This window comes from Salmo salar, chromosome ssa02 (genome assembly GCF_905237065.1).
Source record: "Salmo salar chromosome ssa02, Ssal_v3.1, whole genome shotgun sequence".
Classification (NCBI taxonomy): domain Eukaryota; kingdom Metazoa; phylum Chordata; class Actinopteri; order Salmoniformes; family Salmonidae; genus Salmo; species Salmo salar.
Genome location: NC_059443.1, coordinates 37,307,567 through 37,379,078, shown reverse-complemented (window position 1 = coordinate 37,379,078; position 71,512 = coordinate 37,307,567). Strand labels below are relative to the sequence as shown.

The window sequence follows — 71,512 nt, the reverse complement described above, 5'->3', positions numbered from 1 at the left end:
ACTGCTTGATCATCTCTTTTTCGTCTGTTGGCGGAGCATCTTTCTCCGTTTAAGGATCATGCCATGGAGTCTCTCCATGCCATCTTTCAGTCCGTCTCCTATGATGGCACAGGTGGGCTGCAGGTGCCAAGGCGTGCCAGGGCCCAGTTCCTTCAACGCTAGCGCCTTTTCAATCTCCGCCAGGCTCAGAGAGTGCCTCAGGTCTTGCTTGTTAGCCACCACCAGCAGTGGCACTCCCTGGTTGTCTCCGGTCTTGGCGATCTTATGGAGCTCTGTTTTAGCCTCCTCCATGCGTTCGGCATCTACAGAGTCCACCACGAATACAATTCCGTCGGTACAGCGTGTGTATGACTTCCACAATGGACGCAACTTCTCTTGACCACCCACGTCCCAGAAATGGAAGGTCACCGCCCTGTGGCCGCCCAAAGACACATTGACCTTTTCTGCGTTGAAGCCTTTGGTAGGCACTGTGTTGACAAACTCATTGAACTGCAACCTGTACAGGATAGTCGTTTTACCTGCAGAGTCCAGTCCCAAAATGGCGATATGGAACGACTGAAAGAAGGGGATTCTCGAGAGGAAGGTCTGTGGTTCAGATAATCTATTCCCCATCTTTTCTCATGTGGGGAACAGGTGGAATAAAAGGGTTGGTCCACTTCAACAACGATGATTGGCACTGATTATATTCAAATTGGATTGCAGCAATGACCTAAAAACAAAACAAATATTACTTTAGCCAAGCAAAAATCAGACACAAATATAAGTCTACCACAAACTTAAATCACAGAATACCTATAGACTACATGAAGGTGATCAAATCAGTTATCCAGGTGTTATTCACTTATTGAGGGCAGCACTTGACCTGAGTACTGCAAAATGCATATGACATTCACTAGACACCCTCAATTATATAGGCTCAAATGAAAATACCATGCAGAAATACCGGACTTTGTCAAGGTAAGCTACACACTTGAATTTTAAGCAGGCAGCAATGCACAAGCCTATTTCCAAGGATAGGCGCGTAAATTAATATTAAGTCGATAGGCATACAGATGCAAACAGCCAGTAACGTCACTTGACGTGAAACCAGGCTCTCAAATTGCGGCATGAATCTTTATCATAGGCTACATCCGTTCCGTTCAGCCAGACATTTTCGTGCAGGGCATCACTTACATCTATCCACTCTGAATATGCGGATCTGTGTTCACGACGTCCAGTAACATGTTTTCCAATGTTCACAATCCAGGGCTTCCGATGACTGTCGCGCCGTCAGCAGCGTCCTATTATTTTACTATACGGTTTCATTCCCATAGAATAATACTGCAGTGCAAAATGTGGAAAACTCCACTCATGTTCTAGCACCCGATTGGTTTAAGGAGAAGTCCATCAATAATATATCCATTCAAACCACGCCCATCACCTGTTGCTGTAACGTCATTATTCTAGCCAATATATTTATTATACGATCATTACACAATAAATAGAATGCAACATGAACAATGCCTAAAATAAAACGTATCTGATAGTAGGCTAGGTCAAAACCAAAACATAATCATTACAAATGGTTATTAACATAACATAGCAAGCCAAGCATTATGTAAGCCTATATTCGCAAAAAGTCGAAGTAAAAATAAACAAAAAGCTAAAGAAAAGTCACAAAATAGTTTGTGATACGAATGTATTAAAATGAACAACTTATTGAACTATAAAAAAATTGGCTAACTTACCGTTTTTTTTTGTTGCTGTGTTCGTGTCGCATGTGCTTTGGGATTTCCTGCACGTTAAACAGCGCCGCCCCTTGATGCGTCCATATCTGTTTACTTTCAAACTGATTGGTCAATAGTACAAAATATATCCCACGCATACTGATTTTATAATGACAATAATCACATGATTAATTGTATAAATTCTAATCCCGCGCCGGTATCTATTGAAATAATCTTCATTATATATGATACGTGTTATATTCATTTGAATTCATAATAAATACGGTAGGCTAAGTTTTTCTGAATAGCAACTCATTGAAGTTTACATTTAAAAATGGTGAAAGTACGGGTTAGGGACGTCCCAGGGTTCCCCGATAGCACTAACCGTCTTGTCAGGGGGTTGTGAAGGAGTCCGGCGGAATCAGGGGCAAAATGCCCAACATGGTGGAATTTATGTACAGGTGCAGAAAGTTAGCCTCTTTTTAGGCAGGCAGAGTGCCAACAATTCCTCACACAGCTGAGTTGAGCAGAGCCCCAGCTAGGACAACATGCCACTCCAGCCTAAGTTTTCCCGAAAATGAGCCACCTGAGGCTAATAAAGTAAAAAAAAATAGCACAACCCTTAACACTGGGATAATCCAAAATACACATAAACAGGTATTTCCTCAATTTAAATAAATATCTCACTCAATAGCCTAATCAATACTTCACTCGTTTCAATATCACTAGCAAATAGAAAATACATTTCAACACATCAGGACATAATATCACATACATATTCAACGAAGAAAGATATTAGACAAAGAACGATGTAATTACTAAGCGCAAGCACCTGTGGGAAAAACATGTGGCCGTGACCAAAGCGCGCCATCCAGATCAAACCAGTTGACAAAGTGTCGAAGTCGGTGAGTACAGACAGAGGAAGAGAAAATCTGCCTCCCTACAGCAGGTGGCGTTGTTTCGCTCACCAAGCAAGGAGTTTTTGTACGGAGGTAAATGAGTTTCAAATTTAGTCAACAACAAAAAATTAAAGACTTATTTGCTACATGAGGTTTATTTGATCGAATAGAAGTTTTGTAATGCTTAAGTTGTCACGAGTGTACTGATATAAGTAGGACACGTGACATCCCGGCAACTTTTGCATTGCATCTCTCGCCATTGAATACAGGCGGTTGACATTAACGACCCTAATCAAATATTTTTAAAAGGATTACAATAATGAGATGTATCCACCAATTCAAAGAAAGGATAGGTGGGAGTTAGACAGCCCTCCGTGCCGCTTTGTGGACAACGGTTTTGTTAGGGCAGAGGGACATGTATCTTGTCAGTATATCCATAGTCTGGTGCAGAGGGGTATATGGCCAATATACCACAGCTAAGGGCTGTTCTTAAGCACAACGTCTTACATTTGTACATTTTATTAGACACTCTTATCCAGAGCGACTTACAGGAGCAATTAGGGTTAAGTGCCTAGCTCAAGGGTACATTGATATTTTACCCAATCAGCTTGGAGATTCAAACCAGCGACCTTTTGTTTACTGGCCCGACTCTCTTAACCGCTAGGCTACCTGTGGAGTGCCTTGATTCAGCCATTAGCCGTGGTATATTGACCATATACCACAAGGTGCCTTATTGCTTTTATAAACTGGTTACCAATGTAATTACAACAGTGAAAAGTATTTTTTGTCATACCCATGGTATACGGTCTGATGTACTATGGCTTTCAGCCAATCGACATTCAGGGTTCGAACCACCCAGTTTATAACAAGGTTTAGAAACTCTGTGGGTATACTACAAAACAGGATTACGGAGTTAGCCAGTTAACTTGTCTAAATGTTCTGATAACTTTTTATTTTGTAGAAAGATGAGCTTGACATGGGCATGGTCTAATTGATTTAACAAACCATTTATTTTTATTAACCATAAAACCAAGTTATTTCTGGTTGCTTATAAAAGTTGATGCTGCTTTGTAATATACCCCCCAGGTCAGGAATACAATGTGTAGGCTACAACTTCTAAATGTACATCACTTTTTTCTCAAATGTGAACTTTTATATAGCCTACAAATGTGGGGCATGTTTAGCAATAGGAATGTGCATGTAATCGCTAGTAACATGAACAAACATTTTTAATAATTTGGTTCCGGGTTCCGAAATTAGTTTGGCTGCTCTCTAATCTCTCGTGGACAGACTACGTTAACATAAATGGTACACTAATTTGTCATGATACAACGGGAAGTGTCAGATAATGAGCAGCATTAGTTCGGGTGCTTTAGAATTTCGGAAAGGGGAGGAAGCATTTGGCCAATAGACTTGCCCCTAACTTGCAAAGAGAGAGGGTGGAGCTCTTTGTTCCCTTCTCCCTCCCTCATGTATGGACCCAGAATTTAATCGAGCATCTGACCAATTACTCATGACTTTTGTTCTGGATTAACCGAGATTAGCTGCTCTCCAATTGTGAGCTTTAATTGCATATAGGCCGACATTTTAGGAACGAGTTTCAATGGCATTGTAATGACACACTTTGTTTACATTATCTTTGTTGCCTGTTGTCTGAGAGAATAGATTTATACACACACAATGGTTTATTAGGCTTATATAAAAATAACTGACATTTTTCAAAAAGAGTCATGGCAAAGGCAATTGTTTTGCAATGAACTGTTGTATTTTCATGATACCTTGAAGTATTTTCATTAGGCTATAGCCTGCAAGATTCCTTTCTGTGAATGCAAGTATTTTGTATTTCAGCCATGTCTTTCACACACCCAGATTAGAACATATTGTCTGGCTTAACACACTGGAAATTTCAGGGGAGCCGATGCACATATCACTGCACAGCTGTGGACTCCATAGACGACTTAGGAGGTCAAAGTGTCAACCAGTTTTTCAAGAGCTGGAGATCTTCTCCTCTACTCTGTCCATGAAAGCACTGTACACTCCGCGTCAGTGCCTGTGTCTCTGAGAATAAGAAAATATTTCAGAAAATGTATATCAGTAGAAACTTGAAGCAGAACATACTATATTTATTATGGGTTTGCCTTATGCTCTAGGCTTTTTAATGGCGCAAAGATGATCCTAAACTGTATAGCCTTAACATGTAGTTAAAACAATAATTCTGATCTCATGGATGGTCAATCCTTGCATCAATATCTCTGCCTGTGAATTTGAGTGGTTACATTTCTCCAGCTCAAAGCTTTTTACCGAAACAGTAGCGGGTGGGGATATGGTTTTGTTTTAGCACTTTTGGGTTAAACAGCATAATAACTTGATAACTCACCAATTCAACACTCACGCTACTAAAGTGGCCTAAAGTAGCATGAAAGCATTGAATTAAAATGGTGTGGGGCCTATAGCCAGGCTGGGCATAAACCAGCCCACTCACAGTGTAGGAGGCAGATTTTGGGGTCCAGGGCAATTTAGGGTGTGAGCCTGGCCTCCCATCTGGGCTCTGTTGGCTTATAGGTGTCCATCTTCCCCAAAGGTTCCCTTGAATAAGTGTCTGTGTCCGATCTGGTCCCCCTAACTGGAGTAGAATGGAAACCAGTGGCACAGTCGGCCGGATATTGCTGAGTTTGCTGTGTAATGTAGGCATAGTTTTGATAAAAGGCCATGGACTGCTTATGTTATGAGTAAGCACAAAATGGATGATGCTTAGGAAATTGTCTAATTACAGTAATAGAGCTGTGTCTACGTCTACGCACCAATATTCAGGAAAGCTGACTTACTTATACTCAGGTGCTGAGTTCAAGTGACCAGGATCCCTTTCAGCTGCAGTAACTATATTTGGCATGTCATCAGCAAGCTGAAATTAAATGTTTCAGAGCAAAACGTTTTTCAATATATTTGTCGCCATCTTGTGTTAGAATCATACACAGCAAGAATTTAGTACCAGTATTTTGTACAAATCATGGAAATCACAAAGAACATGTAAGGAAGGTGTTAGAGGTCGACCGATTAATCGGAATGGGCGATTAATTAGGGCCGATTTCAAGTTTTCATAACAATTGGTAATCAGTATTTTTGTCCACCGATTTGCCAATTTTTTTTTTTATATATATATTTTTTTTATATAAATATTTTTTAACTAGGCAAGTCAGTGAAGAACACATTCTTATTTTCAATGACGGCCTAAGAACGGTGGGTTAACTGCCTTATTCAGGGGCAGAACGACAGATTTTTACCTTGTCAGCTTGGGGATGCAACCTTACGGGTAACTAGTCCAATGCTCTAACCACCTGCTTTACATTGCACTCCACGAGGAGCCTGCCTGTTACACGAATGCAGTAAGAAGCCAAGGTAAGTTGCTAGCTAGCATTAAACTTATCTTATGAAAACAATCACTCATAATCACTAGTTAACTACACATGGTTGATGATATTACTAGTTTATCTAGCCTGTCCTGCGTTGCATATAATTGATGCGGTGCGCATTCGCGAAAAAGGTCTGTCGTTGCTCCAACTTGTACCTAACCATAAACATCAATGTCTTTCTTAAAATCAATACACAAGTACAGTGGGGGGAAAAAGTATTTGATCCCCTGCTGATTTTGTACGTTTGCCCACTGACAAAGAAAGGATCAGTCTATAATTTTAATGGTAGGTTTATTTGAACAGTGAGAGACAGAATAACAACATAAATATCCAGAAAAACGCATGTCAGAAATGTTATAAGTTTATTTGCATTTTATTGAGGGAAATAAGTATTTGACCCCCTCTCAATCAGAAAGATTTCTGGCTCCCAGGTGTCTTTTATACAGGTAACGAGCTGAGATTAGGAGCACACTCTTAAAGGGAGTGCTCCTAACGGCAGCTTGTTACCTGTAAAAAAAGACACCTGTCCACAGAAGCAATCAATCAATCAGATTCCAAACTCTCCACCATGGCCAAGACCAAAGAGCTCTCCAAGGATGTCAGGGACAAGATTGTAGACCTACACAAGGCTGGAATGGGCTACAAGACCATCGCCAAGCAGCTTGGTGAGAAGGTGACAACATTTGGTGCGATTATTCGCAAATGGACGAAACACAAAAGAACTGTCAATATCCCTCGGCCTGGGGCTCCATGCAAGATCTCACCTCGTGGAGTTGCAATGATCATGAGAAAGGTGAGGAATCAGCCCAGAACTACACGGGGGGATCTTGTCAATGATCTCAAGGCAGCTGGGACCATAGTCACCAAGAAAACAATTGGTAACACACTACGCCGTGAAGGACTGAAATCCTGCAGCGCCCGCAAGGTCCCACTGCTCAAGAATACATATACATGCCCATCTGAAGTTTGCCAATGAACATCTGAATGACTCAGAGGACAACTGGTGAAAGTGTTGTGGTCAGATGAGACCAAAATGGAGCTCTTTGACATCAACTCAACTCGCCGTGTTTGGAGGAGGACCCCAAGAACACCATCTCCACCGTCAAACATGGAGGTGGAAACATTATGCTTTGGGGGTGTTTTTCTGCTAAGGGGACAGGACAACTTCACCGCATCAAAGGACGGGGTCGGTCATGTACCGTCAAATCTTGGGGAGAACCTCCTTCCCTCAGCCAGGGCATTGAAAATGGGTCGTGGATGGGTATTCCAGCATGACAATGACCCAAAACACACGGCGAAGGCAACAAAGGAGTGGCTCAAGAAGAAGCACATTAAGGTCCTGGAGTGGCCTAGCCAGTCTCCAGACCTTAATCCCATAGAAAATCTGTGGATGGAGCTGAAGGTTTCGAGTTGCCAAACGTCAGCCTCGAAACCTTAATGACTTGGAGAAGATCTGCAAAGAGGAGTGGGACAAAATCCGTCCTGAGATGTGTGCAAACCTGATGGCCAACTACAAGAAACGTCTGACCTCTGTGATTGCCAACAAGGGTTTTGCCACCAAGTACTGAGTCATGTTTTGCAGAGGGGTCAAATACTTATTTCCCTCATTAAAATGCAAATCATTTTATAACATTTTTGACATGCGTTTTTCTGGATTTTTTTGGTTGTTATTCTGTCTCTAACTGTTCAAATAAACCTACTATTAAAATTATAGACTGATCATTTCTTTGTAAGTGGGCAAACGTACAAAATCAGCAGGGGATCAAATACTTTTTTCCCCACTGTATATATTTTTTAAACCTGCATCTTTAGTTAATATTGCCTGCTAACATTAATTTCTTTTAACTAGGGAAAATGTGTCACCTCTGCAACAGTCAGGGTATATGCAGCAGTTTGGGCCGCCTGGCTCGTTGCAAACTGTGCGAATACTATTTCTTCCTAACAAAGACAGACGATTTCGCCAAACGGGGGATGATTTAACAAAAGCAAAAAAAGCACAATCGTTGCACGACTGTACCTAACCATAAACATCAATGCCTTTCTTAAAATCAATACACAGAAGTATATATTTTTAAACCTGCATATTTAGCTAAAAGAAATCCAGGTTAGCAGGCAATATTAACCAGATGAAATTGTCACTTCTCTTCCGTTCATTGCATGGAGAGTCAGGGTATATGCAACAGTTTGGGCCGCCTGGCTCGTTGCGAACTAATTTGCCAGAATTTTACGTAATTATGACATAACATTGAAGGTTGTGCAATGTAACAGGAACATTTAGACTTATGGATGCCACCCGTTAGATAAAATACGGAACGGTTCCGTATTTCACTGAAAGAATAAACGTGATAGTTTCCGGATTCGACCATATTAATGACCTAAGGCTCGTGTTTCTGTGTGTTATTATGTTATAATTAAGTCTATGATTTGATAGAGCAGTCTGACTGCGCGATGGTAGGCACCAGCAGGCTCGTAAGCATTCATTCAAAATAGCACTTTCGTGCGTTTGCCAGAAGCCCTTCGCAATGCATTGCGCTGTTTATGACTTCAAGCAGGGGCGAAAATCTGATATCAACTTTGGAGGGGACAATTACATTACATTTTCTCGAGAGCAATTCCTGAGGGGGACACCAAAAGTAGTGCTGTAACACATAGCCTACGTTTAATATGGTAAATGTATATTGAGGAACCAAAGAAATAAGGTGTTTGCCGTACTCCTAACTACCGGTACCCAAAACTACACAACTAATCACAACAGCAATACCATTGCCTTTAACAAATCTTAGTTCAGTCACCAGTTTAAGTTGAGAGTGGGGGTATCCATGGCATTTTCCAATTATGTTCCTATTTTACAAGTAAAAAAAAAGAGAACCTTTCATAATGTTGCCAAACAAAGACTCAACAAACATACCTGAGACTCCCTGTCTCTGCCAGTCTGTCCCTGCATATCTGTCCCCAACTCTGCTGTCTGTGTGCCATCTGTTGCCTGCTCTGCCTAATGACATCATTGTGAAACATTTCCATTAGAATTTCATTTCTTTCTTATGAACATTTTATCAACTAGTCTTTGAGATATTAGGCTACTAGGGTTTTTACTTTGCGTTTTGGTGTACTGAAAAATACTCTGATCTCCGTCTTTTTTCTGCCATTTTTCTGCCATTTTTCTACCTGGTTGGCTACACACACAGTGTGTAGGTTATTTACAGTAGGAGATGGGCTTCTATCATCTTCTATCATTCTATATGGGCTTCGATCTAAAAGGTAGCTAGCAAATGTGAAACGGATTAAAATGACAAGAGTTGACAGCTGTATGAGTTCACCATTTACACAACATATGCTGCAACCTTTTGTAATTTTAATCGTTTGTTTCATATTGGCTGGCTTCTAACAATAGCTGAATTTGCAAAGCTAGCGAGCACCAATTCAGTGGTGTTTGCTATAATCTTTGCTACCCGGGTTAAATAAAGGTGAAATAAAATATATAAATAAAAGTTCCCTTGCGACAATTTAGCTTTTGCAACGAGACCATTAAATATATTTAAAACAATGGTAGAAGAGAGTGTAGTTCTGTTCAGTTTATCGCTAACCTTATCACAGGGACTTTGAAGCACTAACTTACATGCATGCTGATCTTGGAATAAATTGACGATAGCAAAGATTCCATCTTTGACGACGCCACATAAATGGAATAGGTACTAGCTAGCTTAATAGTTCATATTTGCGCGCTAGCTCTGCATATTCAGCTAGTGTGTGTGCGCGATTGACTGGATTAACCTCACGTCAGTTACGTGCATTGAGTGCCTTTCAGACAGTAGATACGACCTCTACGTTACCTCGCAAGCTAAGGAACTGGCAGTGGATCAAACCATTGTGAGGCAAAGGGTGGGGGGGTCGCAATCTTTTGAAACTTAAAAACTAGCTATTAAGTGTCTATAATCAGCACAATTGCTTTCATTGCGTATTATTAATATTATTTAAATTACATAGTTATGTTTCAGTGATATATTGGGGGGGACAAATCATATTTTTCCCAGGATGGGGGGGTCGTGTGTCCCCCGTCCCCCCCAGGATTTCCGCCCCTGACTTCAAGCCTGTCAACTCCCAAGATTAGGCTGGTGTAACCGATGTGAAATGGCTAGCTAGTTAGCCGGGTGCGCGCTAATAGCGTTTCAAACGTCACTCGCTCTGAGACTTGGAGTAGTTGTTTCCCCTTGCTCTACATGGGTAACGCTACTTCGAGGGTGGCTGTTGTCGATGTGTTCCTGGTTCGAGCCCGGTAGGAGCGAGGAGAGGGACGGAAGCTATACTGTTACACTGGCAATACTAAAGTGCCTATAAGAACATCCAATAGTCAAAGGTATATGAAATACAAATTGTATAGAGAGAAATAGTCCTATAATTCCTATAATAACTACAACCTAAAACTTCTTACCTGGGAATATTGAAGACTCATGTTAAAAGGAACCACCAGCTTTCATATGTTCTCATGTTCTGAGCAAGGAACTTAAACGTTAGCTTTCTTATATGGCACATAATGCACTTTTACTTTCTTCTCCAACACTTTGTTTTTGCATTATTTAAACCAAATTGAACATGTTTCATTATTTATTTGAGGCTAAATTGATTTTATTGATATATTAAGTTAAAATAAGTGTTAATTCAGTATTGTTGTAATTGTCATTACTACAAATGAATAAAGAATAAAATCGGCCGATTAATCGGTAGCGGCATTGTTTGGGCCCTCCAATAATCGGTATCGGTATCGGCGCTGAAAAATCATAATCGGTCGACTTCTAGAAGGTGTTATGTTATGTTCCAGCACCATACTGGTCTAAAGTTATGTGGTTTAGGGTTCTTGTAGGCCACAGGAGGGTATTTCCCTGTTTTAACGAACATCAGCTTGGATTCTAAAGAGCCAGGAGGTCTGTATGATGTACTGAACTTTGGCAGTGCTTTTTTATTCTGGTCAATCTCAGGAATTGGAATGTTTGGGGTAAATCTGTCCACTCTGAAGGCTGTCTCACTGGAGGCAAGTGTCAGAAAAGGTTGGTGTGTATTTTTTGTCTTCTTCCTTCGAGGGACACTCAGAAATGTGTAGAGTTTAGGAGAGAAATCAGGCGGCTTCAAGTTCCATGGGTCAACCTGATGTGAATAATGAAGACAGATAAAACCTTTGCTTCTTAAGGTGGCCAAGTTCAGGTTGGCAGAAAATACTGTCTTTTTGTTAAAATAAACTGATGTCGAAGGATCCAAGTAACTGTTAGAGGTCATTGTGATATCACAGTCCTGAAATTGTATGAACGGTAACCTGTTCAGGTGCAAAGAAAAAAATGAAGGGCTATTGAAGTTCTCAACAATACAGCATTAGAAAACTCAACTGTCTAACATTACACACTTTGCTTCAACCTCTTTTTTAAAAACATCAAGCGCTGTTGAGCAGGGATAAATAATTTTACTCTTACCTTGAATTTCAAGGACACAATCTGTTATAGAAGACACATGTTCAGAAATCACTGCAAGTTTCAAGTTCAGTGCACTGTTTGATGTGATGTAAGGGACAACACAGGAAGAAAGTGTTAATACAATAAAAGTGGTTGCTAAGTGAACAGGGTCTGGATACTTTACATAAAGAATATGCAAAAGGTCTGAGAACAGCAGGAGATTCCGCTAAAAGAAAAAAGAGTGCTCTGAATGCCAATATCAACCCTCAAATTTAAGGACCTGTCAGATTAGTAAAGACTGACTAAGTAATTTGGAGGCATATGAAATAACGCGGCCAGTGCTTGGTAGACTTTCTATCCTGAAGGGTAGTTTTCGAATGTGTAAACTTTAGGGTAGCTTCTTAGAATATTTGATTAAATCTACAATGTTTGTCTGTTAACAAATGTGTTTGATCACTGTATTGTTATGAGTAACAGAATAGAAAAGAAAATGGTAATTTACACAGTCAGGATGTGTAGACAGAGGCAGCCTAGTCTCGTACACTAGACGTAACATAGTAAATGTAAATCCAGAACACTCAATTAGTATGATATGTTACGTTTGGTATGGTTACTTAGTCGGGGTAGATGGGTGGGCGTATAACACGAACGTCTAGCAATCTGAAGGTTGCTTATTCGAATCTCATCATGGACAACTTTTGCTTTTTAGCTAATTACTTACAGGATTAAGATTGAATCCTACTACACCGGCTCTGACTCTCCTCAGATGTGGCAGGGCTTGACAAGTGCCCAGTGACGCGAGCCTACCAAACGAGCTAAATGCCTTTTTTTTGCTTGCTTCGAGGCAAGCAACACTGAAGCATGCATGAGAGCATCCGCTGTTCCGGACGACTGTGTGATAACGCTCTCGGTAGCCGATGTGAGCAAGACCTTTTAAACGGGTCAACATTCCCAAAGCCACAGGGCCAGATGGATTACCGGGACGTGTACTCAAAGCATGAGCGGACCAACTGGTAAGTGTCTTTACTGACATTTTCAACCTCTCCCTGACAAAGTCTGTAATACCTACAGCACATTTTTCAAGCAAACCACCATAGGCCCTGTGCTCAAGGAAGCGAAGGTAACCTGCCTAAATGATTACCACCCCGTAGCACACATGTCGGTAGCCATGAAGTGCTTTGAAAGGTTGGTCATGGCTCACATCAACACCATCATCCTGGATACCCTAGAACCACTCCAATTCGCATACCACCCCAACAGATCCACAGATGACGCAATCTCAATCACACTCCACACTGCCCTTTCCCACCTGGACAAAAGGAACACCTATGTGAGAATACTGTTCATTGACTACAGCTCAGCGTTCAACACCATAGTGCCCACAAAGCTCATCACAGGAAAAGGCCTGCCGAACAGGCCCCCATTAACATTGACTGGGCTGTAGTGGAGAGGGTCGACAGTCCACATCACCAACGAACTATCATGGTCCAAACACACCGAGAGTCGTGAAGAGGGCACGACAACACCTTTCCCCTCTCCAAAAGATTTTGCATGGGTCCCCAGATCCATCGAGAGCATCCAGACCGGTTGCATCACCGCCTGGTGTGGCAACTCCTCGGCATCTGACCGTTAGGCGCTACAGAGGGTAGTGTGTAAGGCCCAGTACATCACTGGGGCCAAGCTTCTTGCCATCCAGGACCTATATACTAGGCGGTGTCAGAGGAAAGACCAAAAAATTGTCGCCGACTCCAGTCACCCAAGTCATAGACTGTTCTCTCTGCTACCACATGGCAAGCAGTACCGGAGCGCCAAGTCTAGGACCAAAAGGCTCTTTAACAGCTTCTACCCCCAAACCACAAGACTGCTGAACAATTAATCAAATGGCCACCCTGACTATTTAATTTGACCCCCCCCCCCCATTTGTTTTTACACTGCTGCTACTCGCTGTTTATCAACTATGCATATTCACTTTATCCCTACCTACATGTACAAATTACCTCGACTAACCTGTACCCCCGCACATTGACTCGGTACTGGTACCCCCTCTATGTAGCCTCGTTATTTTGTGTTACTTTTTATAATTGTTTTGTTTATTTGGTAAATATTTTCTTAACTCTTTCTTGAACTGCATTGTTGATTAAGGGCTTGTAAGTAAGCATTTCACGGTAAGGTCTAAACCTGTCGTATTCGGCGCATGTAACAAATAAACTTTGATTTGACTACTTTTTAGCTACTTTGCAACTACTTAACAAGTTATCTAACCCTAAAGTTAACCCTAACCTCTAGCCTAGCTAACATTAGCCAACTAGCCAACATTAGCGTTAGCTAACGTTAGTCACAACAAATTGGAATTTGTAATATACACTACATGACCAAAAGTATGTGGACACTTGCTCGTCGAACATCTCATTCCAAAATCATGGGCATTAATATGGAGTTGGTCCCTCCTTTGCTGCTATAACAGCTTCCACTCTTCTGGGAAGGCTTTCCACTAGATGTTGGAACATAAGTTAGGTTGGGCATTGATGTTGGGCGATTAGGCCTGGCTCACAGTCGTCGTTCCAATTAATTCCAAAGTAAGTTCGATAAGGTTAAGGTCAGGGCTCTGTACAGGCCAGTCAAGTTCTTCCACACCAATCTCGACCAATGATTTCTGTATGGACCCCGCTTTTTGCACAGGGGAATTGTCATGCTGAAACAGGAAAGGGCCTTCCCCAAACTGTTGCCAAAAAGTTGTAAGCACATAATCGTTTATAATGTCATTGTATGCTGTAGTGTTAAGATTTCCCTTCACTGGGACCTAGCCCAAACCATGAAAAACAGCCCCAGACCATTTTTTCTCCTCCACCAAACTTTACAGTTGGCACTATGCATTCGGGCAGGTAGAGTTCTCCTGGCATCTGGCAAACCTAGATTCGTCCGTCGGAATGCCAGATGGTGAAGTATGATTCATCACTCCAGAGAACGCGTTTCCACTGCTCCAGAGTCCAATGGTGGCAAGCTTTACGCCACTCCAGCCGATGCTTGGCGTTGCGCATGGTGATCTTAGGCTTGTGTGCGGCTGCTCGGCCATGGAAACCCATTTCATGAAGTTCCCGACGTACAGTTATTGTGCTGACATTGCTTCCAGGGGCAGTTTGGAACTCGGTAGTGAGTGTTGCAACCGAGAACAGATCATTTTTTTCTACGCGCTTCCGCACTCAGCAGTCCCGTTCTCTGAGCTTGTGTGGCCTACCACTTCACGGCTGAGCCGTTGTTGCTCCTAGACGTCTCCACTTGACAATAACAGCTTACAGTTGACCGGGGCAGCTCTAGCAGGGCAGAAATTTGACGAACTGACTTGTTGGAAAGGTGCCATCCGATGACGGTGCCACGTTAAAAGTCACTGAGCTCTTCAGTAAGGCCGTTCTACTGCCAACGTTTGTCTATGGAGATTGCATGGCTGTGTGCCCGATTTTAAACACTTGTCAGCAATGGGTGTGGCTGAAATAGTCTAATCCACTAATTTGAAGGGGTGTCCACATTCGTTACATATTGTACGAATTGTAATTCGTAACATATCATACAATATTGATGATGGACATCCACAACTTAATGCATACCATCCGAAACTAAGCCTAACATATCATACTAATTGGAGTGTCCTTGATTTACCTTTACTATGTTACGTCTACCCTTGAGTCCAGGTTGACAGAGGGTATTTCTAGCTATTTCTGAATTATTCATTTGGTCTCCAATAGTCTACCTCTTGGCAGGTGGGGTGAGGTAAATAAGAAACCACTAGATGGCACTACATACTCTAAGTGAAAAGTATGTAGTGTGTGTTGATAACATCAGTTGAGGAGGCGCTACTGTGTGTGCGTGTGTGCGTGTGTGTGCGCGAGAAAGAGGAGTCTGCATAGGTGTAGAAAGTGAATGTCTCTTGTTATACGTAATATATGTATTTCAGCAGTTCCCACTATTTCAGTTACATTCCAAGGCATGTTTCCCTGTAGCTCAGTTGGTAGAGCATGGTGTTTGCAACACCAGGGTTGTGGGTTTGATTCCCACGGGGGGCCAGCACACAAAAAAAAAATGTATGAAATGAAATGTATGCATTCACTACTGTAAGTCGCTCTGGATAAGAGCGTCTGCTAAATGACTAAAATGTAAATGTAAATATTTCCATCAGTAAGACACAGTGTAGCCTACCTGGTAAGCAAAGAGTTTATAATGAATGCTTCATCAGAAACCCTCTAGAGACAGGCCAGGGCATGCAGAGATTATGCCTCTTCCAGACCCTGACTTGCTACAGTATCATTCTCTGAATCAGACAGCTGTTTTATGTCTATTATAGCTACATGGAGATACTTTTACAGACTAAACCTCCCTGACAAGTCAGACTGTCAGCAGCAAGTTCTGTCCTGTACAATACATTTCCATCTTTAATTATGTCTTTGTAACAACCGTCCCAATAGTAAAATGAGTAGCCCCCTCATCAACATTTTGTGGTCATTGGGAAATGGATCTGGTCACATCTCAGTGTTTCGTCAGCTTTATCCCCAAGCAACAATTAAGTTGTTGGACATTACGTTGTATAGAATAGTATCATGAGTTATCTTCAAGACTGTTTCCTCCTTTCAGGTCAGGGCTCTCAAGGCAACTAAGAGAAACATACACAAACCATAACTACATTCATCATTGTATTCAGTTGCCATTGTGCTATGCTAAGTCAGCCATCTATAATGGTCAATTGTGCTATGAGTAAAACATTTTTGGATATGCTGAAAGAAACCTTTCTCTTTTTTCCCCCTGGTAGATTCCCAATATCCTGTGGTCGAAGGAGGATGGAACCTCAGGTCTTGACACAGACAGAGGAGGTCAGAGGTCACAGCTGCAATTTATTGGGGTCAGACGTAAAGCGGAGGGTATCCCCTTACACAAATATTTATCTGCATGTGGGAGAGTTTACCCACGCAGTTGTTGTGGTGGCCTTTTTATTTGGGCCCATCAGGACAGCTGACAGGAGAGGCTAAAGGCAACAGGAAACCTGATCCAGGCCATACAGCCCCTGTAAAGGAGTTGACCCTAATGCCCCTATAAAGCTGAGATAGAGCGCTGGGTTCAACCTTTGCCTTTTCAACTGTGTCTTAGAATAGTGCTCGCCATTGTATCCAGTGTCATTTACAGCTACCAAGCCCTCAAGGTTCAGTTGTATCAAATTATTGTGGGTTTTTGTTAAAGCTGTCAACCTGAGAGGCCACTGTTGACCCTCTGTTTAAGTGCACTTAAACACATTCCACTTAACCCCACAGTAGGTGTAGTGGAGAGTGCCAAAGCAGAGAACTGTCAACGGTGCCTAATTGCTATATTGTCTGAACACAAACAAGTGAATAGCCCAGACAAATCACGCTGTGAAACCGAGAGATATCTCTGGTAGCTGTAGGTGTACTGAAAGAAAGAAAATCATCCAAAGCTAAATACAGATGGAGAATACAAAGAACAACTGACATCCGATGGTAAATGTGTGGACTGTGGAGGTGGGCTGTGGAAATGGTTCTCCCATTAACTGCTTGGGTTCATTACTAAGCTGTCTCCTATTTCCTCCCCAGCCATTCTCCTCCAGCTCAACTCCCGCCTGTCTGCTTGGGCCACAGCCCGTCTCTGACCGCGTTCCAGGTCCCGCCGTCTGTTTTTACCGTTGTTTAAGCTCGGTCACGAAAGAGACTGTGGGTCCTAGATCCAGCCATTCCCCCCATCCCTTCAACTGTCTACCCTCTCACCGCTCCTCCCTTAAGTAGGCCTACTTTTATCTTTGTCTGGAAACAGGATGTTTGGTCTTAGAAATCAAAGAAGCAACACATGCAACGGTGGAGAAGCCGTCTCTCGCCTCGACTGGGATTGGTTTCCTAGTTAATTGAGACATTACTGGGCAGCCGTATTCATTGACCTGGCCAAGGCTTTCGAATGTCAATCACCGCATTCTTATCGGCAGACTCAACAGCCTTGGTTTCTCAAATGACTGCCTCGCCTGGTTCACCAACTACTTCTCAGATAGAGTTCAGTGTGTCAAATCGGAGGGCCTGTTGTCCGGACCTCTGGCAGTCTCTATAGGGGTGCCACAGGATTCAATTCTCGCGCCAACTCTTTTCTCTGTATACATCAATGATGTCGCTCTTGCTGCTGGTGATTCTCTGATCCACCTCTACGCAGACGACACCATTCTGTATACTTCTGGCCCTTCTTTGGACATTGTGTTAACTAACCTCCAGATGAGCTTCAATGCCATACAACAATTCTTCCGTGGCTTCCAACTGCTCTTAAATGCAAGCAAAACTAAATGCATGCTCTTCAACTGATTGCTGCCCGCACCCGCCCGCCCATCTAGCATCACTACTCTGGACGGTTCTGACCTAGAATATGTGGACAACTACAAATACCTAGGTGTCTGGTTAGACTGTAAACTCTCCTTCCAGACTCACATTAAGCATCTCCAATCCAAAATTACATCTAGAATCGGCTTCCTATTTCGCAACAAAGCATCCTTCACTCCTGCTGCCAAACACCCTCGTAAAACTGACTATTCTACCGATCCTTGACTTCGGTGATGTCATTTACAAAATAGCCTCCAACACTCTACTCAGCAAATTGGATGTAGTCTATCACAGTGCCATCCGTTTTGTCACCAAAGCCCCATATACTACCCACCACTGCGACCTGTATGCTCTCGTTGGCTGGCCCTCGCTTCATATTCGTTGCCAAACCAACTGGCTCCAGGTCATCTATAAGTCTTTGCTAGGTAAAGCCCCACCTTATCTCACCTCACTGGTCACCATAGCAACACCCACCTGTAGCACGCGCTCCAGCAGGTATATTTCACTGGTCACCCACAAAGCCAACTTCTCCTTTGGCCGCCTTTCCTTCCAGTTCTCTGCTGCCAATGACTGGAACTAATTGCAAAAATCACTGAAGCTGTAGATTTATATCTCCCTCACTAACTTTAAGCATCAGCTGTCAGAGCAGCTTACCGATCATTGCACCTGTACATAGCCCATCTGTAAATAGCCCACCCAACTACCTCATCCCCATATTGTTATTATTATTTCGTTTTTTGCTCCTTTGCACCCCAGTATCTCTACTTGCACATTCATCGTCTGCACATCTATCACTCCAGTGTTTAATTGCTAAATTGTAATTATTTTGCCTCTATGGCCTATTTATTGCCTTACCTCCCTAATCTTACTACATTTGGACACACTGTATATAGACTTTTCTATCGTGTTATTGACTGTACGTTTGTTTATCCCATGTGTAACTCTGTTGTTTGTGTCGCACTGCTTTGCTCTATCTTGGCCAGGTCTCAGTTGTAAATGACAACTTGTCTCAACTGGCCTACCTGGTTAAATAGAAAAATTAACATAATTATTATACAAGACCTAAAGTGAAGTAGCAGTATGATGAAGTGCTCACTGTCTGGAAATAGTTCTCCGTGGCGATCAAAGGGTCAAGGGGAGGTTCATTTCCCCAGTGCATTGGGTTTAAGTAAGAACTTTCCTCCTTCAATTCAGTGAACAGATTTCAGTGTAAATCAGGGTGCTGGGTCAATGTCATATTTAGATGTCATGTCAGAAAGGGTGGAACACCATATGCAAAAGGTCAGAGGTCAGCAACTGACATGAGACCTGATGAAGACATATTTTAGGTTGTTTCTGGAGCACAAGCAGTGTGTGGGTTATTTTCTATTTCCTGTATAGCTAGGGCACCAGAAGCAAGGCCATGTATATCGACAGCTTTAATACTGAATAGTGTCTAGTGAAATAATGGAACTATTTCCATAGTTTTTACCATGTTATCTAATAGCCTTCCATCCTTTTTGTCTGTATAACAATTGACAATCTGCTCAACAGTACCTCCTCCTTGGCAACTGATTATAATGAGCATCACTTTCTCCATTTCTCCATAGTGCCATCTTTCTGTCAATAAGCAGAAGTGGGCTGGGCATGTGAGCACATGTCTGGATGTGTGTGTGGCTTTAGCCTCTGGAGTGGTTCCCTGTTGCAACGCCACTGGGCTACATGGACAAGGTCAGTCTGGTAATGGCCCTGTAAGGCCTGTCACTAGAGCTATCAGTTACTTTTCCTACTGCCATAAATCATGGAGCCTGTTCTGTCTTTATCTTTAGTATTTTGCTTCCTTTGTTTTGTTCTGTTGGTGATTATAGTTAAAACTGTGTGTGCTTTAGTAGTAGGCTTTACACTGTTTTTGAAAATATTGTTTGTGAGAGGGCCGCGTTTTGTGTTGCACAAATTAGGTGCTAAAAGTATAAATACCAAAACCATGTTGTGTTTACATGAAGTTGTGCAATCAGGGTTTGTAAGTGGAGGTCAAGGTAATTACACACCAGTGTTCCATTAGCTATCAGATTTCCCACAGGAGGTGTAGGAAGTAGTGTTATTTTCTCCTCCCTCCATGCATGCATAACTGATTGTAATGGGGAAAATTGTTTAGATTAAACTATCAAATTGGCAATTACCTGTATTTGTTAATGGGTCAGATCACTTATTCTTTCCCAAGATTAGACTTATACATGATTATATATAGTGTTTACATAGTTTTTCAACCAAGTGATTAGGAATGCACGATCGAGATATGACCTAATTACTTGTTATGGGAGAGAAACTGCATGAGAGGAATATCTGTGTTTTACCTGATAGATTTTCCAGACTCTCACAGGTTGATGAGGGTTTTTCCCTCTGTCTGAGAGTCAAAAGGAGAAAGCATCAGACAAGATGGTTAGGGAATCTTTCTCCAGCAGAGTATAAAGGTCATCATGTGAAAACCATTCTATGACTTTCAGAAAGAATTATCACCCATCTGATTGGTTTGTCTGTTTTTCAAGAGCTCTTTGAGCCTACTGAAAATCTTCCCCATTAAGATATCAGTCCTGTCTTTATAGCGTAATTCTGTGTTATGTAATTTCAACAGTTCTCAAACAAATGTCAGTGTGGGATTTCAATGTGTTATTGAATGATATCCACAGCTATGGTCAAATTTCAGTCTTTATAAACACAATTCAACAGCTGGTTTCTGGTGATCTGACTCCTTTTTATGTCTCACACACATCACTGAACATATTTGCCTTTATATCATAGGTTAAACTGGGGCTCAGCAATGAATAGCATTTCCCATTTTTCACAATGTAGGATCTTAATTTGATCACTATTGTTGTTGAGAATTTCTGAATACGTCAGGAAAATCAAACATGTAGTGTATGTGAGGTTTAAAAAATCTTCTAACATTAGTAATTTCCACTTTTAACATTTCAGACTTCATTTGCCATAACAAAGAAATATATCAGCCCCTACAAAACATTTCCATATTACAATCCACATGTTGCTGCATAAATATTTTCCTGCTGTAGCAAACTGGCTCAAATTAAGATCCTACATCTGTGTATAAACAATTCAAACTGAGCGATCATTGTCGGATCAAATCCAAACACTGAAAGAGATCTTGGAATGCAGTAAGGTATGGTTGCACAATATACCGTTTAGAGTGAGCTATATTGGCCTAAGTGATATCTGGCCTATCCAAAATCTCACTCTTTGGCCGAGTCATTTTCCTGAAAGATACAGTATGACCATCTGGTTTGGTGGATTGGAGAAGTGACTAAACATCCCATGACTGCATAGTGGATGGACATCATTATCGCTTAGATGGTCGCTGGATAGTTAGAGAGAAAACAACACATTTTTGGGATGACTAGGGGTGTAAAAAAAATCCTAGGCTGTACACATCTTTGCCTATGGTAAATTCAGTTTAACCTTACTGTTCTGGTCCTACATGGGCGTATGGAATGTCTAATTATTATATACTGCAGAATAATGAGCTCGGTCAGGTTCAGTCAACTAATGGTATTGTCATACATTTTAGTGCTAATATTCATTTCCATAGTTGTTTTTGTTTATTATGCATTTGTAAATATGATAGTGTACAACAATGTCATCCACTCAGCAGCAACAACGGTGACGAAATTATGTGTTTTGGGTAGAGTTCAGTTTGTTGAGTTGTAATTACAGTCCAGAGGAAAAATCAATCATGACTAATAACACTATACCTAGAACAAACATTGTAATAACAGTCCATTATTTTCAACAACAAAAAAAGCATCAATTCTACTTTTATTTCATTAATTTAGGCCTACCATTTTTACATTTGCTCAAAATCGAAAGCTGCATCGGTTCTCAGTGAATGAATGACCACAATCATGATGACTTTCCTGTTGATGCAGCTGAATAGACCCCGACTTTAATCCTGTTATCGCTTGTCCAAACAGTCGCGGCTGTAGATTCGGTGGAGATAAGGTTGGTGGACGCTCCTCCTAATATGATGCTGCTATTCCTGGTGGAGTTTGTGGTCACGCGCCGCAGTCCGGTGTGCCGGGGGAAGTGCTTTTATCAGCTCTTGTGAACCTCTTCGAAACGGGCTTTCTTTGACTCGGTTGTGTCTTTGATTGTCGCTTATTTCTGCCTATCCCTACTTAGGCTACTGGAAAACCGACGGCAGCTGAACTGAGCAAACCGTTTGAGGAGCCAAGGACCTTTGTAAAACCGTGGTCGGTCAGTGGTCATTTTGGAAGGCTTCACATTGGCTCGTGAACGATGAAACTTAAAATAGTTTTGGAACTTTTGTATTTCCTTATCATTTTACTCCCCAACACAGCGTTTTGTCAAACAGGTAAGTGATATGCCGATGTAATTAATTGATCATGCCAAATTGGGACTAAATTGTATGTAGACCGTAAAATGAAGTGCGAAAATTACCTGTAGCCAACCGATGGGGTTTCAAGCTTATTCTTTCAACGGACCTGTTTTACGATGAATATTATGAACACAGTAGGCCTACCTTATGAACTGGAGGATACATGTAGCATAGCTGTGGAAGAAAAAGGTGACAATACCGTTTTTAATGCTGAAAATATATCATTTATTACAGCCAGCCATTTATTACAGATGTTTGTACCTGTTCTCTCTATTCACTATGGCAGTCTATTGACCTGTCATTGGAGACAGAAGGGGCCAAGCCTGTCTGTTTCTTTTCCAACCACACACGCCTTTGAACCCTGTGGCCACGGTGGGAAGAGACACGTGTCCATGAGGGCCTCCCACTCTGACAGAGATATGGAGATGAAGGGTATCTCAGGACATTGACTGTGAGAGTTCCCTGAGTGAACGGTGGATAGGGTAGCTCTGAAAGCTCCTGTCCTCACTATGTCACAGTTAGTTGGGCTATGACTTTTCACTTGGCTGCGAATACTCTACCTCATCTCATGTTTAAGTCCCACAGCTCTCACTTTTAGAGTTTTCTCTCTTACTCTCTATTCATTTTGTCTTCGTATTTATTTTCCCTCATGCTGTTCTGCTCTTCATTAACCATTAGCATATGTAAGTCTCTGTCAGAGGTACCCACCTTTTCTGTTTGGGCCTCAATTGCCTGACTTGGAAGATTCACCACATAACCGTCCTATCTCTGATAGTTTGTGTAAGAGGTGTCGTCAATTTTGGTTCCAGTCTTGCCCATCACCGTCATCAGTCGCCTATATTTCTGAGCGAAACTGTTAGGGTCTCTTTTTGCAGGGGATGCTGGGATCAACCACAGACACGGGAGGTATAGCAGCACCCACCATGGTTTGAACACAGTGGTATGGCTGTGAGGGCCAGGCTGGTCCAATAGGCATCATCGGAAAGGGCTGAGGGTGTGGAGTGTAGACATAATCAATCAATGGAGTAGATGGCTGGATAAAACCTCCAGAGGTGTAGGCCTCTGTGGAAATGTTTGCAAGAACAGCAGAATCTAGGCCCATATTTGAATGGGGTCCTGTATATTGAAGACAATCAAATTAGTTTGATATGAAATATTTCAGAAATCATGACCATATTTTTGTTAGGCTTGCAACTAATAGCATTTTTGATGCTAGTATGACCTATGTACACTTTTTCCTTGTGAAGCAATTTCTGATTGTTTCATAATTTTTTGTTTTGCGGTTATGCTACTAAAAGACGTTCAAACGACACACATACCATGATCTTGTTGAAATAAGTGTTGTTGGTAATTGTACTGAAAGTTCATTTTTATCCTCTGCTCTTATGCCAGATACATTATAAAGGACACACCTACATAAAATCAAGAGCATCACTAGCACATTTTAGAATGTTTTTACAATGTCGCTCCACCATTACCTGACTGTGGTGTCAGAATTGTTACTCAGGTGAACACAGCTGGTGTTACTGTGGCAACTACCAAACATTCCTGCTTTAGAACAGCAGTATTTGCAGTAGGCCTACTTTCCCTCTCAGCAAAGTTTCGAGAGGATGTCTTTCATTTAGATTCTGTCCAACACCCAAGGGTCTTGCTTGGGTATGCTCCAAATAAATACTTTCCCTCCTGTTTCAATTTCACATTTCACCCTAAACTGAGAAGTCAGACTGTCTTTGAAGCTGCTTTATACATGCTTATCGTAAGAAAAATTCTCATCACCACAGCAGTTTTTTACCACATGCCATTGAATAGGAAGTACCTCATATTCCTTCCCCCTTTTATGATACCTCTCATGTAAAGGCATATATTAAAACAGAGCATATGGACATTAGCAGTCACATCCTGCCAGAGCTGAAGTGTCTCTACTTGACTTGGAAGCCTATAAATAAATAAGGCTGTTAGCTTTGGCTACGACTTAGTTCCTGATCATTATTGGAGAGGCCATGTTTGTTAACGGATCCTTTCATACTAGACACTTCCACTCTGACTGCTCCCAGCTGGGACTGTCATTGGATACATTAAATTACAACATAGATGTAGGGGAAGTAGAAGACAATCACATCCAAAGTGGATCTCCTCACTCTGCATAGTGGATTTGACAATAACACTTCCCTGTAAATCAATGAATTAGTGAAACACGACTGCCCGTGACTTGCATGCAGTACAGTGACAGTCAATGTAGAAAACATAGACGTGAACCATCTTCACCATATTTTGTAGTATACCCCGTGCATCACTAAGGTTTACGAAAAGATACACATGTGCAAACCAAAAAATTGCCATTCTTTTATTCCAGATCTCCATGAGTTTTTTCCAGGCGCTCATGGTGACCTTCAGCATGGTTACTGTGGGACTACTCAGGTATTTCTCCAGAGTGTACTGGTCCCTGTTGATGAACACATTGTGGTCCAGCCCTGTTTGGTGATCCGGGACACCCTTTCTCTCTGCTGCTGGGTCTTCCTCTTCCTGTCCTCCCTCTCCTCCCTCTGCCACAGAGAGATGGGCACCGAGGCCTGCCACGGGCAGGGGAAGTAGAGGGAATCAGGCGGGGGTAACCTCCCGTACTGCCCAGGAGGGGTTGGGTGATGGCACGTGTTGGGTAACGAGGGAAACTGATGGCGAGAACCACGGTACGTTCTCCTTGGGTGAGGGTTGGGGGCTTTGTACAGGGTGTAGTTTTGGGTGGTGCGAAGGGTTGGGAGTATATTGTTCCCCGTGCTGAAGTTGGTTGCCTACTCTGACAGGATGGGGAGACAGACTTGGTGGTGGAGCTAGCAGACTTCTCTGATAGGTTGTCAAGTGTTATTGGGTTGTCAAAGAGTTGGTTTTGCAGACGAAGGATGTTCAGCTTGGGATGCCCCAATAGTATTTACATCATCTCGTATTCTTACTTACACCACTGAGGAGTTACTGTTTGCTACAGTAACATGAATCGTCACAAAGTCTAGCAGATCCAGGTCCATCAAAATGGACTGGTTGGACTTATTGGATATCTGGGCTTTTACCCGAAGTTTGTGGAAGACCTGAACAGACTGCATCATCAGATGACCCAGACGGCTCCTTGGAGGTTTGGGAGCCTTTGTGGTAGGCCCCGCCCCTAACTTAACCCCCTTAACGCTACCTTTCTGCTTCCTGGATGAGGAAATGTCTGAACCTGTTCTGTCCCCACCTCCATCTGCAGCACCGCTCCTTGCACATTGGACCAGCTCCTTCACAGCACACTTCACAGGACTAGGGTTACTCTAACCTACACTCCTTTCACCATCCCTCTTTTCACCTATCTTTTCACTGTTCACACCATCACTACTGTCACCAACCTCTCCAATGATGGCCGTCTTCTTTGTTGTCTCCCCTCTTCCCTGCTCTGCTTCCTCCTCTTTCTTTTTAGTAGCATCCATCACAGCGCTTCCTGTAGCCTCCTCCAATGGGACAGCTGAATTGCCAGTGTTCAGTGTTGTGTCAATAGGTGCCATGGTAATGTTGGTTGCAGGTGCTGGTGCAGCAACACGGATGTACCCTGGTGCGGGGGTATACTGCCCAGGTTTGTGGCACTGGTGGTGGCCGCGGGGGCTGATCTTTGGTAGACAACAATGTGCCATAGATAGCATGTTGATGGGTTTGAGGATGAGAAAGAAGGGGTTGATGGTGATGATGAAGATGGTGATGAAGGAGATTGGGATGATTAGGCGGCTGCTGGAAATGGGCTGTTACAACCGTAGGGTTTGTGCTGTGATCTATGACCAAAGTTACCCGTCCTGCCAGCAAGCTATTTCCTGAAAGGGAACCAGATGATCATTCTTTGATTCACAAAATATTTTGTACAGTATATTATGAATAAATGCACTTGTAAAGTCATTATGCCTTTGCCTTGTTAATTTCTGTCATCCAAAATGATAATTTCATGCTAACTTTAGAATAAAGCATAAAGCATAGATAGTTAGAGAGCTGAAAAGCTAACAGACAGTTTTGAGAGGTTGGAATAGTAATTGAACATAAAATGCGTACCTTGTGTTGAGTCAGGTGTGAAGGCGTTACTCTGGAAAGGGTTATGATCCTCCATAGTTATAAACAGTTATTTGAAATATTTTAACACAATATTTTTTGGAAGTGCAGTACTTTGTTATTTAGTCAAGTAATTGTTAATTGATGCACCTAGAATGTCAGTGTCACTCTATGTCACCATTTTTTACTTGGTTCTGACTAGTGGGAGTACAGCTATGACCGGAAGTGACTTTTTCGTAGCAGGTTAGGATAATTTACGCAGCAGGTTAGGATAATTAATGTGGCTGGTTAGGAGACTTAGGTTATGGTTAGAAAAAGGTTAGGTTTAGCTAAAATGCTCTCGAAACCTGCTGCGAAAAGTAACTCCCGGTCGTAGTTGTACTCCCTCTAGTCACAACTCCTAGACGTTCCAACTCCAGAAAATTGTTGTTTTGTTTAAGAGTTTAATTTCTCCAAATAAATGTTGTTTTTATGCACAAAAGTACAAACAAGATCACCAAGATCAACATATTTTCAACATTAATTTGTCTCATAATCCCATAACTCCTATTTTACAATTGCTATGACCAGGCTAGGCCTAGTTATTACATGGTTGCAACATAGTATTGACAGTGTTTCATTGCTAACTCAGTTGATTGTGTGTGTTGGGGGGGTAACTTGGGATCGGTAACTTCAAATCAAATTGTGTGCATATGCGTGCGTGTGTCCATGCTTTGAGGGGAAAACACAGCAGCACCTTATTCACTCATGTTCGTGCTAAATGTTTGGCTGCTTGTGTCTATCCTCAGTGCTGCCACCAGAATGTGCTCCGGGGGGTCACTCTCTGCTCCAGAACCCATACCGCAGCACCAGTTTCAGCTCCCGCAGCCTGCAGCAGTCAGCCCTCCAGGACTTCATCTGTGACCATTCCCTCATACCAGGCTGGTACCAGTTCCAGATCTTTGACAAGCCCGCCAGCATGCCCACACAATGTGTGGAGGTAAATACAGATGATATATTTTATTTTATAGTACTTTTTCTCTCTAGGTCTCAAAGCATATTACAATGTATGGAGGTCACCCCATCCCCCTACGTGTCGCTAACACCCGTTTCTTGACTGTGTCCAGCTCGCTAATAATCCCCGAAATGAAAGATAGACAGTCAGGCAGCATTGAAAATTCCAAAAACGATGGATAGAGGACTATTTTAAGTTTCTTTTGACACGGAGGAAATATTTTTTTTTAATGTTAGTGCCGCCCTCCGGCTCTCCGTTGAAGAACGAATGTGGCCCCCAGAGAAAAATTAGTTTGACACCCCTAGTTTAGGTGGTCTTTCATAGCAAATGCCGTGCCTCAGTCAGAACAGTACAGAAAAATATTGTCCCCATGATATAAGATCTTACAATGGCGCCGGAGGGGATGGCTGACGTTTTACGGGCTCCTAACCAACTGTGCTATTTTTTATTTTTTTTTTGCATTGTTTGTAACTTTGTACATTATATTGCTGCTGGATATCAGAACAGCGATTACTCACCTCGAACTGGATGAAGATGTTTTATTTAATGATACCGACGTGAAGGATATACTGCTTCTCCGAGACCAGGCCCAAATCCTGTCATTCGCGTGAAGAAAATATGGAAATACAGGGGGCAGAGATCGGGGTGCCTTGTTAGAATTCGGCGAGTGGGTAACCCGCCTCTACCATCCGTTCTATTGGCCAACGTGCAATAACTGGAAAATATACTGGATGATCTCCGTTCGAGACCATCTTACCAACGGGACATAAAAACTGTAATATCTTATGTTTCACCGAGTCGTGGCTTAACGACGACACGGTTAATATACATTTTTTCGTAGCCGTCTATTTACCAGCACAAACCGATGCTGGCACTAAGACCGCAATCAACGAGCTGTATAAGGCTATAAGCAAAAAAGAAAATGCTCATCCAGAAGTGGCGCTCCTAGTGGCCGGGGAATTTAATGCAGGCAAACTTAAATCCGTTTTACCTCATTTCTACCAGCATGTCACATGTGCGACCAGAGGGGAAAAAACTCTAGGCCACCTTTACTCCACAAACAGAGACGCATACAAAACTCTCCCTCGCCCTCCATTTGGCAAATCTGACCATAATTCTATCCTCCTGATTCCTGCTTACCAACAAAAACTAAAGCAAGAAGTACCAGTGACTCGCTCAATACGGAACTGGTCAGATGACCCGGATGCTACGCTACAGGACTGTTTTGCTAGCACAGACTAGAATATGTTACGGGATTCATCCAATGGCATTGAGGAGTATACCACCTCAATCACCGGCTTCATCAATAAGTGCATCGACGACGTCATCCCCACAGTGACCGTACGTACATATCCCAACCAGAAACCAGGGATTACAGGCAACATCCACACTGAGCTAAAGGCTAGAGCTGCCACTTTCAAGGAGCGGGACACTAATCCTGCTATGCCCTCAGACGAACCATCAAACGGGCAACGCGTTGATACAGGACTAAAATTGAATCCTACTACACCGGCTCTGATGCTTGTCGGATGTGGCAGGGCTTGCAAACTATTATGGACTACAAAGGGAAACCCAGCTGCGACATGCCCAGTGACGCGAATCTACCAGATGAGCTAAATGCCTTTTATGCTCGCTTCGAGGCAAGCAACACTGAAGCATGCATGAGAGCACCAGCTGTTCCGGACAACTGTGTGATCACGCTCTCCGTAGCCGATGTGAGCAAGACCTTTAAACAGGTCAACATTCACAAGGCCGAAGGGCCAGACGGATTACCAGGACGTGTACTCAGAGCATGCGCTGACCAACTAGCAAGTGTCTTCACTGACATTTTCAACCTCTCCCTGAACGAGACTGTAATACCTACATGTTTCAAGCAGACCACCATAGTCCCTGTGCCCAATAAAGCGAAGGTAACCTGCCTAAATGAATACCGCCCGTAGCCCTCACGTCAGTAACCATGAAGTGCTTTGAAAGGCTGGTCATGGCTCACATCAACACCATCATCGGTACCGTAGAGCCATGTCTAGGTCCAAAAGGCTCCTTAACAGCTTCAACCCCAAGCCATAAGACTGCTGAACAATTAACCAAATGGCCACCCAGACAATTTACATCAACAACCCCCCCGTATTTACACTGCTGGTACTCACAGTTTATTGGTCATGCGCAGTCACTTTAGCCCTACCTACATGTACAAATTACCTTGACTAACCTGTACCCCCACACATTGACTCACTACCGGTACCCCCTGTATATAGCCTCGTTATTGTTATTTTATTATGTTAATTTAATTACATTTTTTACTTTAGTTTATTTAGTAAATATTCTCTTAATTTTCTTAAGCTCTTCTTGCACTTGAGTACTTTTCAGTGAGTAGCCAAGTCATTGCAGTGGTAACATGAGTGCTAGTCTTGCACTTTGAAGTGAACATAGGCTCTTTGTTCCAAGGAGACTGGGATGGTATCAGCATTAAGCACAGGACCAAAGAGAGCGAGAGACAGGAGAGGGATATTAGAGACACAGGAGAGACAAGAGAAAAAGAGTGGGAGACAGGGTTAGAGAGAGACATGGTTAGACAGAGCGCGAGAAAGATGTTCCTCATTTTCCCTGGGCTGCCTGCTGTGCTGCAGACTGAAGGATCCATCAGAGGTGTCACTTCCTCTTCTTCCCAGGGCATTATCATGTGTCATATTGCAGTTGTTGCCTGCAAAGTGTCGCCCTGCCAATCATTACCCATGTGGTTGTATTATTACCACCCAGTATAAACTAGCCTGGTCCCAGGCATATTTGTGCTGTCTTACTTATTATCACAATGAGTGGCTAGAAGTTTGCAAGACAGTGCAAACAGATCTAGAACCAGGCTAAAGTAGTCTTATTCTGTTCTCTATTGTCTTCATCTGTGTCCACCAGGTGAACCACTGTGGGACCCAGGCCCCAGTCTGGCTGTCTCTGGGGGAGGGCGAGAGCCTTCCGCGGCCCCTGGAGGTGACGCAGCTGACGGCCTGTGCCACCTGGCAGTTCTTCCTCAGCAGCAGTAAGGACTGCTGCCTGTTCCGCATCCCTGTCACCGTGCGCAACTGTGGAGACTTCTACGTCTACCTGCTCCAGCCCACCCAGGGTTGCATGGGCTACTGCGCACAGGGTACAGCAGCTGTTTACAATAGTCTGTTTAGGTGGAGGCAATGAGGAGCTCCATACGCTATGAAAGTGAGGCTGCATTTTCCAGGAAGTAGCCTTGTCGTTTTTTCTTTCTTCAATGGGCAAAAATGGAGCGCTATGGTCTTCAGCGCCAAAATGTCATAAAAGGCAATTCATCCACAAACACAAATATAATTGTATAAACGAACGTGTTTTCATGAATTTGATGATTATAATTGTCAAGTCCATTCAAAAGATAAGGGCTGACCCCGGAAGTACAGTACGATATAGTGCTGCATCACTTTCATAGCGTATCAACTGCACTAACTACATGTAACTCATTAAACTGTTATTTACTGTATGTGCTTGTGACTCAGACGTCTGTGGTGTTAACTGTTAAGACCACCATTGTTAATTGTCCTGCTATCTTTCACCATGTAGAGATGTCAGACTCTGCGGCGGTGGTGTGTGGTCCTGACGAGGTGGAGGTTGATGGAGCGTGTAAAGGTGAGTGAGCTCTCTGCCTCCTGACAGTGTGTTGTCTGGCTCTATAGGAGGCCCTTGTTAAAGTCAGACACCACAACAATCCACGTCAGAATTGCCATGCGGTGTGGAATGCAGCAACAGGCCCCTCACAGGTCCTCTTAATGAGCTAAGCATGTGTCCTGCCTCCCTTGCCCTGTCTCCATGACGACATCTCTCGGCGAGGTTGTGAATTATCCCTCTGCCGGTTTTAGGGCGAAGGAGCAGGGGGGCTGAGGACATCGGTGGATGGTGTAATTCACTTTTATTCACACGAGAAGTTATCAAGTTGGAAGGGATACTATGAATAGAAGGCACCTACCGTTTATTGGTATCTACTGTTTTGGTTTGTTATGTTTGGCCCCTTTCCCTGATTAGAGTTACAGAAATAGACCAAAATGTTGGGACTCGCTGGAAGGCAGTGGCTGATGACTGGATCTTTGCCTGAAATATAGATTTTGATTACTTGGTGGGTCACAGGACAAAAACATTCAGCCAAGCTTCTATTATACACAACCATCTCATATCACCCAAATACTGTATACATTATTACCTGCTATATCCATGTAAATACCAGTTACATGTTCAGTAGGAAGAAAACTGAGTGAAACTACCCATTTTGTCCAATAAGACATTTTGTCTAATTTTGTCCATTAAAATATGTTGCTAAACATTTTGCTTCGGGGTACCCTACTGAACACGACTCCGTTATCCCTTCCAGCCAATCAGCCTCCTTCCCCAGCGGTGCCTGTGATAGTAGCAGAGCTCTCTGGGAGCATTGTCTACCTGAAGTGCAGCTTCGAGGGCCATAGCCTGAACAGCTCCCTAGGCTATGTGGTTGCCTGGTCTCGCCTCTCCCCCCAAGGCATCAAAGAAGAACTGAAACAGGAGACTACTGTCCAAACCGTTGCCTTCATCGAGCTGGACGGGATCAACCTCCGACTGGGAGACAAGGTGGGTAGAAGTTACCCCTAACCACTGACGCAGGGTCAGGTATTTTTCATCTCTCTAATGGTTAAGGTTAAGATCGAGGGTAGTGTAATTTGATCCGAGACTTGTGGTTACGGGTAGCTTCTACCTCGCTTGTAAAACAGTCAAACGCAAAAAATAATGCTAGCTTCCGAGCTCTCTCTCAAAATTGAAGTGAATTTGTTTTACAAGTGAGGTTATAGAGCAATAGAGCTGGCCGTGTTGAAAACCTAGACTGCCACCGGCCATCAAAGTATACAGTATATTGTCATTTCATCCTTTTATCTCTTGTCATAAATGTTGCTTTTATTTACTGTTGTATTAAGTTCTATCACCTGGCTTTAACTATAAAGGCTTTTCTACATCCTGAACTGTAGCCTCTCTCTTCCTTTTGAACGGCTGTGGCTGTCCTTCCCTCTGTCAGATTTACTGCAGTTGCTCCAGTTTTTTTCTGGACTCGCCGGACATCCAGGGAACCCCAGAGGAGAGCGAAGAGTTCTTTGCCGGGATCAGGGTAAGTCAAAGAGAAATAGAACACTATTTCAAGGATTTGGTGTTTGAGTGTGTGTAAAGTGTGTAAGTTGTGTGTGTGTGCGTGCCTGTCTGTCTCTCTCTCTCTGGGTCTGGGTTTGTGTGTCTCCTTTTTGTTTTAAATAGTCACTGGTTAGTCAGAATTTCTCTTGTGACTTGTCTCTGCAGTTGAGACCAGAGGTGACTACTGTGTCTGAGGATGGGAAGGACTACGAGTTGACTGTGGAGAGTACCATCCCTGTCCCCTGCCCTGGCGATGCCTCCTCCACCACAGAGCAGTGTACTCTCTCCTTACACCTGAGTACAAACAATCAAGGTAAAGGCTTCGTAAGTAATCCGGCATACTCACAGTATCACCACAGTAAAGTTAGATTCTTCAACATGTTGTGTTTTTAATAACTGATTTTGGCAATATGTTTTATTTCCATAGCGTCTTGATTCTCCAGTGACAACGCATATTGACATGTCGGTATCCCTACGAAATAGACAAAAACAAAGCCAATGACGACAACCATTAAATGATCTATTTGTTCCTCCATAGGAGACGATCTGCTGGGTCCAGACGTGGTGTTGTCGTCGTGCCGGGTGGATCTCTCCCAGAGCCTGGGGTGTCGTAACGGGGTGTGTAGCCAGGCCCTGGTTCACCTCAGCGCGGTCACAGACTTCCTCAGGGACGGGGACAGGACGACACAGATCTCTGTCAACCCCATCGTCACATCCAACTTCCTCTGGAGCGGCTACACACCACAGAGTGTCCAGGTACTGGAACTGGAAAAAACACCCTTGTGATGGGTTGGGAGGAGAGTGGCGGTTGTTATTAGCCTGGTCCCAGATCTGTTTGTGCTGTCTTGCCAACTCCTATGGTCATTGTCACACTGTTTGGCATAAAACTTTGCAAGACGGCATAAACAGATCTGGGACAGGTTGTTAACAGATCTGGGATAGGTCTAGGTTGTTAACAGATCTGGGACCGGTCTAGGTTGTTAACAGATCTGGGACCAGTCTAGGTTGTTAACAGATCTGGGATAGGTCTAGGTTGTTAACAGATCTGGGATAGGTCTAGATTGTTAACAGATCTGGGATAGGTCTAGATTGTTAACAGATCTGGGACCGGTCTTGGTTGTTAACAGATCTGGGACCGGTCTAGGTTGTTAACAGATCTGGGACCAGTCTAGGTTGTTAACAGATCTGGGATAGGTCTAGATTGTTAACAGATCTGGGATAGGTCTAGGTTGTTAACAGATCTGGGATAGGTCTAGGTTGTTAACAGATCTGGGATAGGTCTAGGTTGTTAACAGATCTGGGATAGGTCTAGGTTGTTAACAGATCTGGGACCGGTCTAGGTTGTTAACAGATCTGGGACCGGTCTAGGTTGTTAACAGATCTGGGATAGGTCTAGGTTGTTAACAGATCTGGGATAGGTCTAGGTTGTTAACAGATCTGGGATAGGTCTAGATTGTTAACAGATCTGGGACCGGTCTAGGTTGTTAACAGATTTGGGATAGGTCTACGTTGTTACACTTAACTCACTCAATGCAGAATATGCTATGTTTCTGTATATACTGTATAGTGTACATTTTCTCACTGCCACACTGCCCATACACAAACTGTAAGTTGCCAACTCACTCATATAAGCATGTACTGTATACACTTTATTTTCTCATCTAAATAGCTGAATGTGAAAATGAAATAAATGATATCTGATATGTGATATCTGCTCTGTGTTTTCAGATCACAGTGACAGATGTTCCCTCTGCATATTGCTACTCTTTCACTGATCCTCACATCATCACGTTTGATGGCAGGTACTTCAGTCACTCCTTTATAGTCAGCAATAATGATAGATGCCGTCAAGGCAATGTTAACCTGCAAATATGATAACAATCACATGAATACGCATTAGAGTAGCTGATACTGTAATGTATTTCATGCATTTCCTTCCAGGCAGTATGACAACTACCAGATCGGGACGTTTGTGCTGTACAAGAGCACACGGCAGCCGCTCGAGGTCCAGGTGCGCCAGTGGGAGTGCGGGAGCGTTGTCCACCACGCCTCGTGCACGTGCGGTTTCGTGGCAAGAGACGGCGGTGACGTCATAGCCTTCGACATGTGCAACGGAGAGCTGGGGGACACCAGGCCTCACCTGTCTGTGAAGAACAGGGACGTGGGCAAGAGCGGCATCCGCATCACTGAGTCTTACCAAGGACGCAAAGTCACAGTGAGTGAATAAATAAATAAAGTGTAACATTACATTTTTTCTTTTTTGAAGTTGTCCTCCGATAAGTTGGTGGTGGCAGGAAAAAGAAAAGGTCACTGAGTTGAAGCACACGCCCACAGGAAGTAGTCATTAGCCAATAGGGTGTTGAGAAAGGCACAGTGTAAACTTACAGTGCAAAGTCAGTATTCAGTTGTTTATGCTAATTATGAAATGATACAGACTGTGATGATATGGCGACGCATTGGAAAGCAGAAAATCATTTAGTTGTAATAGAATAGAGCAGAATCAAATGAAATACAACAGAATACAATAGGATCTAATCCCCTTTCTGTCTGTGCTGTAGATGACCTTTTCGTCTGGGGCATTTGTGCGTGCCGATGTGTCTGACTGGGGCATGAGTCTGACCCTGAGGGCCCCCAGCTCAGACTGGAGCCAAACCCAGGGCCTGTGTGGGACGTATGACGGACAGACCCACAATGACCTCCACACAGCAGGGGGCGCAGTGCTGGACAACGAAGACGTAGCAGCCTTCATCTCTGAATGGAAGTTAGTCTGATGCCAAGTCTCAAATCAACCTCTAGCCCCTAATGCTATGGAGTTTGCAGATCTGAAGAAGATATGTGGTGATGGTTCTAACCAGCCTATCAATGATTGCAGCTTTCATTGTAATTCCTATGCCTATACAGTTTCTTTAGATCTGCAAAGCAGGGGCGGGCTTTTGTCCCATTCCATGTGCAACGACAAAGTCCGGACCTGAGACTGTTCTTTCAAACGATGGATATGAATCATTTTGAACATTTTACATGAGCTCTTTCAGCTGGGGTTATGTTACATTATTATTTGTTGAATGTATTTCCATAGAGATCCTATTTGATAAGTATTTATTTCTCTTCTGGCAGACTCCCTCCTGGTAGCAGCTTGTTTGACACCGTTCCGTCCTATCAGAGCGCCCCAAACCCTCACAGGTACTGTAACTGTGAAGAAGAGTCCCACCCCACGTCCCCGCGAACCAGGTCTCAGCCAATCCCTGGCTCCGACTCCTCCTGTTCTCACCACGGCAACGTGAGACTCCACAGTATCATCCCCACTCTGGATGTCACCGCCGAATACAACTCAGTAGAACTGTTCAAAGGCCACCACGACCACCCCTCATGGAACTCCAACCAGCACGGCCGGGCCGAGGACACCGCCGCCCAGCCTGTAGAGAGAGGCTCTACCCTAACAGGCTCCAGCCATGGAGCCAACAACCAGAGGAGCCGTGGAAGGCGCCAGTCCTACCAGTTCCTCCCCAACGCGCCGTACCAGAGCCTGAGCCAGTCCCACCTGGAGGACTTCACCTACTTCTTCCCTGAGGACCACGAGCTGGCGGCCCGGCCCGAGTCCTCCCCTCCCCCCACCTGGCCCACCCAGTCTGGGCTAACCCAGCACCAGGCCAGGGTGCAGTGCCAGCGGGCGGTGGCTAACTCCAGCGTGGCGCTGGGCTGCGGCCGGCTCTTAGGCCGGGCCATAGTGAGCCAGGCGGTGGCTATGTGCGTCAGCGACCTCCAGCTAAAGGACGACCAGACCTGGGTGGGCGCCACTCTGCCTCTGCTTGAGAACGAGTGTGAGAGGAGGCTAGTGGAGGAGAGGGGGAGAGAGGGAGAGCACCAGGAGATGTTGTCCTTCCTCAAGTGTCCTAATCTATGTAATGGGAATGGCCAGTGCTCCGAGTGGGGGTGTGTGTGCTTCCCCGGGTTCGGCTCCTACGACTGCAGCGTTATCTCTGGTGAGAAGAGGGGAGGGTTGGATCTGTAACACACATCTATATTCTAAGTCAATCATACATATTGTAAGTCAGCACTAGACCAGGGTTTGGCTCATAGTTCATCAAAATGAAAGACATATCACAGTCATTTGCTAATCCTAGTGAAGCGATTTGTTAAAAACCTGCTGACACTTTTTTTGCTTGTCATTTGTGTCTGTTTCTGGTGTCGTTTGGGATGGTGAAGACCAGACTCCAGAGATCACAGAGCTGGAGAACGAGGGACTGTGTGATGTCAGACAGCGTGACTGCTCCACTGTACAGGTCTTTGGACAAGGCTTCAAAGACTCCTATGAACTCAAGTGTGAATTTTTGAAGGAAAAGGTACCATACTACACCACACACAAAAACACACACATGCACACCGACACACACACACACCTCCATACCTGTGATATTATTTTCTGTAGCACAGTACTTCTGACCCAAGTGTCCCCGCCTGTCTCTGTCTGCGTGTGTCCAGTTTGTGGATGGTGAGTGGACCCTGGACGAACCTCAGTTTTCCCTGGCTACCTTCCTGCATGTGTCAGGTCTGGAGTGTCAGCTCCCCCTGGAGTACAGACAACCCAGTGCAGGCCTGGACCTGGATACGGCCACCGACAGACCCCTGGCACGCTGGCAGATCAAAGTCAGTGGAACAACGCTATGCAGCACATCTCAGTAATGTTTTGGGTCCAGACTCATTTGGGAATGGGCAAATCACCCATAAAATACAGCTGGATAACAGAGCCCTAAAATAGTACTGTTTTCAGCAGGGCAGTGTTCTGGCCTAGTGTTGTAATATGGTTTGTTTGCACACCTACCAGATGTTTTCAAGATGGTGCAACCTGGACAAGATACCCTTACTTATAGTAGGAGCTTCTGTAAATATTTATTACCAGTAGTCACTGATAAGTAGGTCATTAACGTTGTCTTGGCAGGTGTCCAACGACGGCTACAGTTACAGCAACGCCAAGATCCTGACCCTTTTCGATGGAGCCTGTCAGATCTGCACGCTCAATGCTGACGTTCTCTGTACCTCCAGGGTGGGTTTCTCTTGGGGTTTTTTCTCTGGGTTTTAATGGAATCACAATGTTTCTGATAGCATGATCAGAATGTGTTGTTTAGTGATTAGAATCTGACTTTAACAGATTCAACAGATACTGTATATTATGTTGTGGAACATTCAACAGATGTTCAGGCTAGCTCAAATTTCAGGCCCCTTTCCCACCAGGAAAACCAGCACATGGGCCCGGACCCTCTTAAAGCTAACTGTGAGTGTAGCACATGGGCCCGGACCCTCTTAAAGCTAACTGTGAGTGTAGCACATGGGCCAGACCCTCTTAAAACTAACTGTGAGTGTAGCACATGGGCCCGGACCCTCTTAAAACTAACTGTGAGTGTAGCACATGGGCCCGGACCCTCTTAAAACTAACTGTGAGTGTAGCACATGGGCCCGGACCCTCTTAAAACTAACTGTGAGTGTAGCACATGGGGATCTGTGAAACGTACTCCTCAGTCTGAAGTGTCTTACCAGTCGGCGTCACACAAAAAGCTAGCTATGTGGCGCAAGTAGAGACACTTCAGGCTGAGGAGTACGTTTCACACATCCCCATGTGCTATATGAGCACCACTCCTCCTAGTTATGCATGCCAACCAGTTTCTTCTGAAGAACTCAGAACATTTTTCACCCAAACAAAAAGTGGCCAATGCTCTGTTTGTAATTTAATGTACACAACCGGTCAAACGTTTTAGAACACCTACTCATTCAATTTTTTTAAAAATATTTACTCTTTTCTACATTGTAGAAACTATGAAACTATGAAATAACACATGGAATCATGTAGTAACCAAAGAATTGTTAAACAAATCAAAATATATTTTATATTTGAGATTCTACAAGTTGCCACCCTTTGCCTTGATGACAGCTTTGCACACTCTTGGCATTCTCTGCCAAGAAACTGAAGATCTCCTACAACGCTGTGTACTACTCCCTTCACAGAACAGCGCAAAATGGCTCTAACCAGAATAGAAAGAGGAGTAGGAGGCCCCGGTGCACAACTGAGCAAGAGGACAAGTACATTAGAGTGTCTAGTTTGAGAAACAGACGCCTCACAGGTCCTCAACTGGCAGCTTCATTAAATAGTACCCGCAAAACACCAGTCTCAACGTCAACAGTGAAGAGGCGACTCCGGGATGATGGCCTTCTAGGCAGAGTTCCTCTGTCCAGTGTCTGTGTTCTTTTGCTCATCTTAATCTTTTATTTTTATTGGCCAGTCTGAGATATGGCTTTTTCTTTGCAACTCTGCTTAGAAGGCCAGCATCCCGGAGTTCTTTGTTTCTGGCAGTTTTGAGCCTGTAATCGAACCCACAAATGCTGATGCTCCAGATACTCAACTAGTCTAAAGAAGGCCAGTTTTATTGCTTCTTTAATCAGAACAACAGTTTTCAGCTGTGCTAACATAATTACAAAAGGGTTTTCTAATGATCAATTAGCCTTTTAAAATGATAAACTTGGATTAGCTAACACAACGTGCCATTGGAACACAGGAGTGATGGTTGCTGATAATGGGCCTCTGTACGCCTATGTAGATATTCCATAAAGAATCTGCCGTTTCCAGCTACAATAGTCATTTACAACATTAACAACATGTTTCTGATCAATTTGATGTTATTTTAATGGACAAAAAAAGTGCTTTTCTGTCATAAACAAGGACATTTTTAAGTGACCCCAAACTTTTGAACGGTAGTGTACATGCACATTTTGTTACTGTGTATCAATCCCCAGGAGAAAACATGCAACATTGACAGTGTGTGTTATGGAGAGGGAGACCTCAATCCCAGCAGCCCTTGCCTGATATGCCGACCAGACTCCTCCAAATACACATGGTCCATCGCTGAGAGTAAGTACAATGTCCTCTTACCTATAACGTACTTTTACTCTACAACTGCTGTTTACATTATACAACAGCATCTCTATATAAATTCATACCACGCGAACTGAAAGGTATTTGCTGCCACCCACTACTGACGACAGCACGCAGTCACAGAGAACACATGGCTGCATGGTCTCCGCAATATGTTTACAGTATGTCAAAACCTCGCGGTTGGTCTTGCTATAGAGAACAAGGTGTTATTGGGGTCAGAGCCATTATAGTACCTTCAGGCCTCTGGGTATTGTCATTGTGGTTGGCTCAATGTGTTCTTTGTGCTGAGTTTTGATTTGAGTGTTCATACAAAATGAGGCCAAATCTCTCCAGATCAATTAGAGTAGATATTAGAAATGAATACAACTGGTTCAAACTAGGAACAGAACATTTTACAAAGATAGATAAACATATAAATAAAACAAGTGGAAATAAAGGAAAAATAATTGTATATTTTGTACCTCAGATAATGATATGGACATTAATGATGAAATGATTAACGTTATTACTAAATATGACTATTCTGCTCCTGGAAGAGAATGAGCCACCGGTGTTTCAGTCAGCCCAGGGGCGTCTGCAGACATTCCAGGGGGAGAACTTTGTGTACCAGCTGCAGGCTCAGGATCCAGAAGGCTCTGTGGTGCTGTTCACTCTGGAGTCAGGCCCCAGTGACGCCTCCCTCTCCCCCGCTGGCCTGCTCATCTGGAAGGTTACTGACACTGCTGCCTCCTCCTCCACGCAGACCTTTCAGTTCACTATCACAGACGATTGTAGTGCTGAGACGCTTGCCTCTGTACAGGTAGGTTTCAAAATAGGAGAACACTGTTGAATAAGGATATTGACTGACTTTGACTGACTGTTGACTCTTTGTGAATGGGGATTTTTAGAGATTGCTCTTGATTGTCAGCTTTTCTGTCTACCGCGAGAGGGAGCTCTAGATTTGCAATCCTTATTGTCCAGCCTGCCGCTGTACTAGTCTTTCTGTGTCTGTTGCTTTGGTATGTCTGTTAGCAAGACATTCAAAACTAAAATGCAATAATTACTCACGGATTGTCAATCATTCTTCCTCATACTTATATGTTCATTTCAAACTGTTTGTGAATTAAACTTAAGCTCTACTAACACTTCCCACTTGTGTGTGTGTGTGTGTGTGTGTGTGTGTGTGTGTGTGTGTGTGTGTGTGTGTGTGTGTGTGTGTGTGTGTGTGTGTGTGTGTGTGTGTGTGTCCAGGTCTCTCTGCGGCCCTGTGACTGTCTGAACGGAGCTTCCTGTGTTACAAACATTAACCTCCCCCCTGGCAGCGGGGAGTACCTGTGTGTCTGTCCCGCTGGCTTCACAGGGGACAGGTGTGAGGAGGACATAGACGACTGTAAACCCAACCCCTGCCGTCTGGTCAAGTGTATAGACGGACCCAACTCTTTCTCCTGCATCTGTCCCCCCGGAATGACCGGTACTGTACATGACAGAAATAGAATTACAACACACACTGTACGTTGTACATGCTGTCCATGCTAATACTGCAGCTCATTTGTGGGTCTCAGATGCTTTTATGACTCTGAGAGCTTACTTTTAATCATTCCGTTAGGAAGCTGTGCTTTGACCCTCCATTCTATGAACCATACTCCTTATTACCACCCTTTCAGTGTTTGGATACAAGCAGTGCCAGATTTCCTCATCTGGTTCAGTGAATTTAGATGTTGATGTTTTGTTAGTGGATTACATCCTGTGTGTGTGGGGAAGGCTGAGATTTCATTCATGTTGTTTTTGTGTTCCAGGTCATACCTGTAGAGAGGATGTGGATGAATGTGCCGCAGAGCCGTGCTTCCCTGGGGTGGGCTGTAACAACACACTGGGCTCATTCACCTGTGGCTCCTGTCCAGAGGGTTACACTGGGGACGGGAAGAGTTGCAGTGGGTCCCACTCTCCCTCTCTCCCTGTCTGTTTCTCTCCCTCCTTCTGTATCTTTCTCTACCCCGATCCTCTCACCCCCAACCCTCATTCTTTTATCAATATGTTTCTATTGACTGTGAATAATTGGATTCTACCTCCTCCTCTCCTGAAGTTAAATCGGAGCCGTCCAGTGGTAAGGGTGATGACTATGAGCCTATTCATAGAGTGACCGTGCCTGTACCCGCTGTACCCACAGGAGGTCACCAGGGTTTTGGCACGGTTAAACCATCAAGCCAGGCCCCCTGCTCCAGACAACCATGCTACCCAGGGGTGCAGTGCTTCGAGAGCACACACGTATCCGTAGGCTACATCTGTGGACCCTGTCCACCTGGGCTCCATGGCAACGGACACACCTGTAGTAGAAGCACCACAACAGGTGAGAAGGGTCACCTGATCACTTAGCTGATGATTGACAGGGGTTCATGTGATTAGGTGTTTATTATAATGTTATTAAATATCTGGCCTTATATGGGATTATTCCATCGTTTTATATCTGGCTAATAGCTGGCTCCTAGTAAAGCTAACTGTTATGCCAGTATTATTTAGCTAGGTCTTCAGGGTTAGTTGATAGAGGTGATTTGAGTTATACTAGCTCTATACAAATCCCATTTGAGTTCCTTTTCAAGCTCTGTCCTCTAACTTCCAGTGTTTTACAGGACAGAGGCCAGTTACCAACAACAGAGAAGATGGACGTCCCCAAGTGACAGAAGACTCCAGTAGGGAAATTACTGGCACCACCTCCACCTCCTCCTCCCAGAACAGGAGGAGAACTGAGGGGCCCTCATCGGGTAGCAAGAGAGTCCCCTCCGTGGAGAGAAAGACACCTATTAGCCCCCAGGACCAAACTATCACCAGAGTCTCCACCCCCACCAATCACAACCGAGGCCAGAGCAGCAAGGTGGACCTGACCCCTGACCTTAGGTGGGGGTCATCGTCTCTCATAGTAACCTGTGCGGACTCGCCCTGCTTCTCCGGTGTGCCCTGTGAGCCCACGGTCTCAGGCTCCTTCAAGTGTGGCCGCTGCCCATATGGTTACACTGGAGATGGGTTCACCTGCAAAGGTTAGCGGTTAGCACTCTTGTAGTCTGTTTTTCATTCATATGATCTTTGTTCTTTTTCCATATGTTTTTAACATTCAAATCCTTACATGGACGTATACTGTAGGTTCCCATGAAACTGTTTGGTGTTTTCCAGCTGTGTGCCGGTATCCATGTGGAAGGAATATGGAATGCTCTCTACCCAACACCTGCACTTGTAAAGAAGGCTATACCGGATATAACTGCCACATAGGTGGGAACAACAGTCAGGGTTGGACGAGACAGATGAGTTTCTATTCTTATGGCTCTTTAAGAGTTACAAAATAACTTCTGCAAAAATGTCTGTAAATTAGAATAAGTTGTTTTCAGTTACACATAGAAGTTGTAGATTCTATTAACCTTCTACCTTCTCAGCTGTCTGCCGACCGGACTGCAAGAACCAAGGGAAGTGTGGCAGGCCAAATGTGTGTGTCTGTCCTGTGGGCTACAGCGGACCAACATGTGAGGAAGGTAAACATATCATCCCACACGTATTTGAACTCTTAACTATGCACTCTATATCCTGGCCCCAAATCTGTTTGTGCTAACTTGCCGACTCATTGTCACTCATTGTGTGGCTTGACAATGATGTAATAGGAGTTGGCAAGATGGCACGAACAGATCCGGGTACAGGCTATATGTTCTCCATTGTAAATATTGTATATATTCTCCTTTTCTTACTGGATGCTCTGTACACCCCTTGGTTGCTGTGTTTGTAGCTAACTGTGAGCCATCTTGCCAGCATGGAGGAACCTGTCTGGTCAGGAATCTCTGCACCTGTCCTTATGGTTACGTGGGACCAAGATGTGAAATCAGTGAGAGATAATCAATTTCATCCTTTCAGGCGTATATCATGTTTCCCTACAATTATCTAAACCAGTGTCTGCTTGCCTAAAAAAAAATGGAATGTGTGTATAGGGGTTAGGAGTTGTCGTGTGTAACTGTGTCTCCGTGTGTCTCTGTTCAGTGGTGTGCAACAGGCACTGTGAAAACGGAGGGGAGTGTACTTCTCCCGATGTGTGTAAGTGCAAGTCTGGCTGGTACGGACCAACATGTAACTCAGGTAACGCCAATCAACACCACGTGTTCCTACTTAGAAGCCCATGACGAACATATCTCTTTTTCGACAACAGTATGTTTAGCTATGGGCTCAATATTCCATTGTCTTCACCTCCAGCTGTCTGCAATCCAGTGTGTTTGAATGGTGGGACTTGTATCAAACCCAACATCTGCGCCTGTCCCGGTGGCTTCTATGGCTCCCAATGTCAGATTGGTAAGAATAGGTGTCACACTGACAATCAATAACCTCAATTGATTAGGACACATTCTACTGGTCCCCTATTAGTGAGTGATATGTCAATTTGCACAGAAGTCTATTGCATGGTGGTACTTTGGTTTAGTGAGGTATAACTGTAGCTGTGTCACTGTGCGCCGTGCCCTCCAGCTGTGTGCAGCCCTCCCTGTAAGAACGGAGGTCAGTGTATGAGGAACAACGTCTGCTCCTGCCCCGGGGGCTACACAGGGAAGCGGTGTCAGAAGAGTAAGAGCCACTGCCACCCAACACAACCAAACACCCCACATCACTGTCTATGCATGCAGTATTAAATAGTTATAGGCCCTATATCAACATAAATGCACGTGGAAGAACCTAATTGTAATAACCCTGCAGCAAGCTAGTAAGTTCATGCAGTTATGTTAATTGAGCCAAAAATGCATGTTGCATTGCGTCTTTCAGGTGTATGTGAACCCATGTGCATGAACAAGGGGAAGTGTGTGGGGCCCAACTCCTGCTCCTGTGCCTCTGGGTGGAGTGGGAAGAGGTGTAACATTCGTGAGTGACAACATAATGTACAACCACTGTTACCCTGAACCTGTCACCATGTAAAGATGCCTTTACAATACTAAGCAACTCTGTGTGTGTGTGTGTGTGTGTGTGTGTGTGTGTGTGTGTGTGTGTGTGCGTGCGTGCGTGCGTGCGTGCGTGCGTGCGTGCGTGTTTAGCCGTGTGCCTGCAGAAGTGTAAGAACGGTGGTGAGTGTGTGGGACCCAACACCTGCCACTGTCCCACAGGATGGGAAGGCCTACAGTGTCAGTCCGGTGAGTCCTTCTCACATTCAATATGATATACTGCTGCCAAGTTTCAATAGATAGCTATATACTTTTATCCTGTACTTATATTGCGTTCTATACTATTTCCTCCCTCTGCCTGACGCACAGCCATCTGTAAGCAGAGATGCCTCAACGGGGGAAGGTGTGTCCTGCCCAACTTCTGCCACTGCCGCAACGGGTACACTGGTGTCACCTGTGGGTTAAAGGTGAGCATTGGGTCACAGTTTGGATGTTCATTAACAGTGGGTTTTTTATTGTTGGGAGATTATATACTGTAAAATGTCTTTGCTCTTTTGTAGGCCCCACTTGCATAAGGTAAATGACTGAAGATGCAGAAGTTTTACAAAATACACAGAGCAAATGGAGTCTTTATTACGCAGTATGTGATCGTGGAGTGTGTGTGCCTGTATGTGTGTGTGTGTGTGTATCTTTGTACATGAACAGGGGGACTGGATATATTGCACGTATCTAATTGTCCCTGTTTTGTTACTACCTCAATGCTCAAGGTAGCACATTGATTTAAAGCTCTTGCATAAGAAATGCATAACATATTCATAAACAATGCATAATACTGTCTTAAACACTGCATATTCATTCGGAAATGTTTATGCCAATCGTGTTGATGTCGCAAAAGCTACGTTTACACAGGCAGCCCAAGTCTGATCTTTTTCCACTAATTGATCTTTTGACCAATCAGATCAGCTCTTTTGACAGTAATTGGGCAAAAGATCAGAAATATGCTGCCTGTATAAACACAGCCAAACTATGTAATCTAACATAGACATTAATTCATGTATTTTAATGCATAAAAATGTGTTTTATAGTCCTTATCCTAGGCTTTTATACAAAAGTGTTACTGCACACAGTATTATGTTGGAGTAAGAGAAGAGAATCAGATGAAAAACTAGTTGATGGTTTATTGAAGAACAATCTAGCTTTATATGATATTAATACCCACTTTTCTATTTGTTTTGTTCCTTGTTAGTGATTTGACCCATGTTTTTTCCTCTGGTTTATTGTGGTACTGAAAGTGTTTTTTTTTTCCTAAACTATTGTGCACTGTTGTTTCATACTTAATATGTATGGAGAAATAATATTCTTCTTTTTACATCACACCTGCCTTGGAAATGTTATTAGCTTGTTTGATTTTTAGGGCCACTTGTCTGCAATTGTTTTGTGACTGTTGACGAGATCTGTTGTAAGTATCAATTCAGATATACTTGATCACTTTTGTACATTATACTGTACATAGGTCAAAACATTTGTTATTTTAACATTTACACTGCGTTGTTGTAAATCACGCATATGGAAACAAAATAAAAAGTTATTGTGTAACTTGCTTTAAGTAACACGTTGAAATACAATACGGTAAGGGATGGACGAACACTTTTGTAACAGTTTAGTTATACTATTCATTGGCTACAGTATATTGTTAGTAAAAGCAGTTCGCTAAGTGTTGTTTTACTGTAAATCATCTGACTGCATGATAAGAAAATAACAATAAACCTTTTATCCACATTTTATTCATTATATAGCACAAAATAACCCCAAATTGTATAGTAGATATTAAGTTAACAGTCAAATGTTATTGTTAACACAAAAATCTGTGGTTCTTTAAAAAAAAACATTTTTACAAAAGGCAGAGAGACGATATCTAAAGCACCAGATTTGGAATGAATACGGTTCTACATGGCCTCTGACTGGCCCTCTTTGACCTCTGACCCCTAAAGGGTTAAAACACCTTTTTCCTCTCCTCACAGCGTGGTCCAGAGTAAGGAGGGCGACAGCGGCACGAATCGGGAGACAAACACTTGCCTCCATTCAGACAGGGCCGGTGACAAACAGCTGCAAGATAGAGAGAGAGAGGGAAGAGAGACGGAGGGAGGGGGAAATGAGAAAAAGAGATGTTACATTAAGAAAGAGAGGAAGGAGGGCTCATTATGTAGTCTGGTGGACTCTTCACATCTGGGAAAACACAGCTCCGAGAACAAAATCTCAAAACAGTCATTTTCAACAGATATCTCACATTGACAGGTTTCTCACTCAGTAGATTATTTCAGGATAAAAAAAACACTTCCGTTAACAATTTCTTAATTTTCTGACAGTCTGATTTATATTTGTTATTCTTTAGCATGCCTGATTAACTTCTCTGCTATCTATTGTTTGACCCAAGTGTGTTAGTGTGTTACAAATTAACACACTTGACAGACATCCAGAACAGATCAGTGATTAGGCTCCAGTTATGGGTTATACATTTATTTGGCCTGTTGCCTGTAAGTGTGTGTGCATAATTTACCGTGTTTGTGTGTCTGTTGGGGTGAGAGTAAAAAAGTGCATGTCTGAAAATGTGTATAGTTTTATGTTGGTTGTGTGTGTGCCAAATCTGTGATGACATTTTAGTCATTTAGCAGACGTTCTTATCCAGAGCGACTTACAGTTAGTGCATTTATCTTAAGATCTCACTCACCGGTGTGGCAGGCTCCACCCAGCCAGCCCTCTGGACAGCTGCAGATTCCTGGGGCCACACAGCTGCCCCCGTTCCTGCACCCCTGGGGACAGATCGCTGGGGAAACATCGCAACAACACATTCTCAACATTCCGGGAACCAATAAATCACCATTATACCTTTGGCCATGTGAAGAGTTTTCTTTGTCCCATTCGATAGTAATTAAATCAACTATTCTTTATTGTTTTAGTACGTGTGAAGGCATCTTGGCATTTCAATGAAGTTGTCAGAAGGTTCCGGAGAGGATTAATACGCTACTGTTGATTAACAGGCCAGCTGAGCAACAAGTCTCACTGCTGGTTTCACCTCTGTGTGAATTAGGCTAATTAGGAGGTAAACAAACCCTCTTGGCATTTAGAGCCAGTCCAGCTGGAGGGACAGATGCACTTGGCCACTCCATTCACAGCGATGCAGTCGCCACCGTTCCAGCATCCACTATCACATTTCACTGGAAAAGACAGACATACAATCAAATCATCCACTTACATCTCCATGTTCCTAACCTATACTATAGGACTAAGACTTAACTCCCTACCCTTTTCAAACCACACTCTCTCCAAATAAAACATTAGGTTACTTGTACTAGCCGACTAGTTACCAATAAATAGATATTATTACAATATTTAATCAGATTTGTAACATTAACCAAGCACCAACATAGTGTATATCTAAAAGGTTAACATAATTAGATAAGTACCTTTATGACAATATTTTCCTCCAAATCCAGAAGGACATCTGCATTTTCCAGGGCGAAGGCATTCTCCTCCATTCTTACATTTGGGATAGCAGTTAGCTGTTCAAAACAAGAGGCAATATATTCATCAGCACTCATCCAGTAAGTCATGCAACTTTTACATAAATGTTGTGAAAAAAAAATATGATATACATATTTCATACATTCTTCAATGCATCACTTGTCTTTTATAGTTTGGCAATTTTGTTTACTGTTTCCTTTCTAGGCAAATATAAAGTAACATCACCATACTGGCAGGTCTCTCCCTCATAGCCGCGAGAACAGAAGCAGGTGTTGTTTCGGATGCAGATGCCAGCATGTTGGCACGGAGGGTCGCACGTCGCTTTGAGGTCAAAAACAAAGGGCACCGCCACCCCTCGCGGAGCGTCCGAGCGCGCTAAGCAGATGCCTACAAGCGCAACCGAGCAGACCAGCAGCGCGAGGTCCATCTTTATCGACGCGGTAAAGCAGAAGCGAGCGAGCACCATCCTCTTCACTTAGTGGACAACGGGAACTGGGGTTGAAACCAAGTCCTTCGTGCATTGACACCGCAAGGCTTCTCTCCACGTCGCCCCCACTGATGAACAGAGAAACTACAACAGAGTCAGTCGAGAGAAAGTGTACGGAGAGGACGGGACCTATGTGAAGCTAGCCACAATAACAACAATAGTATATATTTGCTGTTTGGCTTTTAAATAAAAGTCCCTAATTGAAAGTGACGCAAACGCATACAAATAGTGGTTTTCATGACATATGTGGACTAGGTAATGCTAAAAAAAAGGTTGATTATCAAATTAAAATAAATACAATAATTAATTTTACAATATGCAACTACATGTCCAAAAGTATGTGGACACCTATCCGAACATCTCATTCCAAAATCATGGCCATTAATATGGAGTTGGTCCCCCTTTTGCTGCTATAGATGGACGATTCCAACGGACAAAACAGATTCGTCCTCAGACTGCCAGATAGTGAAGCATGATTCATCACTCCAGAGAACGCATTTCCACTGCTCCAGTCCAATGGCGGCATATCACCTCCCCATTTCATGGGTGCACACTTCATAGGTAAGACTATACAGTTCAATATGAATGTTCAATACGCACAATAGATTGGCTGGGGAGGTGATTTGCCATGGTCAAAGTCCTGCAATAAGAGCTATGACGCTAATATTTTGAACTCCAACACCATCATCAAGTTTGCTGATGTCACGGTGGTGGTAGGACTGATCATCGACAACAATGAAGCAGCCTATAGGGACGAGATCAGAGACAACAACCTCTGCCTCAACGTCTGCAAGACAAAGGAGCTAATCGTGGACTACAGGAAACAGAGGTGCGAGCACACGCCCATCCACATCGATGGGGCTGTAGTGGAGTGGGTCAAAAGCTTAAAGTTCCTCTGCGTCCACATCAGTAAGGAATTAACATTATCCACAAACACAGGAGGCTGAAAAGATTTGGTATGGTTCCTCAGATCCTCAAAACGTTGTACAGCTGCACCATTGAGAGAATCTTGACTGGCTGCATCACCGCTTGGTACGTCAACTGCAATGCACCCAAACGCAAGGCACAACAGAAGGTGGTGAGTACGGTCCTGTGCATCACTGGGGCCGAGCTCCCTGCCATCCAGGACCTTTATACCAGCCGGTGTCAGGAGAAGGCCCAAAGAATTGTCAAAGACTCCAGCCACTAAAGCCATAGACTGTTCTCTCTGCCACCGCACTGCAAGCAGTAAGTCTGGAACATTTTTACATTTCAGTAATTTAGTAAGTACATTTTTCCTCAATAAAGTAGCTATCAGGAAAGTCAGACCTAGTAAGGGGGAGGAAAGTCAAGTGCAAGTGTTAGTTCACAAAGGGCTTTTTGTGTTGGGGGCTGGGGGGGTGAGGTGGGGGTTCTGTGGGATTATTTAAGAAACTCTTCGAATAGGTAGGGTTTCAGATGTTTTTGGGAGATGGGCAGGGACTTTGCTATCCTAGCTTCAGGGTGAAGCTGATTCCACCATTGGGGTGCCAGCACAGAGAAGAGCTTGGACTGGGGTGAGCGGGAGCTGCCCTCCTGTAGGGATGAGACGGCCAAGAGACTAGAGGTGACAGAACGGAGTACTTGGTTGGGGTGTAGGAGTTGAGCATAGCCTGAAGGTAGGGAGGAGCAGTTCCTCTTGCTGCTCTGTAGGCAAGTACCATGGTCTTGTAGTGGATGCTAGCTTCAAATGGAAGCCAGTGGGGTGTGCAGAGGAGCAAGGTGTCATGGTGGACTTGAGAAGGTTGAACACCAGGTGGGCTGCAGTGTTCTGGATAAGTTGCAGAGGTTTCATGGCAAAACGGAGGCCCCAGCCAACAGCAAGTTGCAGTAGTCCAGACGGGAGACGACAAGTGCCTGGATTAGGACCTGCTCCGCTTCCTGTGTGAGGTAGGATCGTACTCTACGGATGTTGTTGAGCATGATCCTGCAGGAGTGTGCCACTGCTTTGATGTTTGCAGAGAAGGACAGGGTGTTGTCCTAGGTCACACCAAGGTTCTTTGAGCTCTAGGAGGGGGACACCGTGCAGTTGTCAACCATGATGGAGAAGTCTTGGAGCGGGCAGACCTTCCCCTGGAGGAAGAGCTTGAGGTGGTGGGCCGACATCCAAGCTGAGATATCTGCCAGGCACACAAAGATGTGTGTCGCCACCTGGGTGTCAGAAGGGGCGAAGGAGAAAGATAGTTGTGTCATCCGCATAGAAATGATAGGAGAGAGCATGTGAGGACATGACAGAGCTGAGTGACTTGGTGTATAGAGAGAAGAGGAGAGGGCCTAGAACCGAGCCCTGGAGGACACCAGTAGGGAGAGTACATGGTGCAGTCACAGATTCTCTCCACGTCACCTGGTAGGAGCGTCCTGCTAGGTAGGATGCAATTAAAAAGTGTGCAGAACCTGAGATACCCAGCCCTGAGAGGGTGGAGAGGAGGACCCTGAAAAGCTTCTACCCCCAAGCCTGCTAAACAAGACTACTAAATACAGTGGCAAGAAAAAGCATGTGAATCCTTTAGAATTACCTGGATTTCTGGATACATTTGTCATAAAATTGGATCTGATCTTCATCTAAGTCACAACAATAGACAAGCACAGTCTGCATAAACTAATAACACACAAACAATTATACGTTTTCATGTCTTTATTGAACACACTGTGTAAACATTCACAGTGCAGGGTGGACAAAGTATGTGAACCCTTGGATTTAATAACTGGTTGACCCTCCTTTTTGCAGCAATAACCTCAACCAAACATTTTCTGTGGTTGCGTATCAAACCTGTACAATGGTCAGGAGGAATTTTGGACCATTCCTCTTTACAAAACTGTATCAGTTCAACAATATTCTTGGGATGTCTGGTGTGAACCGCTCTCTTGAGGTCATGCCACAGCATCTCAATCGGGTTGAGGTCAGGACTCTGACTGGGCCACTCCAGAAGGTGTATTTTCTTCTGTTGAAGCCATTCTGTTGTCAATTTACTTCTGTGTTTTTTGTTATTGTCCTGTTGCATCACCCAACTTCTGTTGAGCTTCAATTGGCTTCAACAGATAGCCTTACATTCTCCTGTAAAATGTGTTGATAAACTTGGGAATTCATTTTTCTGTCGATGATAGCAAGCTGTCCAGGTCCTGAGGCAGCAAAGCAGACCTAAATCATGATGCTCCCTCCACCATACTTTACAGTTGGGATGAAATTTTGATGTCAGTATGCTGTGCCTTTTTTTCTCCACACATAGTGTTGTGTGTTCCTTCCAAACAACACAACTTTAGTTTAATCTGTCCACAGAATATTTTGCCTGTAGCGCTGTGGAACATCCAGGTGTTCTTTTGTGAACTTCAGACATGCAGCAATGTTTTCTTTGGACAGCAGTGGCTTCTTCCGTGATGTCCTCCCATTAACACCATTCTTGTTTAGTGTTTAACGTATCGTAGACTCGTCAACAGAGATGTTAGCATGTTCCAGAGATTTCTGTAAGTCTTTAGCTGACACTCTATTATTCTTCTTAACCTCATTGAGCATTCTGCGCTGTGCTCTTGCAGTCATCTTTGAAGGACGGCCACTCCTAGGGAGAGTAGCAACAGTGCTGAACTTTCCCCATTTATAGACAATTTGTCTTACCGTGGACATCAAGGCTTTTAGAGATACTTTTGTAACCATTTCCAGCTTTATGCAAGTCAACAATTCTTAATCTTCATTTTTTTTAGATCTATTTTGTTCAAGGCATGGTTCACATCAGACAATGCTTCTTGTGAATAGCAAACTCAAATTTTGTGAGTATTCTTTATAGGGCAGGGCAGCTCTAACCAACATCTCCAATTTCGTCTCATTGATTGGACTCAAGTTAGCTGACTCCTGACTTGAATTAGCTTTTGGAGAAGTCATTAGCCTAGGGGTTCACATACTCTTTCCAGGCTACACTGTGAAAGTTTAAATGTTGTTTACATTTACATTTTACATTTTAGTCATTTAGCAGACGCTCTTATCCAGAGCTATGTTGTGTTCAGTATAGGCAAGAAACATACAATAATTTGTATGTTATTAGTTTAAGCACACTGTGTTTGTCTATTGTTGTGACTTAGATGAAGATCAGAAGACATTTTATGACCAATTTATGCAGAAATCCAAGTAATTCCAAAGGGTTCACATACTTTTTGTGTAAACTCTACAGTTGTAATCTGTGGGTGTCACTGAGTAGGCTGATACCAGCATTCAGTTAAGGCTATACAGTCCAATATGAATGAATGTTCAATACGCACAATGGTTTGACTGAGGAGGTAATTTGCCACCGTCAAAGTCCTGCAATAAGACGCTAATATTTTTGACTCCAACACCATCATCAAGTTTGCTGATGACACAACGGTAGAAGGACTGATCACCAATGACAATAAGAGCTCTGACGCTAATGTTTGTGTAAACTGTAATCTGTGGGTGTCACTGAATAGGCTGAGACCCCATTCCATGGGTGCACAGACAGTGCACACTCCATAGGTAACGCTGTACAGTGCATATACTGTATGTATGCCCCAAATGCAATTATGCAGTCTAACACATCCACAGTGGGATTTCATGATTTATTTTGGTATTTATTTTAAAATGTATTGAATTTTTTTAATTAGTTTTTATTATATTACCTCAGGCCATGCTTGTTTAGCATTATCTAGTCCAAACATGGCATAGTTCCACTATTTGTATCCGTTTGCCTCACTTTCAATATGGGACTTTTCTTTTGAAGGCAACTCGCAAATCCATTATTGTGGCTGATAGTTATTGTGGCAAGCTTCACATTGGTGAGGACAGGGTGGAATTGAGGAGTTTGAAGGTGGCCTCAATTTCCTCTCGGTCTCTCTGGGCGTAGTCGTTCTGCACAGAGGAATGCCTGCCATTCAAAGGGAAAACTTGTTGATTTAGAGAATTGAGATAGCCTGAACACTGAACATTTACAATTTATTTACCATTGCACTAATCTCTGGTGGGTGGGCAGCTGACAAGTTACTTGAGACTTTAGTTCTGGGTTAACTCGAAATTACCATTGCACAGAAGTCACTCACTGTTTTGAAGTGATTTATTGACAGCTGTCTCTGAACTCTGTCTGGACTTTTCCAGCTAATGTGAAAGGTCAACAAGGGACTTTCTTGATGTTAGAGAAACCCAGTAGTGGTCCTTTTCCAGTTCACACAAACATTTCAATACTTATAGCTACTTTGTCACGTGTTCATAGTCTGGTTACCAGTCTTTTCAGCTTACATTCCACTCCTTGACACTCCTGTCAGTTGCCTACATAAACAGCCAGGGTTTAATTAAATAGGCCTAGGCATTATACTTTTTTATTGCACATTTAATTAAACTGACGCATTTGGTGATGTTCAACTTCAGTTCATTGGCACAAAATGTGTGTCAGACCAAAATATTATTGTGCAATTCATGCATCTCCGCTGGCATCTCCACTGGCCTCTATTACATCCATCCTCTCTCTGTTCCTTTTATAACTCTTGAACCAGTAGTCTAGCCCAATGTGTGTCCCAATACACTGAGTGTACAAAACATTAGGAACACACATCCTAATGTTGAGTTGCATCCCCTTTTGCCCTCAGAACAGCCTCAACTCATCGGGGCTTGGACTGTACAAGATGTCGAAAGCGTTCCACAGGGATGCTGGCCCATGTTGACTCCAATGCTTCCCACAGTTGTGTCAAGTTGGATGGATGGATGTTCGGTGGGTGGTGGACCATTCTTGATAAACACGGGAAACTGTTGACCCAGCAGCGCTGCAGTTCTTGACACACTCAAACCGGTTGGCCTGGCACCTATTATCATACCCCTTTCAAAGGCACTTACATCTTTTGTCTTGCCCATTCACCCTCTGAATTGCACACATACACAATCCATGCCTCAATTGTCTCAAGGCATAAAAATCCTTCTTTAACCTGTCTCCGCCCCTTCATCTACACTGATTGAAGTGGATTTAACAAGTGAAATCAATAAGGGATCATAGCTTTCACCTGGATTCACCTGGTCAGTCTATGTCATGGATAGAGCAGATGTTCCTAATGTTTTGTACACTTAATGTAGTTTGGTCACCTATTTTGAGCAATTAAAACATATATTCGACAAAGAAGCACCTTGCATCTTGCTCTTATTTCACCTTTAAATAAAGGTGAAATAAAAAAATTAATAAAAAGTTTAGAAGTTATCAATGCTTCATTATTACGTTCTATGCATGATGTGATAGTTATTAGCCAGAATGTAGGCCTAATGTAGGCTATAGCCTGTAAAGTATAGTCTGCTGAGTTTGAAGTAAACCTAATTCACAATGGTAGGTACACTCTTAAAAAAATCGGTTCCCCATAGGAGAACCCTTTTGGTTCCAGGTAGAACTCTTTTGGGTTACATTTAGTACCCTCTGGAAAAAGGGTTCTACATGGAACGCAATAGGGTGATACCTGGAACCAAAAAGGGTTATTCAAAGAGTCGAAGAACCCTTTTAGGTTGTACTAGGTAACTATATTTCTCCATGCGCTGACCAACTGGCAAGTGTCTTCACTGACATTTTCAACCTCTCCCTGTCTGAGTCTGTAATACCAACATGTTTCAAGCAGACCACCATAGTCCCTGAGTCCAAGAACACTAAGGTAACCTGCCTAAATGACCCGTAGCACTCACGTCTGTAGCCATGAAGTGCTTTGAAAGGCTGTTTATGGCTCACATCAACACCATTATCCCAGAAACCCTAGACCCACTCCAATTTGCATACCGCACCAACAGATCCACAGATGATGCAATCTCTATTGCACTTCACACTGCCCTCTCACACCTGGACAAAAAGAACACCTATGTGAGAATGCTATTTATTGTCTACGGCTCAGCGTTCAACACCATAGTGCCCTCAAAGCTCATCACTAAGCTAAGTACCCTGGGACTAAACACCTCCCTCTGCAACTGGATCCTGAACTTCCTGACAGGCCGCTCCCAGGTGGTAAGTGTAGGTAACAACACCCACTCTCATCAACGTGGCTGTAGTGGAGCAGGTTGAGAGCTTTAAGTTCCTTGGCGTCCACATCACCAACAAACTAACATGGTCCAAGCACAACAAGACAGTCGTGAAGAGGTCACAACATAACCTATTCCCCCTCAGGAGACTGAAAAAAATTGGCATGGGTCCTCAGATCCTCAAAAGGTTTTACAGCTGCACCATCGAGAGCATCCTGACGGGTCTGCATCACGGCCTGGTATGGCAACTGTTCGGCCTCCGACCGCAAGGCACTACAGAGGGTAGTGCGCACGGCCCAGTACATCACCGGGGCCAAGCTTCCTGCCATCCAGGACCTCTATACCAGGCGATGTCAGAGGAACGCCCTAAAAATTGTCAAAGACTCCAGCCACCCTAGTCATAGACTGTTCTCTCTGCTACCGCACGGCAAGCGGTACCGGAGCGCCAAGTCTAGATCCAAGAGGCTTCTAAACAGCTTCTACCCCCAAGCCATAAGACTCCTGAACAACTAATCAAATGGCTACCCAGACTATTTGCATGCCCCCCCAATTCTACGCTGCCGCTACTCTCTGTTATCTATACATAGTCACTTTAACAACTCTACCTACATGTACATATTACCTCAATTACCTCGACACCAATTACCTCGACACTGTAAGGTCCACACCTGTTGTATCCGGCGCATGTGACAAATAACATTTGATTTGATTTGATCATGGAAGGGAGAATAGGCTAGAGGTAGAACATAAATGTTTTGTTGGATTTCTCTGTAATGGAAGTCCATCGACAGCGCACCTGGAAAAGTCATTTCCTTACATCTGGAAAAGGGAAAGTATATATGATCTATGGGGGAGGAGATGACATTTACACAACCAAACTAGTCTAGTCTGCTCCCATTTCTAACTTCCTAGTCTACCTTACACTGATATCTAAATGTCCTTTTTGGTGTGCTATGATATTTAGGGTTGTTTGTAGAAACACAATTGTATTTAGATAATTATTTCACACACTTGTTGTTTGTCAAGGCTACATCCCTGAAATGTGAATCCATACACTGGCATCCATACATCCCTGAAACATGAACCCATACACTGGCATCCATACATCCCTGGAAACATGAACCCTTACACTGGCATACATACATCCCTGGGTTAATGTACTTCCTCAATAGCTGTAAAAGCATCATGTTACTTTCACCATTTGTACCTTTTCTCCCTGAAGAACAACCATATTTTTGCAAAAACTCCATTTTGTGAACATTGCATGAGCTGCTTAACCCAGAAGTCTGAAACCAGATTCACATCCTCACACGGTCTACTTCATTTTCCAGATGTCTTGTATCATGCTGAGGAAGCACAGTAGCCTGCACAGCATTACAAATAGTTCAGAATCTTGGCCATTAGTTTCAATACACTCTGAATACAGGAAAACTCAGTCTCCCTCAGAGTTGGTGGTGATAAATGGTGCCAGTGAGCACAGCACGTGACTGCATTTTGTCTGTGTCTGCGCCTGGTTACCCGATATGGATGGATCTTAAGCTTACGAGTCGCGAACATGTTGTTACACATCATGAGATATATTGAGGCAAAAAAATTTGAGACAGTAGCCTTCAATTAGCAAAATAGAACTCAATTGATTGAACATGAACTTGATTTCAATATGATTGAAATACATAGGCCTATAAAGCCTATACTGTTTTTACATTTTAATGCAGTCATCTCGGTTTTCATTTGAAGAATATTTTTATCCTTTGCTTGTTTGTAACAATTGCAAAGCCATTGGCAACTTTGTATTTCTGCTGAACTTTGTGGTCACAGAGGTGTATAAACATCCTTATTGTATGTTTAGTGGAGATCTTCTGTGTATAAAGTGACGCGGAAGGGCAAAAAAAGCATCAAACGACTCACTTAGCTGTTCTACGAGTGGTCTGAGGCAGTCAGTAAATAACGTGTTTTCAGGTGAAACTTTACTAACAAGGGTTTTGGGAAACCATTGAGGCACGAATCCCATTCAAGTCATTGGACCGACATTAGCATTTTTTGCGCATCATGTTCAAAACATCTATAATTGACTTTGTTGAGCTTTACAATCAATTTGAAATACTTTCAGATGATTTGGACATGGTGCGTGAAAAATGCTAATATTGGTCCCATGACTTGAATGGGATTTGTGCCACAAATGCTAGAACGTTAGCATGTGGAAACAGTGCCAAGGAAAGTAAACCAAATCATGGATTGCTGTCATACCTTTTCCATAGACTGCTTACAGGGTAAGGAAACCAATGTGTAGTTTTGTAATTTGAGTGAACAATCGCTTTAAGATTCTTTTGGGAAACTGGGCCCTGGTTAATTAGGAACCGCTCCAAGTCCCTGACCTGAATCGTGGATAGAGTAAGTCAACTGCCATTTTAATGACAGCAACAGATGTGAGGCAAGCATACCGGTACACACTGGAGACCTGAAGCACCGGTGAGCATCTGGAAGCAAACAAAGTAACACACATCCAGAACAGACTACAAATAAATTCCAAGGTCATACAGGATTAGTAGATGCATTACAATACACATGCATTACAATACAGCAAACAACCCTGTTTAGGATCTTGTAGAACAGAGTACCACATTGACACAATACTATATGACAGCAAACGCATGCTGTATGCTGTCCATTTAGAATAAAAGTAACACATTTGTTCACTAGAGCACCCTGTCAAACATACCTAAGCCTGTCTATTCTGTGTGACTTTAAATGTAACATCATGCAATTTTTAAGATGCTAAATATTGGACTTGGTGTGTTTTACACATGAATGGCATGCATTGTGTTGTTAATTACTTGGACTTGAATAGTGAGTAAGGTAAGGTTTTTATGCAAACCTGTGCATATGGTCATTGGTCATTACAGAAACTATACTTTCATCCAACACTTACTAAGTTAATTTAGTTAAATTAGGCGCCACCCTGTGATAGTGATTGGTATTGCACATTTCACCAACCTTTGAATTCTCCCCCAACTACAAACTATCAATAAATGCACCAAACAAAAACCTCAAAATCAACCACTTTTATTCTCAGTTTCATGCAAAGAAAAAGCATTGTTACATGTACTGTATGACTGGCAGTGGCTTACATGGACAGTATCCACAATTACACAGCAGTACACAGTCAACACACCTCAGTGAGGATTCAGAACTGACTTTAAACTGATGAAGGTTTTCTTCTTGGATGATTTGGGACATAATATGGTACTTTGACGTATCCAACAGTATATGGTGTGATTGTTCCTCCACAGAGTAATTCCTCCATAGAGTATATCAGATCATTTAAACAATGTAAGCATCTGATATTTTATATTGGGCATTTTTATTGTCCTCAGTTCAGTGTTCTGTACATGCACAAAATACTTTAAAGCTATAACAAATGTTTAAGGAATATAACAAATGGATACTTACAGTATCCTGACATTTAATAATCTCAGAAATAAACACAAACTAAAAAATCACAACTTACTGACAAGTTTCAGTGATCAACTATGACGAATTGAAAGGGGCAAAGGGCATCAAATAAAACATGTAAAGACAAAATAACCTCTTAAAATCAATTTTCAAAGATAAAATAAAAACCACATTTTACAACACCATTGAGGGTATTTATGTAATATGATATTTCGAATAGGTAGTTGTCTACTACCCAAGTTAGAAAAACACCTAACATTCCCATTAAAACAAACAATTCATAGAGGTTTAAAATTAAAGAGTAATTCACATCATAAACAACACATCTAATAGTTATAGGTACTGTATTTGAATGATATAAAAATACAAGATTCCTCTCATTAAAATACCTAAATGTTGCAATCTAATTAAGGTCCGTAGTCATCATAATTACTCTGACTTCACCCCTACATGATATGTCACCTCAGAATTAGATGTAAATATAACTATCATTACAATGAAAATGTAAGAGTAACGATACACATCAGGAAGTACTATTACGTACAAAACAATCCTTGAAGAAAACAAAATGGCCGGTATAAAAAAAGAATGGGGATAAAAGGCCATCAAAAAGTGGTTTGGTGTGATTAGTGGTGCTGATAATCCAAATGAGGATGCTGTCCTATTACTTTATTTGTATTGCATGTCCCGTACCTAGTGGTCTGGGAAGGTTAGTGGGACAGGTTACATTACATCAACAACTCTGCCGTATAAATACTTTCTAATGATTACGTTTCCCATACAAAGCTAAAGTGCATCTTTATCTCAAATGCCTGTACACATTGGATTGGATCATTCTATTACGAAGAATTTGCACAAGAGATTTTCTACCGGTGACATCATCAAACCCTCATTAAACTGTACATTGGCACCTTGCTAACTTCACTTTCTCTGAGACATGGTTCCTCCTTCTACAGTAGACGTGTGCCCAAAGGAACTCCGTAAAACCCTTTCGTCTACCTTTAGATCGATGTGCTTCCATTATGGCTTTGTTTTTACTGCCTTACTGATACATCTTCACATGGCCATGCAGTGAGGTGGTGTTTCCCCCACAGTCCACATACTCGTACATCTCCTGGGAGACCTGCTCCGAGTGCCCAAAGTAGGATGTGGTCACAGTCACCCTGAAAACCAGTCAATAGACAGTAGTCAGTTTCCCCAAAATGGCTGCCCACATGGGCGTGTGAGGTTGGACAAAATAAATAGTGTAGGTACAGCAACATGTGTAAACTCAATGTATTAGTAGAGATATTTGAAAAGGTACAATGCATTCAGAAAGTGTTCAGAGCCTTGACTTTTTACAAATTTTGTTACGTTACAGCTTTATAGTAAAATGTATTAAATCTTTTTTTCCCCTTATCAATCTACACAAAATACCCCATAATGACAAAGCAAACAGGCTTTTAAACATTTCTGCAAAAATATATTTATATATAACACTAATGTAATATCATATATTAAGAATGATGGAGGCGACTGTGTTCTTGGGGAACGTCAATGCTGCAGAAATGTTTTGGTATCCTTCCCAGATCTGTGCCTCGACACAATCCTGTCTTGGAGCTCTACAGACAATTCCTCCGACCTCATGGCTTGGTTTTTGCTCTGACATGCACTGTCAACTGTGGAACCTTATATAGACCAGTGTGTGCCTTTCCAAATCATGTCCAATTAATTGTTAATACCACAGGTGGACTCCAATCAAGTTGTAGAAACATCTCAAGGATGATCAATGGAAACAGGATGCACCTGAGCTCAATTTTGCATCTCATAGCAAAGGGTCTGAATACTTATGTAAATAAGGTTTTTCAGCTTTTATTTTTTATTTTTTTATACATTTCCGAACATTTCTAAAAACCTGTTTTTACTTTGTTATTATGGGGTATTGTGTGTAGATTGATGAGCAAAACATTTTTGGGGACACATTTCAGAATAAGGCTGTAACGTAACAAAATGTGGAAAAGGGGAAGGGGTCTGAATACTTTCCGAATGCACTGTATACTTACTGCATCATGACCACAATGTTGTGAACCTTTATGGACTTCAGGGTGCAATAGTCGCTGCAAACACAAAACATTTATTAAAGAAATGTCACGATTTGTACTGTCAACCACACAATAAAATGTAATAAGTTGTGAAATACTTACAACATATAACTCATCTCATCAGCAATGACTGTGGGAACCGTGTAGTCAATCTGAAATAAACAATATGTTGTAATGCAGCCATTATCCATCTCCCATATTGAACAGGGCGATTGAGTGCTGACTAACTAAGTAATGAGTCACTTTTGAGGGCAACAGTCCAAAAATCTCATCCTTATTCTATCCTCGCTTCTACTGATGACCTCAGAACAGGGACTGGTGTTCTAGTGGATTCAACAACAACAAGGTTCATTATCAATGTTGCCTGATTTTATTACTAGAGTTTGCAGTAAAGCGGGTGGAACAATGAGCTACTGTGTTGAGGGATAGAAAAGCACTTCAGGACAGTTGAAGGTACAACTTTGATGCCCTCTTCATACACTATAATATGTTTAGAACAAGCCGTTATACCAAGGCATGTTATTCTGAACTACACATGGTAAAGACCCACCTGCTGCATATCCAGTGGTATTATGGTCGTCACATTGCTAATACGGGCCTTCCCAATCACCGTCTTAGAGAACTGCACTTGGGCTGTGATGTTGGTCAGGGATACAGCGTAGTAGTTGTTATTGGTGATGTTCAGAGTGTTCTAGAAGAAAAGCCATACGGCACAACAGTTGTTGGAAAGAGTGTCATTACGTTGGACCCACTCCAATTTGCATACTGCCCCAACAGATCCACAGATGACGCAATCTTTATTGCACTCCACACTGCCCTCTCCCACCTGGACAAGAAGAACACCTATGCGAGAATACTGTTCATCGGCTACAGCTCAGCGTTCAACACCATAGTACCCTCCAAGCTCATCACTAAGCTCAGGACCCTGGGACTGAACACCTCCCTTTGCAACTGGATCCTGGACTTCCTGACGGGCCGCCCCCAGGTTTAAAAAAAAAAGTATTTCCCAGGTGGTGAGGGTAGGCAACAACACATCCACCAAGTTGACCCTCAACACGGGGCCCCTCAGGGCTGCGTGCTTATTTCCCTCCTGTACTCCCTGTTCATCGACGACTGCGTGACCGCACGTCTCCAACACCATCATTAAGTTTGCTAACGACACAACGGTGGTAGGCCTGATCACCTCCTCCTCAGGAATTAACATTGTCCACACACACCAACACAGTGGTGAAGAAGGCACGACAACACCTCTCCCCCAGGAGGCTGAAAAGTTTTGGCATGGGCCCTCAGATCCTTAAAAAGTTCTCCAGCTGTACCATTGAAAGCATCTTGACTGGCTGCATCACCACTTGGTATGGTAACTGCAAGGCGCTACAGATGGTAGTGTGTACGGCCCAGTACATCACTGGGGCAGAGCTCCCTGCCATCCAGAACCTCTGAACCAGGTGGTGTAAGAGAAGGCCCTAAAAATTGTAAAAGACTCCAGCCAACCAAGTCATAGACTCTTCTCTCTGCTACCGCACGGCAGGCGGTACCGATGCACCAAGTCTGGAATCAACAGGACCCTGAACAGCTTCTACCCCCCAAGCCTTAAGACTGCTACATTGTTAACCAAAAAATTACCAGGACTCTCTTTTGATTCATCACATACGCTGCTGCTACTGTTTATTATCCATCCTGTTGCCTAGTCACTTTACCCCTAACTATATGTACATATCTACCTCAATTACCTCATACCTCTGTACATTCACTCGGTGCTTGTACCCAGTGTATATAGCCAAGTTATTGTTACTCATGGTGTATTTATTCCTCGTGTTATTGTTGTTTTATTCTTTTTCTATTTTTCTCTCTGCATTGTTGGGAACGGCCGGTAAGTACGCATTTCACTGTTAGTCTACACCCTTTGTTTACGAAGCACATGACAAATACAATTTCATTTGAATCCATGTCAACCCTTAGACGGAAACACAAGAAGGACAACTAACACCAGAGAGAGGATCTTACCGTGATATTGAGATAGACAATCCGTTGGTCCTGGTCATAGGAGACGAATGCAGACTTCACGCCCACATAGGAGACGTCGATAGAACGAGGGAACAGGAAAAACACAGCCAGGCCAGACAGCAGAAGGCAAAGAGACACGGACACAGTGACATAAAGCTTTCTGCAAGAAAAAGGGAGGAAGCGCCATTAAAAGAGAGAAGTTGGATATAGACCACAGTCAACCACAGTTGATTCATTCAATTGCACATCTTTCAATAAAGAGACGTCTGGCTGAGTGAGATGAGACTTACGTTCTCCTTGGCTGAAGCCTCTGGTCACTGTATGGAATCAGAGCCACAAGCTGGTTCTCTTGGCCTGCATTAGAGATGTGATGACAAAGCCATTTACAGAGGAAACTGATATTGGTTCAACTTATGTCTTTTCCATTTTCAATTCATGTTGGAAGTCAGTGTTTCTAGGTAGCCTAGTTTCTGGTTTTGCATTCTTGTTTGAATGGCAAAATTCAAATTAGGCAAAATTATTAGCAGCTCATGAGGGACAGTTTAACTACAGATGTAGGTGTGCATTGTGTCAGTGAGTGAGGGTTCATGTTTATTACTGTGTAGGAATGTATTTGTTTCGTGTTTATCCCCTTACCCCGTGGTATTCTGCCAGTGCCCTGGCATGTGGGGCATGTGACACTGTCTCTGCCAGTAAATTCCACATAGGGGAACTGAGACACATCTCCATTCTTTCCATCCTCTTCACTCTGTGTATCTATGTACTCTGGACCAGTCGTCAGGCCACTCTGACTGCCACGGTCGTCTTTCCCCTTCGACAAGTGGGAGTGTGACTTTCCCATCACTAGAGCTTTCTGTGAATAAAACATGTAAGATCTAATAAGTAGGTGTGGTTGGTAGTGAAAACTCATGCCACATATTCATTTGATATTTACATGGTAGTTATGGTCAGTTTACACATTGTTTTATACTACTTCTGTACTATAACAATGTACCTGACCATGTCATGACAGGCTTTAAAGCCATTTTATATTGCATTAAGGATACCATTCTCCTATTTCATTTTTGCATAGATTATTTTGTTTTGTTTAGACCAGTTTACACCAACTCCCCAAAAGCTCTTATCAAGTGTGCACCATTTATGGAATTCATGCGTGTTTGAAACAATTACTGACAAACAAAAGATACTTGTTCTGGCCGAGGCATTAGGCAGGGCTGCCCAATTAGTCCATTTTTATTTGTATTGGTTACTCAAAGTATGGCTCTTCATATCAAGAAAGGGAATTTTCAAGGTGTTTCATCACTTGGCAATGAATTTAAACTATGTCAACTGGCTGATGACACCACCATATTTTTGAGAGACAGGAATGAGGTTTCTAAAGCAGTTTCCTGTATTGAAGACTTCCTTAGTTTCGGGTTTGAAAATTTATATAAAAAAGTCAGTCTTATTTCCACTCAAGGACTGTGTTTTTACAAGAAGTATATGGTATCCCAATTAAAGATAGGGTTACTTATCTTGGAATTGTTATATGCAAGGATGAAAAACAAAGGACTGAATTAAACTTTAAACCCATTATTGAGAAAACAAAGAAGATATTGAACCTCTGGTTGCTGAGAGATATTTCGTTATACGGTCGGGTTTTATTGTCCAAAGCTGAAGGGTTATCCAGATCGGTTTATGTCTCGTTATCACTTGAATTATCCCCTAAAATTATAAAGGACTTAGATAAGATTCTTTATAATTTCATTTGGAGGAAAAAGCCTCACTATCTACGGAAAGATATTCTCGCTAATACCCAAGAACAAGGAGGTTTTGATGTTTTAGATTTCAATACTCTAAATAATACTTTTAAAATAAATTGGATTCTGAAGTATATTAAGAACCAGAACAGTATTTGGAATGTCTTCCCTAAGTATACTGCTCAAAAAATAAAGGGAACACTTAAACAACACATCCTAGATCTGAATGAAAGAAATAATCTTATTAAATACTTTTTTCTTTACATAGTTGAATGTGCTGACAACAAAATCACACAAAAATAATCAATGGAAATCCAATTTATCAACCCATGGAGGTCTGGATTTGGAGTCACACTCAAAATTAAAGTGGAAAACCACACTACAGGCTGATCCAACTTTGATGTAATGTCCTTAAAACAAGTCAAAATGAGGCTCAGTAGTGTGTGTGGCCTCCACGTGCCTGTATGACCTCCCTACAACGCCTGGGCATGCTCCTGATGAGGTGGCGGATGGTCTCCTGAGGGATCTCCTCCAAGACCTGGACTAAAGCATCCGCCAACTCCTGGACAGTCTGTGGTGAAACGTGGCGTTGGTGGATGGAGCGAGACATGATGTCCCAGATGTGCTCAATTGGATTCAGGTCTGGGGAACGGGCGGGCCAGTCCATAGCATCAATGCCTTCCTCTTGCAGGAACTGCTGACACACTCCAGCCACATGAGGTCTAGCATTGTCTTGCATTAGGAGGAACCCAGGGCCAACCGCACCAGCATATGGTCTCACAAGGGGTCTGAGGATCTCATCTCGGTACCTAATGGCAGTCAGGCTACCTCTGGCGAGCACATGGAGGGCTGTGCGGCCCTCCAAAGAAAAGCCACCCCACACCATGACTGACCCACCACCAAACCGGTCATGCTGGAGGATGTTGCAGGCAGCACAACGTTCTCCACGGCGTCTCCAGACTCTGTCATGTCTGTCATGTGCTCAGTGTGAACCTGCTTTCATCTGTGAGGAGCACAGGGCGCCAGTGGCGAATTTGCCAATCTTGGTGTTCTCTGGCAAATGCCAAACGTCCTGCACGGTGTTGGGCTGTAAGCACAACCCCCACCTGTGGACGTCGGGCCTCATACCACCCTCATGGAGTCTGTTTCTGACCATTTGAGCAGACACATGCACATTTGTGGCCTGCTGGAGGTCATTTTGCAGGGCTCTGGCAGTGCTTCTCCTGCTCCTCCTTGCACAAAGGCGGAGGTAGCGGTCCTGCTGCTGGGTTGTTGCCCTCCAACGGCCTCCTCCACGTCTCCTGATGTACTGGCCTGTCTCCTGGTAGCGCCTCCATGCTCTGGACACTACGCTGACAGACACAGCAAACCTTCTTGCCACAACTCGCATTGATGTGCCATCCTGGATGAGCTGCACTACCTGAGCCACTTGTGTGGGTTGTAGACTCCGTCTCATGCTACCACTAGAGTGAAAGCACCGCCAGCATTCAAAAGTGACCAAAACATCAGCCAGGAAGCATAGGAACTGAGAAGTGGTCTGTGGTCCCCACCTGCTGAACCACTCCTTTATTGGGGGTGTCTTGCTAATTGCCTATAATTTCCACCTGTTATCTATTCCATTTGCACAACAGCATGTGAAATATATTGTCAATCAGTGTTGCTTCCTAAGTGGACAGTTTGATTTCACAGAAGTGTGATTGACTTGGAGTTACATTGTGTTGTTTAAGTGTTCCCTTTATTTTTTTGAGCAGTGTATTCATTTGACTCTGTTGGTGGTTTAGAATTTTTGCTTCAATGTAATTTTGATGTTGATAAAATCACAGTAAAATTGGCCAAATTCCATAAGCAGGAAATTTTAGCTTGGACGTTAGCATATAAACACAATTTTTCCCCTCAGACATTTTCTATGGAATAACAAAAGATATACGATTTAAAAATAAGTTTCTTTTTTGTCATAACTGGTTTGAGAATAAAATTATTTTGGTTGGTCAGTTACTGAATGAGGATAGATATCTACTCTCATATGGGGAATTTCTTGATAAGTTTAAAATTCCAATAACCCCGAAAGAATATGCAATTGTTTTTGATACGATTCCAAGGGGGGTTGTATCTATTTTAAATTCCTCTGTGGTTGATGTAAGTAACATAGATTTACATGAAAATATATTAATTGGTAATATTAACATCAAAGATAAATGTAGTAATAAACAGATTAGGAATATTGTTTGTGCTACTACAATTCCCTCAGCAAGATTCTTTTGGTCAAATATCTATGGTGATATACAATGGGGGGAAAGCATGGAAAATTGCTAACAAATATTGTATCAGTAACAAGGTAAAGGAAGTTTCATTTAAAATGTTACATAGAATTTATCCTGTGAAACATGTTTTGGAAAGATTCAAACTGAATATTGACTATAAATTTGATTTCTGTGGAATGGAGAAGGAGACCATTTTGCATTTTTGGATTGACATACAGAATTTTGTTACAAAACAAATAGGACCAGTTGTACTATTTAATGGTTTTGATATAATTATTTATTTCAGAAATTCTGACATAGATAAAGATGTAGTATACTTATTTCAACTGCTAATAATACTAGGTAAATTTCATATTCACAAATGCAAATGGTCTAATTCAAAACCTAACTTTTTTCCACTTTATAAATGAATTTAAACAATATGGCACTACTTTAACTAAAATGAAAAACAAAAAAGGCAATTAAAACTTGTATTATTAATGAATATGATTTCTTTGTTTAGGATTCCTGGCAATGTAAATAGTATGTATGCTTGTTTGCATGTGACTATTCCTCTTTTGTATGTTGATATTTCTTAATAAAAACTAAAACTAAAACTATATTTTTTAAAGACACTTGTTCTGACCAAAGTTTGGTCTGGACCAAATATATGTAGCCTAGCCAGCAAAACACATCGGACCGTGTCTTCTGCTCCTGCTATACATGGTCGAGATTCTGTTTTGATGTGCAGACGACCATTATGCTACATGGTACACAATGTTACTTCCAGAGAAACTCTTTCACCCGCCTGCCATTTTAATCCAAAACTCACGAATACATTGTTGCGTATTTGCTCCGATATTCTGTTGTATTTTTATTTGGTGTCAAGTTATTGATGTGAATCATTGTGTAGAATACTTGCATAGGGCATTGGCTCGGATAAAATGTTTCCATATTGCAAAATGTTGCCCGGATCCTCTGACAACATCAAAGCACCACTGTGCGGTATTCCACACGCACGACGGATATGATCAAAATGGCAACATTCGATATTGGATTAATCTGCTTACCTTTGCGTATATTCACGCAGAATTGCTTTACATATGCTTGGTCACGAACAGCCGCTGTTTATGTCAATATAGTACTGACATTAATACATGCACTTGTATTTTGCCAGCGGCTCAGACGATGACGTCACGTTCGTATGGCAAAGTAGGAAACCTTCAAAATAAAAGCCCGCATTTCAAAAAATGTCAAGGTGTATAACTCATTCAAATTATATTGAATTTTAATCAATGGACACTTTTATTGTGCCAACAAGAAATTGCGATGTCATTTCTGAAAACAAATGTAAAACGTATATTTTCTAAGACCAATAATGAAAATACAATGTTGACACTAGTATGTTGAGAATATTGGGCCGTAAAGAGAAAACGTTTCTACCTGTCTCAGCTAAAGTGTGGTGAAAAATACTCAGTAGGGTCTCTACTTACCAAGCATGGTTCGTTTTGGAGGGGGACAGTGTCATACATATCTAGCAGCACTTTGTTCTCCACCCCCTCCATAGCCCCCAATGCAATACACTGTAATAGACTGTACATGGCATACATATTTGCTTGTAGAGAGAAAATTGCCTTGTTTGCTTCCAGTGTGAAATCAAATGTAAACAAAGACAAAGACCCAATGTAAACAATAATGGACTGGCATACCTGTTAACGACCTAGATTAACCTAATGGTTAATGTAGCAGCTCAATCGCTTGGCCTGACAAATAAAACAATTTTTTAGGTAGTATCCAAGTAAAATCATGTTGCTATAGGTTTATATCACCACAATTATGCATAGCCTTCCAACAATTTTCTTAAACCCACCTCGGTCACAATCAATCCAAAGGTTGGCTTCTTGGACTTTGGTTTTGAACTGATTCATGGATCACACCCCATCTCTCCTTATTAGAAACTTCAATGTTTAGCATTTCACTTCCAAACATAAAAGGCACGCTTGATATTCTTTTCAAGCAAATGATTGCAAAGGGAGAAGCATCACGCACATGCAGTAAATGTGCAGCCGTACTCAGTAGACAAACTATTTGGACCAGCACTCCAGATATTGTTGTACTTTATGTTTCTCATGTAAAGTCAAAAGTCACCACTGTAATGTGAAACCTTGTATCCTCATCTTGCTTTATTGATCTTTCAGCAGTTGGCAATGAGAGGTTGACCTACATATTGAGATCAGTAATCTGTCATTCAGGGATAAATGCCAAAAAAGGACACTACAAGGCACATTTTATATTTGACTCTTTTAAGATTAAGATTATCTCTATAGAATCTACAAACATTCAGGACACAGCAGGAGTTATATATTTTTATGAATTATTTATTGAGGGCTCTTACAGAATCTCTGAGCAAGTACATACAGTGAGGGAAAAAGTATTTGATCCCCTGCTTATTTTGTACGTTTGCATACTGACAAAGAAATGATCAGTCTATAATTTTAATGGTAGGTTTATTTGAACAGTGAGAGACAGAATAACCACAAACAAATCCAGAAAAACACATGTCAAAAATGTTATAAATTGATTTGCATTTTAATGAGGGAAATAAGTATTTGACCCCCTCTCAATCAGAAAGATTTCTGGCTCCCAGGTGTCTTTTATACAGGTAACGAGCTGAGATTAGGAGCAGGGGCGAAAATCTGATATCAACTTTGGAGGGGACAATTACATGAAATTTTCTCAAGAGCAATTCCTGAGGGGGACACCAAAAGTAGTGCTGTAACACATAGCCTACATTGTAATATGGTAAATGTATATTGAGGAACCAAATAAATAAGGTGTTTGCCGTACTCCTAACTACCGGTACCCAAAACTACACAACTAATCACAACAGCAATACCATTGCCTTTAACAAATCTTAGTTCAGTCACCAGTTTAAGTTGAGAGTGGCATGGCATTTTCCAATTATGTTCCTATTTTACAAGTAAAAAAATTGAGAACCTTTCATAATGTTGCCAAACAAAGACTCAACAAACTTACCTGAGACTCCCTGTCTCTGCCAGTCTGTCCCTGCATATCTGTCCCCAACTCTGCTGTCTGTGTGCCATCTGTTGCCTGCTCTGCCTAATGACATCATTGTGAAACATTTCCATTAGAATTTCATTTCTTTCTTATGAACATTTTATCAACTAGTCTTTGAGATATTAGGCTACTAGGGTTCTTACTATACTCTGATGTCCGTCTTTTATTTTTCTGCCATTTTTCTACCTGGCTGGCTGGCTGGCTACACACACACACAGTGTGTAGGTTATTTACAGTAGGAGATGGGCTTCTATCATCTTCTATCATTCTATTTGGGCTTCGATCTAAAAGGTAGCTAGCAAATGTGAAACGGATTAAAATGACAAGAGTTGACAGCTGTATGAGTTCACCATTTACACAACATATGCTGCAACCTTTTGTAATTTTAATAGTTTGTTTCATATTGGCTGGCTTCCAACAATAGCTGAATTTGCAAAGCTAGCGAGCACCAATTCAGTTTCAGTGGTGTTTGCTATAATCTTTGCTACCCGGGTTAAATAAAGGTGAAATAAAATAAATAAATAAAAGTTCCCTTGCGACAATTTAGCTTTTGCAACGAGACCATTAAATATATTTAAGACAATGGTAGAAGAGAGTGTAGTTCTGTTCAGTTTGGACTTCAGTTTATTGCTAACCTTATCACAGGGACTTTGAAACACTAACTTACATAATCTGCATGCTGACCTTGGAATAAATTGACGATAGCAAAGATTCCATCTTTGACGACGACACATAAATGGAATAGGTACTAGCTAGCTTAATAGTTAATATTTGCGCGCTAGCTCTGCATATTCAGCTAGTGTGTGTGCGCGATTGACTAGATTAACCTCACGTCAGTTACATTCATTGAGTGCCTTTCAGACAGTAGACACGACCCCTCTGTTACCTTGCCAACTAAGGAACTGGTAGTGGATCAAACCATTGTGAGGCAAAGGGTGGGGGGGTCGCAAACTTTTGAAACTTAAAAACGCGCTATTAAGTGTCTATAATCAGCACAATTGCTTTCATTGCGTATTGTTAATATTATTAAATTACATAGTTATGTTTCAGTGATATATTGGGGGGGACAAATCATATTTTTCCCAGGATGGGGGGGTCGTGTCCCCCCCGTCCCCCCCGGGATTTCCGCCCCTGATTAGGAGCACACTCTTAAAGGGAGTGCTCCTAATCTCAGTTTGTTACCTGTATAAAAGACACCTGTGCACAGAAGCAGTCAATCAATCAGATTCCAAACTCTCCACCATGGCCAAGACCAAAGAGCTCTCCAAGGATGTCAGGGACAAGATTGTAGACCTACACAAGGCTGGAATGGGCTACAAGACCATCACCAAGCAGCTTGGTGAGAAGGTGACAACAGTTGGTGCGATTATTCGCAAATGGAAGAAACACAAAAGAACTGTCAATCTCCCTCGGGCCTGGGGCTCCATGCAAGATCTCACCTCGTGGAGTTGCAATGATCATGAGAACAGTGAGGAATCAGCCCAGAACTACACGGGAGGATCTTGTCAATGATCTCAAAGCAGCTGGGACCATAGTCACCAAGAAAACAATTGGTAACACACTACGCCGTGAAGGACTGAAATCCTGCAGCGCCCGCAAAGTCCCCCTGCTCAAGAAAGCACATATACATGCCCGTCTGAAGTTTGCCAATGAACATCTGAATGATTCAGAGGACAACTGGGTGAAAGCGTTGTGGTCAGATGAGACCA

The 71,512-nt window shown here is 42.7% G+C and overlaps 4 protein-coding genes across 10 annotated transcripts in view; 1 reads left to right on the top strand and 3 right to left on the bottom strand.

Moving 5' to 3' along the window:
* LOC106582214 (ADP-ribosylation factor-like protein 4A) overlaps positions 1-2,606 on the bottom strand; it is a 17,766-nt gene extending 15,160 nt beyond the window's left edge. The window contains exons 1-3 of one of the 5 annotated variants that reach the window (XM_045703392.1): positions 2,092-2,587; positions 1,728-1,828; positions 1-709 (exon numbers count right to left, since the gene is read on the bottom strand). The exon at positions 1-709 is cut by the window's left edge and continues 728 nt beyond it. In XM_045703392.1, coding sequence (XP_045559348.1) covers positions 10-612 — 603 coding nt within the window. In that variant the 5' untranslated portion in view covers positions 613-709; positions 1,728-1,828; positions 2,092-2,587 and the 3' untranslated portion in view covers positions 1-9. Of the gene's footprint in view, positions 710-1,173; positions 1,679-1,727 lie in introns of those variants that run through there. The other 4 variants (XM_045703394.1, XM_014165077.2, XM_014165084.2 and 1 more) reach the window with 4 other exon arrangements.
* An 18,297-nt stretch (positions 2,607-20,903) lies between these two features.
* LOC106582196 (von Willebrand factor D and EGF domain-containing protein) lies at positions 20,904-45,798 on the top strand. 3 transcript variants are annotated; one of them, XM_045703373.1, is made up of 31 exons: positions 20,904-20,960; positions 27,041-27,231; positions 30,154-30,385; positions 30,823-30,888; positions 31,625-31,857; positions 32,297-32,386; positions 32,572-32,719; positions 32,945-33,162; positions 34,135-34,208; positions 34,348-34,621; positions 34,965-35,167; positions 35,521-36,386; positions 36,610-36,746; positions 36,886-37,050; positions 37,343-37,447; positions 39,190-39,304; positions 39,865-40,127; positions 40,559-40,778; positions 41,104-41,238; positions 41,391-41,654; positions 41,935-42,339; positions 42,473-42,568; positions 42,730-42,825; positions 43,074-43,169; positions 43,322-43,417; positions 43,532-43,627; positions 43,799-43,894; positions 44,090-44,185; positions 44,356-44,451; positions 44,572-44,669; positions 44,763-45,798. In XM_045703373.1, the coding sequence occupies exons 2-31, from the start codon at positions 27,211-27,213 to the stop codon at positions 44,775-44,777; spliced, it is 5,115 nt and encodes a 1,704-aa protein (XP_045559329.1). In that variant the 5' UTR covers positions 20,904-20,960; positions 27,041-27,210; the 3' UTR covers positions 44,778-45,798. The 3 variants fall into 3 exon arrangements, with proteins under 3 accessions (XP_045559329.1, XP_014020514.2, XP_014020519.2); XM_014165039.2 differs by lacking the exon at positions 20,904-20,960 and adding an exon at positions 21,655-22,169; XM_014165044.2 differs by lacking the exon at positions 20,904-20,960 and adding an exon at positions 21,656-22,169 and having other exon boundaries at positions 41,475-41,654.
* Positions 45,799-45,966: 168 nt separating this feature from the next.
* Positions 45,967-48,299, bottom strand: LOC106582211 (von Willebrand factor D and EGF domain-containing protein). The gene is made up of 5 exons (XM_014165055.2): positions 47,950-48,299; positions 47,667-47,762; positions 47,313-47,417; positions 46,931-47,026; positions 45,967-46,308 (listed from the first exon to the last, which is right to left on the bottom strand). The coding sequence occupies exons 1-5, from the start codon at positions 48,188-48,190 to the stop codon at positions 46,196-46,198; spliced, it is 651 nt and encodes a 216-aa protein (XP_014020530.1). The 5' UTR covers positions 48,191-48,299; the 3' UTR covers positions 45,967-46,195.
* A 9,956-nt stretch (positions 48,300-58,255) lies between these two features.
* On the bottom strand, positions 58,256-68,097 carry LOC106582194 (transmembrane protein 106B). Its single transcript, XM_014165030.2, has 8 exons — positions 67,796-68,097; positions 63,383-63,599; positions 63,037-63,100; positions 62,747-62,906; positions 61,293-61,433; positions 60,845-60,894; positions 60,704-60,757; positions 58,256-59,824 (listed from the first exon to the last, which is right to left on the bottom strand). The coding sequence occupies exons 2-8, from the start codon at positions 63,585-63,587 to the stop codon at positions 59,704-59,706; spliced, it is 795 nt and encodes a 264-aa protein (XP_014020505.1). The 5' UTR covers positions 63,588-63,599; positions 67,796-68,097; the 3' UTR covers positions 58,256-59,703.
* Between the last annotated feature and the right edge of the window lie 3,415 nt (positions 68,098-71,512).

Bases quoted from the DNA above. Each gene is read 5' to 3' on its own strand.
- LOC106582194 (XM_014165030.2), bottom strand. From the start codon at position 63,587: ATGGGAAAGTCACACTCCCACTTGTCGAAGGGGAAAGACGACCGTGGC. The intron at 60,895-61,292 runs GTGGGTCTTTAC...TGTTTATTTCAG, and splicing joins TACCACTGGATATGCAGCAG to ATTGACTACACGGTTCCCAC. The intron at 59,825-60,703 runs GTAAGTATACAG...ACTGGTTTTCAG, and splicing joins AACATTGTGGTCATGATGCA to GGTGACTGTGACCACATCCT.
- LOC106582211 (XM_014165055.2), bottom strand. From the start codon at position 48,190: ATGGTGCTCGCTCGCTTCTGCTTTACCGCGTCGATAAAGATGGACCTC. The intron at 47,763-47,949 runs GTGATGTTACTT...TGTTTTGAACAG, and splicing joins GGGAGAGACCTGCCAGTATG to CTAACTGCTATCCCAAATGT. The intron at 47,027-47,312 runs GTTTGTTTACCT...ATGTTTCCCCAG, and splicing joins TGGCTCTAAATGCCAAGAGG to CGATCTGTCCCCAGGGGTGC.
- LOC106582196 (XM_014165039.2), top strand. From the start codon at position 22,094: ATGAAACTTAAAATAGTTTTGGAACTTTTGTATTTCCTTATCATTTTA. The intron at 41,655-41,934 runs GTGAGAAGGGTC...AGTGTTTTACAG, and splicing joins TAGTAGAAGCACCACAACAG to GACAGAGGCCAGTTACCAAC. The intron at 44,452-44,571 runs GTGAGTCCTTCT...CCTGACGCACAG, and splicing joins AGGCCTACAGTGTCAGTCCG to CCATCTGTAAGCAGAGATGC.